The sequence below is a fragment of the Oncorhynchus mykiss genome, chromosome 17 (genome assembly GCF_057628025.1).
Source record: "Oncorhynchus mykiss isolate SJ-2025 chromosome 17, ASM5762802v1, whole genome shotgun sequence".
NCBI lineage: Eukaryota > Metazoa > Chordata > Actinopteri > Salmoniformes > Salmonidae > Oncorhynchus > Oncorhynchus mykiss.
The window spans coordinates 41,514,695-41,581,331 of record NC_143038.1 but is presented as its reverse complement, the minus strand read 5'-3'; the positions used below and the strand labels follow the sequence as shown (position 1 = coordinate 41,581,331).

The window sequence follows — 66,637 nt, the reverse complement described above, 5'->3', positions numbered from 1 at the left end:
CTTGCTTGGACAGAGAGTCAAACTGACTCACCATGTCTTTTCCCCAGATACCCCTCCCCTCTCAAGCTTCCTAGAATGATTTCATTGTGTATTTGTGTGTGCATGTAACCAGCGTCCCAGTGCTTTCTCGCTCAACTTGCCTCTCGACTGGGCTTGAACTAAGGTCATCTGTCTCACAAACACTTTCCATTACATGTACATTGTTTTTGTGTGCTTTGACAGACATCACACAAACGCCTTCATGGTTTTTAGTCCTTCAGTGTAACATCCTTTTAGAGGGGGTAGTTCCTTTAACATTCTCCTCGGAACAGCAGGCCTAGGGTCAGAGGTCACAGCTTTTATTGTCCTCACCTTGTATATCATAAATCTGCTGACACGTTTTCCTGTTGCAATAAGGAAGATCAACTAAATAAGTTGGTACGGGAAACAAAGGGAATTGCTGAGTAAACACAGAGAGGTACACAGGGGTTTGAAAAGGTGAGGCGCTCTTTTCTAAGAGAGAGATTGAAACAAATCCAAGATAAACATCTGTTTGACCTGAGAGAGATATGGGATGAGAACTAGCTTTGTTACTTTCTAACAAGCACTGTTTTAATTTATTCGCACCAAAGAAAACAAGTGAAAGACAAAACCGTACAGATAAACTGGTTAAAATGGTGTGCAGGTGAGGTTGGAAACCCAAAAGGGCTTACATGAAAACCACACCACAAAAAACAATATACAAATAAAGCTTGTTCAATCAGTCAAACAGAGAATGCCAATTATAAATATACATGATATACTCAGTATACTTTACAAGAAACAAGCACTGGTGTCTCATTGTGCAAGCTATATTGGAATGTAAAAAATCAAGTTGCAGCAGAAACTTGTGCTTGAAAAAAAATGGGTATACTCTTTACGGTTGCTGTCAGTTTAAACTGAAAATAAAATGCTGTTTTGAAACTACAGAATGCACTCTGTAAAACTGACAATTTAATTGTTATAGATGTTTAGGTGGCATCATTATTTCAGGGGTTATAGAAGACAACAATAGAGGGCAGCAGTATTTGAACTGGGTATGGCAGGATCTGAAATAGCCTAACGTAGCTGTGGAATAATAGTAAGATGAGAAGTCTTAGAGAATCTTGTGGTTTTGGGCGGGACATACTGTAGCTACTATGTACTGGATAAATTGGTTTGTGGATGTAAAACTTCCATAGCACTATGTCTTTCCTGATGCAGACACCAGTAATGACTCTGTAGAATTTCAAGATGCTTCTTCCATTATTTTCTAAAACTCAGTTGCAGTCTTGGTTAGGGTGACAGTCTTTTGAAAACGCTAAGTATCTCCTCAATCCCTGATTCTGCCCTCTCAGCACAGTTCTCTTCTGAAAGCACTGTTAAAGGTCAACCTCCCCTTAGAACCAACTTCTGATTTTGTGGCATCGATAAGAGTCAGAAACATAAATTCCAGTGTAAGAATTGACGACAAAGTCAGTCTCGTCCAAAGCTGAGCTTTGTGAGTTTGTCATGACTTGCTGAAGGGTTGGGTATGGATTAGGATCATGCCCACTGGCACAGTGCCAACTAACACGAGAGAAGCAGCTGTGCTGATTGTGCTCTATTCAATCATAGCAGTCAGATCCTCCAGACAGTGAGACAGACCTGCCCATTACGCAGTGCCTCAGACTTGGTTACATAAGACCAAGTCTGTTATATGTTAAAATAATAATAAAATAAGCCCTTTATTGAATGGCCACTTGCTGATTTGTGTGATAGCGTCAATCACTCGAGTCTGCCACTCTTTGGGGCAAAATTTGAATTGTGACGATCAGAGCAACTTGTCAGAATTGAGATATTCCAAAACCTATTCATGAGTATCTTGTGTGTGTGTCCCGACCTGTTTTGTAACAATTCCCTATGAAACATAGCCAGACAGATGCACACACTGGTAATAGATAGTTGGAAAACTAAAACGGCACTGAAGCACACACGTCGCCACTCGCCAGTGTCTTGATAAGCTGATCGTGACCTGGCTGGTCAATGTCCCTGCTACCTATTACTTGCCATCTTTATTGACAAACACAGTGTAGCAGCAAGCAGGCATGTATTCAGTGATGACAGATGAACAGTACAACTTTGTATATTGTGATTGACAATCAATCGTAGTAGTTGGATGGATGAGTTTAAGTGCAAATGATTTATGTGACTGAGGACTTATTTAATGACACAACGCTTAAGGGCCAAATTATTCATGTTTATATATACAGTGAGCTCCTAAAGTATTGGGCCAGTGACACATTTTCTGTTTTGGCTCTGTACTCCAGCACTTTGGATTTGAAATGATACAATGACTATGGGGTTAAAGTGCAGACTGTCAGCTTTAATCTGAGGGTATTTTCATCCATATCGGGTGAACCATTTTAGAAATTACAGCACTTTTTGTACATCGTCCCCCCATTTTAGGGGACTAAAAGTATTGGGACAAATTCACTTATGTGTATTAAAGTAGTCAGAAGTTTAGTATTTGGTCCCATATTCCAACACGCAATGATTATATCAAGCTTGTGATTTTACAAACTTGTTGGATGTTTGTTTTGGTTGTGTTTCAGATTATTTTGTGCCCAATAGAAATTAATGTAAAGTATTGTCATTTTGGAGTCACTTTTATTGTAAATAAGAATATCATGTTTCTAAACACTTCTACATTAATGTGGATGCTACCAACAGAGCTAAAGGACCACAGTGATTTGTGTTGTTTTACAGGGTCAGCCATAGTAGTACGACGCCCCTGGAGCAAATTAGGGTTAAGTTCCTTGCTTATGGGAGTGGTTGAGTGGAGCTGAAGGATGGTACTACAAAACAAACTAAATATAACTATTGTAGAATGTATATAGTACAGTATGTATACGCTGGATGTAGAAGTCTAAATGTTGTTTTCCATTAGTTTATTCCAATTAGGGGGGGTAGGGGAAAATAAAGGTATATATATATATATATATATATATATATATATATATATTTGTTTAAATGCATCTATTTGATGTATTTCCCATAAATATGGAGTATTGGAAATGCAGACAATTACATTGATGGAAGCCACAATCTATCTGCAATGCTAAAGCTGACCTACCCCCTTAAAAAAAGGAACAAAAGGTGCCTTGCTCAAGGGCACGTCGGCTCTGGTATTTAAACAAGCAACCTTTGTTACTGTCCCAACGCTCTAACCGCTAGGCTACCTTCCACCCTAGCTAGCGGTTGCGTCCTTTTCCTCTGCCACACACTTCCTATTTTTCTTTTAGGTTTCTCGTTTCTTTAATGAAGGGCCCCCCAGTGGCATGACATTTCCAGGAAGGGAATATCTTCCATGTCCATAAACACTGATGGAGAGGAATGCAGAGATGGTTTTAAGCACAGATCAAGAAAGTGGTAACTAATTCAAAATGTGTCAAGTCTGGTTAGATTAATAATAATTGACAGCTTATTTTGACAGATCATTTTTTTCCTTTACATGTTTGGTTGTACATATCTTATCCTACTGCTATAATCTGTTCAAAAACACTGTGTTGAACAAGCTACTGAACATATGTGATAACCAGCTTCAGGATGTGGATGTATAAAATACCAATTGTCTTCTTTTCTGTGAAATTGTTGGTTTTCAATCCCAGCCTTCTTGTTTTCACATATGAACAAACAAGTTATTAACCTCAATGAATGGCATGCACATTCTTCTCACAACCACAAGAAAATAAAGATGACACATAAGGGATGTGTTTTGTGTCGGCTTACCTTGGCGTGACGTTTTGATAATCTTGTAAATCTTTCCAGGACAAGGTGCCTTGTCGTTTTGGTACAGGTCAGGTTTAGCATCAAAATAGACATTATACAAGACTACAAATTCCTACAAGCCATCATCTGACACCTTTGCTAACAGGTATTGTGTCAATTTAAAACTTGCACAATACAAAATCACAGAATTGTCAATTTAAAGAAATGTAACCAATATGTCATTACATTTAATTTACAGATTGTTAATCCAGAGATTCTTACCTTTGCCTTGATTAGGCAGTCTCGTCCATATCGTCATGGCATTTGTAGTTCTTTGATCGCCACATTATCAGCAAATTAGCATTAAGATTTTTTTTGGGGGGGGGCAAAAATACAGTTGATTATATTGACAAGGCACCTTGTCCTGGAAAGATTTACAGGGTTTTCAAAACGTCACACCAAGGTAAGCCTACACAAAACACATCCCTTATGTCACACCAAGGTAAGCCTACACAAAACACATCCCTTATTTTAAGTGTTTCTAAAATCTCCTATGGGAAAAATGAATGGTGGAAAATCAATTGGAACCATTTCCTTGTTTGACCGGTAAGTTTTATGGGTATTATGACAAACACTGTGATACTCTATAGGCCCTGTCAAAAGTAGTGCACTACATTGGGGAAAGGGTCATTTGGGACGCAAACCAGGATTAATTAGCAGGTTTGTGGCTTGGCCTGAGCCGACACTACAGAACTCTACAGAACTCTTAAATGATCTCTACAATATACATACAGTGCCTTGCGAAAGTATTCGGCCCCCTTGAACTTTGCGACCTTTTGCCACATTTCAGGCTTTTAACATAAAGATATAAAACAATTTTTTTGTGAAGAATCAACAACAAGTGGGACACAATCATGAAGTGGAACGACATTTATTGGATATTTCAAACTTTTTTAACAAATCAAAAACTGAAAAATTGGGCGTGCAAAATTATTCTGCCCCCTTAAGTTAATACTTTGTAGCGCCACCTTTTGCTGCGATTACAGCTGTAAGTCGCTTGGGGTATGTCTCTATCAGTTTTGCACATCGAGAGACTGACATTTTTTCCCATTCCTCCTTGCAAAACAGCTCGAGCTCAGTGAGGTTGGATGGAGAGCATTTGTGAACAGCAGTTTTCAGTTCTTTCCACAGATTCTCGATTGGATTCAGGTCTGGACTTTGACTTGGCCATTCTAACACCTGGATATGTTTATTTTTGAACCATTCCATTGTAGATTTTGATTTATGTTTTGGATCATTGTCTTGTTGGAAGACAAATCTCCGCCCCAGTCTCAGGTCTTTTGCAGACTCCATCAGATTTTCTTCCAGAATGGTCCTGTATTTGGCTCCATCCATCTTCCCATCAATTTTAACCATCTTCCCTGTCCCTGCTGAAGAAAAGCAGGCCCAAACCATGATGCTGCCACCACCATGTTTGACAGTGGGGATGGTGTGTTCAGCTGTGTTGCTTTTACGCCAAACATAACGTTTTGCATTGTTGCCAAAAAGTTCAATTTTGGTTTCATCTGACCAGAGCACCTTCTTCCACATGTTTGGTGTGTCTCCCAGGTGGCTTGTGGCAAACTTTAAACAACACTTTTTATGGATATCTTTAAGAAATGGCTTTCTTCTTGCCACTCTTCCATAAAGGCCAGATTTGTGGAATATCTGACTGATTGTTGTCCTATGGACAGTCTCCCACCTCAGCTGTAGATCTCTGCAGTTCATCCAGAGTGATCATGGGCCTCTTGGCTGCATCTCTGATCAGTCTTCTCCTTGTATGAGCTGAAAGTTTAGAGGGACGGCCAGGTCTTGGTAGATTTGCAGTGGTCTGATACTCCTTCCATTTCAATATTATCGCTTGCACAGTGCTCCTTGGGATGTTTAAAGCTTGGGAAATCTTTTTGTATCCAAATCCGGCTTTAAACTTCTTCACAACAGTATCTCGGACCTGCCTGGTGTGTTCCTTGTTCTTCATGATGCTCTCTGCGCTTTTAACGGACCTCTGAGACTATCACAGTGCAGGTGCATTTATACGGAGACTTGATTACACACAGGTGGATTGTATTTATCATCATTAGTCATTTAGGTCAACATTGGATCATTCAGAGATCCTCACTGAACTTCTGGAGAGAGTTTGCTGCACTGAAAGTAAAGGAGCTGAATAATTTTGCACGCCCAATTTTTCAGTTTTTGATTTGTTAAAAAAGTTTGAAATATCCAATAAATGTCGTTCCACTTCATGATTGTGTCCCACTTGTTGTTGATTCTTCACAAAAAAATTGTTTTATATCTTTATGTTTGAAGCCTGAAATGTGGCAAAAGGTCGCAAAGTTCAAGGGGGCCGAATACTTTCGCAAGGCACTGTATCTGCCTCCCCATGGCCGACACTGGAAATGAGTGTTTCAGGTTCACTTGTTGATTTACCCCCCCCCCCCACACACCTTGCATAGGAAAAAAACTATACATGTAGAGAGACAGATCCATTCCTCAGTTTTATATATCCCTTCATGTCAATTCATTCAAATGACAAAATACCCAGAATACATTTTTATTGTTGCTTTGTTGTATACTGTTTTTCCTTTCCTTATTTGTTTTAAGCAGATAAAAGTTGCACATTAAAATATGAAACACTCCCAAATATAGAAATAAAACCACAGGTTTGACAGTAATTGTATTGACAGCTAACTTGAATGAGCCATGAATCATATACAGGAGTAGAAAAACACTGCAAAACAAAAGAAGCATACACAATTTACAGACAAATGTTCATTTTCAGCAATTAAAAGAGGTATGATCATACTGCAGTAGATTGATAAGTCCCAATATAAAAGCAACATGGTCCTTGTGGTGTTATGATAATGGTCTCTATTGTGGCCACTAGCAAACTTTTCATTCTCAATACAAGGCAATTAATTTCCCTTACTAATACTCATTTTGTACAGTTGGAATAATAATCGAGAATGACGTCTTGAGTTTTGGTTTTGAACCCCTTTTTCTTTTGTGGGTGTGGCAGTGCACACAAAACATTCCCAATATTTGCAATACATTCAATCAAACTGGAAGGCATTTAATTTGTTTCACAATACAATGGTGTCTGGCAGTAACACTGTTCAGCTAAAATAGGACATATAGAAACTGCCCTAGTGGGTGGGTGGGTCTCATTTCCAAAACACGCATTATTCACACACATTACAAGTCTCCATCTTGGATCTCAAAGTGACGTTAGGGAGCTAGATAGCGGACTGCCAAATAAAATAATCACCAAATCTGTCACAGTTTTGTATCTCTGAACAGCTAAGAGTAACCCCTGTGTGTATTAAACAATAACCTACCATACAAACTTCAGAACCCACATTAACATTCTTGTCCATGAAGTACTTCTCAATATTGATAACTATGACAAGTATAGTAATGATGTCAATTTCATATGTCTTTCTATACAATTATTATTTTGACCTTAAATTCTTAAAATACAAATCCTATATCTGTTGGACAGTATTTCTTTTGAATTTGATCTCAGCTGAGCATTGTTCAGTAACTGACCGTTTTGTCTGACCGTGGTACAGTGATACTTTAACAGTGGTCATTATAGTTCCAGCACTGGCCATTGCTGTTGGTCTCGACTCCACTGTTAAGTTTCTGTGTAAGTACAATGTCATCCAGAGGATTCAATGAGCCCCATCATACTCCTTTTATCATCATATTGAAGCATCTTTATAGATGTAGCTGCATTTTAAGTTAAGCTGCTCCACGTCAACCATAACCATCAAAGCACAGGAGAAATGTTCATAATGAATTTTAAACTGACATTCTCCGCTGTTGAGAGCGGAAACCATCTTCCCGTCTTCATACTATAGTCTTATCATGGTACTTCAAGCATCCAGAGGTACAGAAGGGCGAGAAGGACCACCCACATCCATTGTCTCACACTGGTAATTCAATTATTGCAGTTCTGTACCTCTGGTTTGTTTTCTTCTCCCAACCCTGTGGTCTGAGAGATGTGATTGGGCATGAACCCAAGTCAGTATACAGGACAGGCCATTAATCTGGCCCCAGGTGAGGTGAGCCTGGAAGAGTATATATTATCAGCGCCATAGTGGGGACAAGGTACCCCACTGACCAGACCAGTCCCTCTCTTTCAAACATGCATGCACAGAGCCAAGTTAGAGGGAGTTCTGCCTCCTGGCTTTACTGTGGTTAGTGATGTGTGGGTTGACTCATAACCTGCAGTCCCTGCAGTTTAGGGCAATTAAATAGTGTGTGGCTGAATGGCGGTCAGGCGGGTTGAATAAACTATGCATTAAAAAAAATCCATAAATGTATAATTCTTGTGCAATTCATATCTATAGGCTACATTTATTTTTATTATTTTTTATCTGGTGCTAGAGTGTAGTCTAAGCCTAAACTTTAGGGCCTAACTGAACACTCTGAATACACAGCAATCATCAATTGCTTTTACGAACTTAAGCAGAAAAAGTTCATGTCGATCCACTGAGGAAAAAGGACAATGTTGGAGTTTAATTAAATAAGAGACGAGCTGCAAAATGGAGAGTTGAAAATAAATAGAAGCGCCAGAACAGTAGCCTGATGTTTGGGAAAGATTTGGTGAAGTGGTAAAAGAGGAGGATAGCAGTGCCAAATATTGTGTGTGATTGTGAGGCGCTATACAAATTTGACAGTCACAAGAGGAGGACTTCAAAATGGTACATCAAGGAAACTATAGGCTACTGTTCAGATGGGTTAAAGGCCCAGTACATTCAAAAAACATGATTTGTTATATATATATATATATATATATATATATCTTTATATCTTTTTTTTTCCACACTATGAGGTTGGAATAATAGTGTACAATTTAGAAAATTATGATACTGCCCTTTTAGTGTAAGCTCTGTTTGAAAAGACAGCCTGATTTGGTGGGAGGGAGTTTTGGCCTTTCATGGTGACATCATCATGTGGTAAATTAGTTAATAGACAAGAGAGTTCCAAACCTCTCTGCCAATAAGAGCACATTTTCTGTTTTCACCTCCCCATTCAAACCACTCCCAGACAGTCTTAGCTAAATTCTTATTGAAAAATTGCTCTTTGCTAAGAAGTCAATTTTGTTTCTTTTTGACCATTTTAATTGAAAACATTCACACTAAAGTACTTAATTGTTATCCAGAAATGATTTGAAATACAGATACAAATGCTGCACTGGACCTTTAAATGGAATAGTATCCTGAAATATGCACACTGAATATATTACCGCCTAATATAATATTAACTTGTGAAATTATACACCAAATGTACATTTTGACTGGAATGGAGAAATGATTTATTTCAGCATCTTGAGAGAATGAATGTGTGGTTAGGGACCGTCTGTAAAGTTCCTATCTTTATCAGCATCAGAAAAGCTGATAGTAGCCTATTTCAGTCACATAAAATATGCATCCAAGCCGAACTGAAATGTTGCCAGAAACATGTTGGGTAGTTTTTACAGCTTTTAACATTTTATATATTTGCGGGTTAGGGTCAGGCCTCAGATTTTCACTTTATCACATATAGTCGGGCAGTTGCGGATGGGTTATTTAGCAATTGCGGGCTGGTGTAGGTGAATAAACAGCTGACCCGTGCACCACTAAGGGTGGTGATGGTGTTGGCTGCTTGTTCATGCAGTCCTTCTGGTCTGGGACCAAGTCCTGGTGTGACTTTATGGGTTCCTTTTAGAGGACACTGATGACACAGCCTCCCCCTTCAACTAGAGCTACCCTGGCATGCATATGGTCACAAACACACATGCACCACCCACACAACCTCTGTCTCTCACACACACACATATTGCATGTACTCACACTTTTACACGTACATACACACCCTTTCACACAGTGTGCTCTAACCCCTGTCACATTAAGACACTGCTCTTCTGGAGCTGCTGCTGCGGCTCAGGCTGGTGGCGCTGCTCTTGCGCGAAAGGCTGGGTGTCGTGGCGACCGAGGGGGACGGCTCGTTGGGGCAGCCGTACTGCAGGAGGATGTCGGCACACTCCTGACTTCCTGCATAACGCGCCAACGTGAGGGCCGTCTGCCCCTGGGCGTCCCGACACCTCACATCACTGCCATACTGCAACCAGGGAGAGAGGGGGGAGAATGAGAGCGGGCAATAAGATTCAGCTGAAATTTGTAGTGGATAAAAAAGACATGTACAGTGCATTCGGAAAGTATTTAGACCCCTTGACTTTTTCCACATTTTGTTACATTACAGCCTTGTTCTAAAATTGATGACAATGACAAAGCAAAAACAGGTTTTTAGAAATGTTTGCAAATATTTCTAAATATTTGGTATGACGCTACAAGCTAGGCACATTGTATTTTGGGAGTTTCTCCCATTCTTCTCTGCAGATCCTCTCAAACTGTCAGGTTGGATGGGAAGCGTCGCTGCACAGCTATTTTCCGGTCTCTCGAGATGTTCGATCAGGTTCAAATCTTGGCTCTAGCTAGGGCACTCAAGGACCCTTCTCCCCCGATTGCTCAGTTTGGCCAGGCGGCCAGCTCTAGGAAGAGTCTTGGCGGTTCCAAACTTTTTCCATTTAAGAATGATGGAGGCTACTGTGTTCTTAGGGACCTTCAATGCTGCAGACATCTTTTAGTACCCTTCCCAAGATCTGTGCCTCGACACAATCCTGTCTCAGCTCTACGGACAATTACTTCGAACTCAAGGCTTGGTTTTTGCTCTGACATACACATGTCCAATCAATTGAATTTACCACAGGTGGACTCCAATCAAGTTGTAAAAACTTCTCAAGGATGATAAATGGAAACCGGATGCACCTGAGCTCAATTTCAAGTCTCATAGCAAAGGGTCTGAATACTTTTGTAAATAAGGTATTTGTTTTATTTTTAATACATTTACTAACCTTTCTAACAACATGTTTTCCCTTGTCATTATGGGGTAGTGTGTGTAGATTGTCATTATGGGGTAGTGTGTGTAGATTGTCATTATGGGGTAGTGTGTGTAGATTGAGGACAAAATATTATTGTATCAATTTTAGAATAAGGCTGTCACGAAAAGGGGAAGGGGTCTGAATACTTAACAAAAAATAGCTATACAGTGCATTCGGAAAGTGTCACACTACTATACCCAAGTCATAGATTGTTCTCTCTGCTGCCGCACAGCAAGCGATACAGATGCCTCAAGTCTGCAACCAACAGCACCCTGAACAGCTTCTACCCCCAAGCAATAAGACTGCTAAGTACTGTAGTTAGTCCGGGTAGCTATTGGTTGATTATTTAACTAACTACATTGACCCTTTCTGCACCAACTCTTTTGACTCATCACATACGCTGCTGTTACTGTTTATTATCTATCCTGTTGCCTAGTCACGTTATCCCTACCTATATGTACATATCTACCTCAACTACCTCGTACCCCTACACATCGACTCGGTACTGGTACCCCGTGTATATAGCTGAGTTGTCATTACTCACTGTGTAATTATCTTTCTATGATTCCTCTTTTATTTCTTCATTTTTTTTCTCTGCTTTGTTGGGAAGGGCTTGAAAGCATTTCACTGTCTATCTGTTATTTACAAAGCATGTAACATAACATTTTATTTGACATTTCTGCCATTCTTTGGCTGTAGTATCATGAGTGGATGAAAAACTAAAAATGGAAAAGAAGGATGAAGAGACTAAAGGAGGGACGTTCTCTCACCCAGACCAGCAACTGGGTCATGACCACGTCGGCGAGCTGGCAGGCGGCATGCAGCGCTGAGTGGGGCGGCAGGGGGGATCCCCCCATGGGAGAGCTGGGGAATGCAGCAGGGGGCTGAGGAGAGAGGTGACCCCCAGGGCGGAGTGGGGCGTTAATGTCGTCCTTGGTGCTGTGGGCCAGGAGGAGGAGCAGGCGGGGGAGGTCCCTCTCCATCACGGCCACCAGCAGACAGGCCGACAGCGTGTTGACCTCTGACCCCTGACTGGGGGACATGGAGGGGGAAGGCGGGACCAGCGGAGCCACAAACAGCCTCTGCTCATACTTGGCCCGGATCCACGATTCCCGCTCCTCTCTGGGATCAGTCAGACACAGTTACAGAGACACACACACACACAGTTACCAAGGGAACAGAGTGTGTGAACAGGCATGTGTATGTAGTCAGAATCTACACACACACACACACACACACACACACTGCTATTTCTACTTTCTACTACTATTAGCTCTAACACTTCTATCAATGCAACTCTTCTACAATAACAACAATAACTCATACCGCAACTGCAGTCCAGCAAACTAGCCACTTATTCACATGTTATTAAGTGTTCCCTTCCCCTGTCCTATCCCCTGTTTCCCAGTGTCTCTCCCATGTCCTCCAGTATCCCTAGTCCTCCTACCGGGTGGCGTTGGGTGTTGGTTTCCGGCGGCCCAGTGTGCGTCCCTCCCAGATGCTGTTGGCCAGGTGGTTGCCAATGGCGCCCAGCACCAGGGTGAGTTCTCTGGGCAGGTCGTCCAGGTCCAGAGAGCGGACACGGGACAGGTGGGTGCCCAGGTTCCTGTGGATCCCTGAACACTCAATGCAGATAAGAGCCCCCAGGTTCAGACTGGCCCACGTTGGGTCTGAGAGAGGGGAAACAGCAGGTTCTGGGATCACACTAAATAGTAGACTAAAATGTGTACAGTCTTAGTCCGGCCTGAAACTGCATGCATATGATAAACAGAGAGGAAATACAGAGATGGGATTAGATTACTGGTATTACAATGCATTTCTATTCTGGGTTGCAACTACATGAGTAGGATTTACACTGGAGAAAGAGTGGAAGGATATGGAGAACAGTGTTGGGGTCAATTTCAATTTTCGTCACCTCAAAAAGTGAACCAAACTCTATTTAAAATGTCAATTGTTCCATTGAAGAGAACTGGAATGGAATGACTGGAATTTAAATGGAATTGACCCCAACCCTGATGGAGAACGTTTCCCCCCCCACTGAAAACCAAGCTCAATGAGATCACCCGGCTACACATTTGATTCTATGGAAGTTGTGGGAACGTACGTTTTTGGTTTCACATTGGTTGTGGGAACAAAGCCATTCGTTTCCTGACCAGTAAAACTGAAAGAATTTTAAACGTTGTGAGAACAGAAGTGAACATTTAGCCTTTTCTGGGAAAAATTATTTTCAGGTTGCAGGGATGTTCTGATAATGTTGAACTATAGTTCCTTAAGTTTTCCTGGGAGGTTTTATTAACACCCTGAGAATTGAAATTCTAGGTTATTTGGATGTTTTTGAATGACTTCACTGAATGTTTCAATAAGACTTTTAACAACACTAATAGCTTATTTTGGGTTAACTTTTTTAAACTCCAAGCGTAGATAGGACACATGGAAATTAATTTTTTATTTTTTTATTTTTTTATTTCACCTTTATTTAACCAGGTAGGCAAGTTGATAATGCGTTATAGAACGTTTTCTTAACATTCTCAGAACTGAATATATATGTTTCCAAATCATATTATAAGAAGGTTGTCTGAACGTTACAAAAGTTTGTTTTTTATGGTTAATGTTCTTGGAACAATTTGAGAACATGACTTTAAATTGAACCATGAGGAAACGTTATGCTTTAGTACTGAAATTCCCACAGAAGAACATTGTTTCTCAATATTCTCTGAACTATTTCAAAACATTCCCAATGTCAAACCAGTTGGAGAAAGTTTGATAAGAACATTATCAAAGTTAAATGTAATCATGTTTGAACTTTTAGGAATTCTGTTATATTAATGAAATACCAATAATTTTTCTTAAATGTGCTGAGAATTTTCCAAAGCCAAGCAACTATCCTGCACCAATTCCCAGAAAACTGTGGGCAGATTGTATGCAAAATAACCATTGGACAACCACCCTCTCGCCAAGCTCTAAGAAACATATGGTCCTCAGAACGTTATGCGCTAGCTGGACTGTAAGATGGAAGAGAAAGCAGAGAAAGCAGTAGAGCACGAAAGGAAAGAGAAATTGAATAAACAGAAAGAGAGCAGAAAAGTGAGATACAACCAACAGTAATGAATGAGTTGACTAACTAGGTGCTTCACAGTCCACACAGAGGCTGTTGCCCTTGGCGTTACGGATAGCCTGCAGCGCCACAGCTTCACTCTGGCTGTTCTTACGAGCCTAAAGAACACACAAACACACAATTAGTTTCTCCTTAGTAATAGCTGGTTTCCCAGACAAACACTTTGCCAGATGCAGATGATATTTTCTTGTAATGCGTGTGTGAGTGCATGTGTGTGCCTGTGTGTCTGTGTACGCGCGGACTACAACCATCCGAGCCACTGCCGGTTCACCCCGCTACCATCCAGAAGGCGAGGCCAGTACATGTGCATCAAAGCTGGGACCGAGAGACTGAAAAACAGCTTCTATCTCAAGGCCATCAGACTGTTAAACAGCCATCACTAGCACAGAGAGGCTGCTGCCTACATATTGACTTGAAATCATTGGCCACTTTAATAAGTGGATCACAAGTCACTTAATAATGCCACTTTAATAATGTTTACGTATCTTGCATTACTCATCTCATATGTATATACTTTTATACCATACCATCTATTGCATCTTGCCAATTCCACTCAGTCATTGCTCATCCATATATTTATATTCTTATTCCATTCCTTTAGTTAGATGTGTGTATTAGGTAGTTGTTGAGGAATTGTTAGATTACATGTTAGATATTGCTGCACTGTCGGAACTAGAAGCACAAGCATTTGCTACACTCGCAATAACATCTGCTACCCATGTTCATGTGACCAATACAATGGGATTTGATTTGTGTGTGTACGTCTGCATCCTTGCCTTGTTCTTGCTGCTCTCACACAGCTGCAGGCTGGCCAGGATCTGGCTCTCGATGGCAGTCACCCAGGCGTCCCTTTCCTCCACACTCTGGGCCTCAAAGTGCCACGTCTGGCCCGTGCTTGACACGATAAGGAAGTCAAAGTTATCCTCGTCTGATAACAGAACACAGATAATACATAGGCTTGTATTAGAGACAGGAAAAACATGATAAATAGGACCCTGAGTTGACTACATGACCTGGTCCAATTAGGCCTGAGGTCAGGTTCAACTCATGGCCCTAATGACAAATTACCATACAGTGGATTCAGAGGGTTTCTTCCTCCATCACAATGATGATTGGTGGTGGATCGCCAAACAGCACTTATCTGCTAAGTAGACATCAGCATGCATTATTGCATTGCTGTCATGGTAGACAAATGAAGATGCATGGAGTATATGGACAGAAGACTATTACTGAATAGAGATAGGCGCTTTCTCTTAGAGAGAGCAGTGTTAATTTAGTCAACAATAACTATGATGAAAAATACTAATCAACAGCCTATTTTTCCTAACTAAACTATGACGATAACGAGATGAGATGCGGGGGAAAAACTACAACTATTACAAATTACTTTCCATTTTAGTCGACGAAAATGTGACAAGACGAGAATTCCACCTGAGACTAATGTACATTTAATTTGAAGCTCCTTTTCATCTGTTTTGTCCAATCATAAGCATGCATGCAGAATATTTCATGCAATCCTCTCATTGGCAGAATTGTCATCTTTCAGTTGTGTGGTCTGATTGAGCTGATCTGTTCAGCACTCCCGCAAAGATCCCAGGCGGTCCCTTCAATCACTCGTCAATCTTTTGAACTTATGCGAAGCCAGGACATTTGACTTGTAACTGACCTCAACTAGAAACAATGTTTTAACCTCTCTCTTACATTCACTTAGGCTCTATTTTTCCACGTGCACTGTTATTCATTCATCTGTGTTGCCGTTCCCGCACCGCGGTCCGCAAATACGAGTTGTGTTTCCTATGGGGGAAAAACGAATGCTATTTGTTGAATATTAGGAGTACAGTAATACGTCTGGCATTTTTGTAAAGCTCAAACTATTTTATTTTCAAGGAAACCACTGTATGGGGAGAAAATCAGAGCTGTAAATAGTTTAACCTGTAGCCAAGGCTGTATAGCCTATATTATTAATTATGGCTGGCATTGGTTACAATCTGCCACAATATCAATGTTGCCAGCTAAGGTATACGAGGGCATAGTTGGACAAGGCTGTCTGAATGAAATGATGAAAGTACAAGGTAGCCTGAATAATCATTATTTAATAGATAGAAATACACTGACTTGTGTATCTAAAATGTCTGTGACTAAAACTAGACTAAATTTGTCCAGAGTTTTAGGCGACTGATAATAACTCAAATTAACGAGGAAATGACTCAAATGTGACTAAGATTAAAAGCTATTTTAAGACTGAAACTAAGACAAACTAAATCTAAAATAGCTGCCAAAATGAACACTGCTCAAAAGAGAACTCAATATGGTTCTACTGCATCTTAAAAGCAGACACAGTGACAGAGAAATTGACAAACAGAAAAGCAGGCAGCAGGACAGACAAGACGGATGGACAGACAGAAGGACAGAGACATGCAGACAGGATGAAAAGCAGGGCTGACAGACAGATAGAAACACACCCTCATTACCTGTCTTGTTTATGTTTCTTAAGCTACCAAAGCTTTTTAGTTTCCACATTTTGCGCTTTGCTACAGGGTATGAGATTAGCAGATCAGACGTCCCAGGAAAGCAGAGGGGAGAGAGAGAGAATGAAGGAGCACAGGAAATACGGCAGATATTTTGGAGAAAATAAGTAGACATTTTCAAGCAGCAGGGCAATAACAGATGAGAGCAATGTTTTTCTTTAGACGTCTGTTCAGTATTGATCCATTCCCGGTTCACTTTCAAATTTAGTTTCAAGTTTATCCACAAACAAAGTCTACACAAAGTCTAAAATTCCTCAACAAAGATTTGAACAAGAGGATGCAATGTTCAGATAGAAATCTAATGTGTAAAACACATTCTATTGAATCTCATGCAGTTCTATCTGCAATGTTCTGAATGTTTAACCTCACTAAAACCTGAATACACTACTGTTGGAAGCTTACCATCTGCTTGGCCAATTGCTGTGTCTCCTTTCAGGTTCATGCTCTTCTTCTTGCGATGCTTCTTCCTGTCAACCATCGGGGAGGCGGGACCTGTGTCTTTAGAGGAGGAGGGGTTGGACACACCCTCGATGGCAGTGTCTGCCACAGGCACACAAGCACAGGAAATAAGTTTGTGTCATATGGTATAACAGTACAAAAAAACTCACGGGGTATGTGAATCTAGTGGAGAATCATATCCACAATAACTCATAAGAGTACACTAGAGGAGCAAGCAAATTCAAAAAAGTGACAAAATAAATAAACAAAGTCCACAGAGGATGAGGGGGGTGTACGTACCCACACTTTGGGCCCTGTAGGAGACAGTAGAGGGACAGAGCTGCACCCCTCTGCACCCCTCTGACAACCCTCCTCCCGTCCCCTCCTCTACCGGCAGGAGGTTACTGCCACTACCAGGGACTATGGGGGAGAGAGAAATACATTTAAAATAAATATTACATAAAGACACTCATGACAATTCAGTGATCAAAGCAAAGAATGTAGATCACTCAAAGTTGTCAAGTGCTTATTTATGTTCTATTACATAAGTGCAATGTTTTTCTACATTCCAAATCTGGTGAGAGATGGATGAAAGAAGAGTAAGAGATGGATGATAGAAGAGTAAGAGATGGATGAAAGAAGAGTAAGAGATGGATGAAAGAAGAGTAAGAGATGGATGATAGAAGAGTAAGTTACAGGGAGAATGATGGCAAAACAGTGAGACATCAAGATGGATAGAGAGAATATGCTCTAGATTAGATTCAGAGAGAAGGATAATGAAAGGGGAGAGAGAGTGATAAAGAGAGAGTGGCTGTCCTTTTGGGGGCCCTTTTACCTGCACTGGCCCCCTCAGGCACCTGTACGTCTTTGACCAGGCCATTGAGGCCAGGCGGAGGGCCACAGGAAGGGACGGCACCAGCACGAGGCGGGCGTTTCCCTGGCACCTTCACAGTCACCCGCAGCATGTCCATTTCCTTCCCATGGGCATTCTGCATGTAGTCCTGCCAGGTCAGGGGGAAAGGTCAACCATTACAGAAAATATATAGTGGTATTGTAGCATGGTTCAATCCGTTCTGTGATTCAATAGTGTTCAGCAGGTTATACAAAGGTCGTTACACCAATTGGCTGCCTTTTGAGCAGTGTAACTTGGTGGGGGGAAAAAAACATTTTGTTTCACATAGTTTTTACATTCTGTCAAAAAGAGCACATGTTCAACTTAATAAAAATAAACATCTCAAGGAGGTTAAATAAAAAGAATAAGTGCAAGTAAAGTAACAGGGTTGACCATAACACAGTTGATGATTTCATCTTAAATCAGCCATGAATCCCTTTGTGACAAGCTTGTTGTGTGCAACAGGGAGGGGCAATTGAATGCAAGCTTCCCCCAAAAAATATATTGTTAAAACATTTCTAGCCTGTCTATCTATGGGTAACAGGGTTGACGTGTTATGCTAGCCTGTCTATCTATGGGTAACAGGGTTGACGTGTTATGCTAGCCTGTCTATCTATGGGTAACAGGGTTGACGTGTTATGCTAGCCTGTCTATCTATGGGTAACAGGGTTGACGTGTTATGCTAGCCTGTCTATCTATGGGTAACAGGGTTGACGTGTTATGCTAGCCTGTCTATCTATGGGTAACAGGGTTGACGTGTTATGCTAGCCTGTCTATCTATGGGTAACAGGGTTGACGTGTTATGCTAGCCTGTCTATCTATGGGTAACAGGGTTGACGTGTTATGCTAGCCTGTCTATCTATGGGTAACAGGGTTGACGTGTTATTCTAGCCTGTCTATCTATGGGTAACAGGGTTGACGTGTTATTCTAGCCTGTCTATCTATGGGTAACAGGGTTGACGTGTTATTCTAGCCTGTCTATCTATGGGTAACAGGGTTGACGTGTTATTCTAGCCTGTCTATCTATGGGTAACAGGGTTGACGTGTTATTCTAGCCTGTCTATCTATGGGTAACAGGGTTGACGTGTTATTCTAGCCTGTCTATCTATGGGTAACAGGGTTGACGTGTTATTCTAGCCTGTCTATCTATGGGTAACAGGGTTGACGTGTTATTCTAGCCTGTCTATCTATGGGTAACAGGGTTGACGTGTTATTCTAGCCTGTCTATCTATGGGTAACAGGGTTGACGTGTTATTCTAGCCTGTCTATCTATGGGTAACAGGGTTGACGTGTTATTCTAGCCTGTCTATCTATGGGTAACAGGGTTGACGTGTTATTCTAGCCTGTCTATCTATGGGTAACAGGGTTGACGTGTTATTCTAGCCTGTCTATCTATGGGTAACAGGGTTGACGTGTTATTCTAGCCTGTCTATCTATGGGTAACAGGGTTGACGTGTTATTCTAGCCTGTCTATCTATGGGTAACAGGGTTGACGTGTTATTCTAGCCTGTCTATCTATGGGTAACAGGGTTGACGTGTTATTCTAGCCTGTCTATCTATGGGTAACAGGGTTGACGTGTTATTCTAGCCTGTCTATCTAGGGGTAACAGGGTTGATGTGTTATGCTCGACCAACTCCGTTATCCTCAAAAACCACCAGAAAATTGCCAAAAATAGTAGAACCAGCTCACCTGCTTTTACACTAGGGTTTGACTAGAAGTTGTCAAATGTTTCTTTTGAAAAACATTATGAAAAAGGAATAGTTTGACCATATTAAAACAAGAGTTTAGTTCACGTAACAGGGTTGACCTTAAAATGAGGGAAATTTAGTTTTTTTTTTACCTTAGAATGAGTCACTAAATCACATTAAATAAATAATACATCACCAGAAATGACTGAAAGCAACATAACAACTAGGGATTCACAATGATGGTGAGAACTTTGTGAAATTTTGGGATTAAGTGGGTTAACATCTTCCTAGAAGTCAAAGAGGGTGCACAGAGGAACATGTCAAAATGCTGTCTTTATTCATAGAAAAAAATGTAATGGCAATTAATTGAATATAAAAGGCTTTTAAAATGAAATATTTGTACTTAAAATATCAATGGCACTCATTTCGTGGAACGACCCACAAACCATACTCTTTAGCCAACTCTGGGATTCATTATCCAACCATACTCCAAAGTCCCTGTCATAGAGCCCAGAGTTTTCCCTGTCAGGTCATGTGGTCAAAAAGACAAACTCCATTTCTCAATCTAAGGAAGCTCTATCATAAGTGTGTGTCTCTAATCAGCTACAGTATATGTGAGGTTATTAGGGATGTGTCCATACAAACAGCTAGACTATAGTGTAGCACTGTGTGTCAGTGCATTGACTCACATTGACGCTTGAGTGATAGGAGAGCATGCCGTTGTTGGACAGCGTGACGTATTTCTTCTTCCATTCCTTGTTGAGGGAGCTGCCACTGCGCTTCAGCAGGACACTCTGGTGGAGGAGAGGAGACAAGGATAACATTCTTTATCTGTTCTTTGTTATCGTTCGTCACTCTTATGCCAAAAGAGCCTAGAAATTCTCAAAGGTAAGTTGAGTCCCTCTCCTAGCTCCATGATGTTAGTTCATTGTTTGTGGTGAGCTCCAAAAGACTGCGGTGAGTTCCCCTCTACACAGCTCCTACAGGATGTACTGTCACCCACCTGTTTAATGGGGATGGAGCGTCCACTGCCCAGGTCTCCTGTCTTACTGTCTGTACTCCTCCTCTCCGAGTCACTGCCCCTACGGCCCTGCAAACAGGGCACAGGACAAACGACAACAATTAACAGGAGAAAACAGAGTGCGAGAGATTGAGAGAAATATACAGACAGAGAGGCTAAGAAGAGTACATTTCAAAGAAAGCACAGGGCCCCTGAGAGGGGTATGGATTGGTTGATGAGGAAACTAAAGTCAGTAATCGTGAAAGTGTGTGTGTGTGGGGGGGGGGGGGGGGCTTGCGTGTGTATATGTTACCGTGAAGCGGGAGCCGGTGCGTCGCCGAGAGGCGCTGCGGACAGACCCTGGGGTGGCGCTGCCCAGCCTCTCCCCGCCTGCTGCCCCACCGATCTCCTTATGACTGATCACTGGGGTGGAGGGCAGAGAAGACGAGTAGTCACTGCTCTGACCACCATTACTGGCCTGAGAGAGAGAGAGAGAGAGTGACAGACACATTTGAAAAGAGAGAGTGAGAGATTACAGAGAGCAAAGAATGATGTCAGAAGATCTGAAATAAATATGGAAACAAAATCTATATATCTGATTAGGCCCTGATCTGAACACTTCCAGTCCAACATTATTAACATCCTATTGATTTGGGCCAGTACCTCATCTCCAGTATGGAGGACTAGAGGCCAAAGTTGTTGCTGTACCTGCCCAGGAAAGACTCCTGACACTGGCGTAGAGCCTCCAGAGTGACTGGGAGAGTTGGGCAGGGATTTACAGGAAGCCAATAGAGCTGCCTGCTTCTTCACTGCCATGATCTTGTGGGCAGCTGTGGTAGAGAGAGAGAGATAGAGACAGGACAAATACAAACACTACTCGTCAGACCGTCATCTTTCTAGATCCTCCTATAGATGAATATGCAATTCATTTAATTGGTTGATTCAGTAAAATTCCAAGTTAAGCAGCAACATTGTACTGAAAGAACTGAAAAGGAGCAGTGTGTGTGTGTGTATGTGTGCATGCGCGCATGTCCTCACCCTCGGTGAAGACGCGGTTGACGTTGAGGCCGTAGGTAGCGCAAGTCTCGTAGTAGGTACAGCGCCTCACGTCTGAACACAGCTGTCTGGCCCTGGCGTCCTCTATCACCCGAGGGTTGGTGCTGGTGATTTTATCTGGAGGAAGGAGGAACTACATCAACACTACATTCCAAGAGCCTTCCGAGTGGCGCAGTAGTCTAAGGCACTGCAGTGCTTCCTCCGACACATTGGTGCGGCTGGCTTCCGGGTTAAGCGGGCATTGTGTCAAGAAACAGTGCGGCTTGGCTGGGTCGTGTTTCGGAGGACGCATGGCTCTCGACCTTTGATACTCCCGAGTCCGTACGGGAGTTGCAGCGATGGGACAATTGGATACCACGAAATTGGGGAGAAAAAGGGGGTCCTTTTTTTCCCTTTTTTTTTTTAAACACTACATTCCAAGTTACATCAACACTACACCCCATTGGGAAACTACACCAACACTACATCTAATTGGAAACCTTCATAAACCCATATAGAGTCCACATGATGTTATCTTTAGAATAACATGGGTTGTTTGGGTATGAGTAGGGTCTTACCTTGGGTGCCCACGACTATGAAGGGGATCTCAGCAATGTTGCGGTGAGAGCCCAGCTCGCTGTAGTTCCTGTAAACTTCCTGGAAACTGGCCTCATTCTCCAGACTGAAGACCAGGATTACCCCGTCCACCCAGTTAGCCATCTGGAGGGGAGGGGGTGAGACGGCAGGGGAGGATGGGAGAGGGAAAAGGAGGTAGACAAATTGGGAGAGAAGGAGTGAAATAGAGCGAGTACAAGGAGAACGTATAGATTCATTTCACTGTGTCAGAGTGAACACCTGTCAACTCTGTGTTTTAAAGGAGACTCACTACTCATCAGTCTGTAGTCAGTAAAGCCTCCACCTACCTGTGCATCTGGGGGTCCTGTCTCCTCCCTGATCAGCAACATGTGACTGTTACCATCAACCAGCACCTCCTTCTTATACCTGCCCTCTGAGACAGAGAGAACAAGAGAGAGAGCGAGAGAGAGCGAGAGAGAGAGAGAAAGCGTGAGTGAGCAAGCGTGAGAGAGTGCGAGAGAGAGAGAGAGAGAGAGGCCAAGATCATTACAAGAAGCCCTTTGTGTTAGTAGTATTGTCTATACAGGAATCCATAGATCTAACTATGAATTTGAGAGTGGATACATTTTCCACACCCATCCCTCAGCTATTTGCCAAAACACTGGCAGGGTGTACGATTTGCTGTTGTTTGAACTGCCGATTGCCCCTTTAAGTACACAGCACAGTTTGTCTGTGTGGAGATGATGTCAAACTCACCATCTGGGTTCTCCAGGGGGAGGTAGCTCCCGGTCATGTGTCTGTGGACCAAGGCTGACTTTCCACTGCGGAGACCTCCCAACACCCCCTGGGTACACACACACGTTTACCCCACTCTTTCTATTAGAGTGACATGTTTGCCCTACTCTTCTACAACTACTACTATTAACGTCATCATAGCATACTTAATCAAAAAGGCATGAGGGGGTGTGGTATATGGCCAATATACCAGGGCTAAGGGCTGTTCTTATGCACAACGCAATGCGGAGTGCCTGGGTACAGCCCTTAGCTGTGGTATATTGGCCATAAACCAGAAACACTCGAGATGCCTTATTGCTATTATAAAACTGGTTACTAACGTAATTAGAGCAGTAAAAATAAATGTTTTGTCATACCCGTGGTATACGGTCTGATATACCACGGCTGTCAGCCAATCAGCATTCAGGGCTCAAACCACCCAGTTTATAAAGTACATTATAATACACTGTTACTGTCTTTGTTGAAGCCAAGCCTAGACGTATTACCTATTCTACTGGAATGACTACAACAATGATAACACTGCTCTCACCAGACGGAGCTCTTGGACAGTTCGACTGAAGGTCCATTCTTGACTGTTAGTACACGCCGCTGTATACAGAAAGAGGGAGGAAGAGAGATTATTAGGAAGAGATATATATACAGTGCCTTGCGAAAGTATTCGGCCCCCTTGAACTTTGCGACCTTTTGCCACATTTCAGGCTTCAAACATAAAGATATAAAACTGTATTTTTTTGTGAAGAATCAACAACAAGTGGGACACAATCATGAAGTGGAACGACATTTATTGGATATTTCAAACTTTAACAAATCAAAAACTGAAAAATTGGGTGTGCAAAATTATTCTGCCCCCTTAAGTTAATACTTTGTAGCGATTACAGCTGTAAGTCGCTTGGGGTATGTCTCTATCAGTTTTGCACATCGAGAGACTGAATCTTTTCCCATTCCTCCTTGCAAAACAGCTCGAGCTCAGTGAGGTTGGATGGAGAGCATTTGTGAACAGCAGTTTTCAGTTCTTTCCACAGATTCTCGATTGGATTCAGGTCTGGACTTTGACTTGGCCATTCTAACACCTGGATATGTTTATTTTTGAACCATTCCATTGTAGATTTTGATTTATGTTTTGGATCATTGTCTTGTTGGAAGACAAATCTCCATCCCAGTCTCAGGTCTTTTGCAGACTTCATCAGGTTTTCTTCCAGAATGGTCCTGTATTTGGCTCCATCCATCTTCCCATCAATTTTAACCATATTCCCTGTCCCTGCTGAAGAAAAGCAGGCCCAAACCATGATGCTGCCACCACCATGTTTGACAGTGGGGATGGTGTGTTCAGCTGTGTTGCTTTTACGCCAAACATAACGTTTTGCATTGTTGCCAAAAAGTTCAATTTTGGTTTCATCTGACCAGAGCACCTTCTTCCACATGTTTGGTGTGTCTCCCAGGTGGCTTGTGGCAAACTTTAAACGACACTTTTCATGGATATCTTTAAGAAATGGCTTTCTTCTTTCCACTCTTCCATAAAGGCCAGATTTGTGGAATATCTGACTGATTGTTGTCCTATGGACAGTCTCCCACCTCAGCTGTAGATCTCTGCAGTTCATCCAGAGTGATCATGGGCCTCTTGGCTGCATCTCTGATCAGTCTTCTCCTTGTATGAGCTGAAAGTTTAGAGGGACGGCCAGGTCTTGGTAGATTTGCAGTGGTCTGATACTCCTTCCATTTCAATATTATCGCTTGCACAGTGCTCCTTGGGATGTTTAAAGCTTGGGAAATCTTTTTGTATCCAAATCCGGCTTTAAACTTCTTCACAACAGTATCTCGGACCTGCCTGGTGTGTTCCTTGTTCTTCATGATGCTCTCTGCGCTTTTAACGGACCTCTGAGACTCTGAGATCACAGTGCAGGTGCATTTATACAGAGACTTGATTACACACAGGTGGATTGTATTTATCATCATTAGTCATTTAGGTCAACATTGGATCATTCAGAGATCCTCACTGAACTTCTGGAGAGAGTTTGCTGCACTGAAAGTAAAGGGGCTGAATAATTTTGCACGCCCAATTTTTCAGTTTTTGATTTGTTAAAAAAGTTTGAAATATCCAATAAATGTCGTTCCACTTCATGATTGTGTCCCACTTGTTGTTGATTCTTCACAAAAAAATACAGTTTTATATTTTTATGTTTGAAGCCTGAAATGTGGCAAAAGGTCGCAAAGTTCAAGGGGGCCGAATACTTTCGCAAGGCACTGTATATATATATATATATATATATATATAATATAAATATATATATATATATATATATATATATATATATATATAAATATAAATATAAATATATATATATATATATATATATATATATATATATATATATATATATATATATATATATATATGAGCAAGGACCCTGGGCGTCTTTCAGTCAGTAGAAAGGCCTCTTTAATGTCCTAAGTTTTCATAACTGTGACTTTATTTGCCTACCGTCTATAAGATGTTAGTGTGTAACAACCGTTCCACAGGTGCATGTTCATTAATTGTTTATAGTTCATTGAACAAGCATGGGAAACAGTGTTTAAACCCTTTACAATGAAGATCTGTGAAGTTATTTGCAAAAGGGACGTTTCTTTTTTTTGCTGAGTTTATAAGAGAGAGAAAGAAAGCGAGACTGATTAATACATAGGGTCAATGTCATGATCACGTGTTCCCTCTCCCGGTCTGCCTCCTGCCTAAATTCTGCTTAGAGGAGGGGAGACTTTCAAAGTCACCGGCCGTCGCGCATCACAGCACTCTGAAGCTGTGAGGCGTGCCGCGCTGTTCCAAGTGGCCACTGCCTCCACTGCAGTGTGTGTGCCCCCATACGTGCCCTGTCGCATGTCCAGATGGCACAGAACATAGAGTTAGGGGAGGAAGGGAAGAAGGAGAGAGGGAGTGAGAGAATGAGGTAGAGCTGCAAAGGAGGAGTGCAAATTAATTGCACAGGCTCAGTGGGGCTGCAGTGGTGAGGCTCAAGTTCATTAGCAGCTCTGTGGATGGAACCCAGAGCTAGCGTGCCAGTTTGTGTGTGTGCCTGAGCATGTATGTGAGATGATTAACAAACAACCTCGTGTTTTATTAATCTAAAATTCCAATACAAGCCCCAGTTTTCACCTTATTTTTGAAAGCCCCCCCCAAAAAGGGGGTATACTTTTGAGAGAGATCATTTCTGTGTTCACAGCGGAGTGAAAACAAGGATATCCCCCAAGCATCCTGATTTCTAGGTAACTGTTTCACTGCATTTCCCCAGAGGTGTCCAATAATATATGAGAAGCACAGAAAGGGGTCTTCACAACAGGTGACTGCCAATGAGTAGTCATCTGTTCCTTTATAGACTTTTCTCAAAGTCACATAATCTTCTATTTGTACACGACTGCAAAAGCCCTCACACAGAAAAGAGTGAGATGGAGAGCCATGGTGGACACCCTTTGTTACCAAAGGGTCCAAGAGGATTAAGTCAAGTCACACTACTGCATAGCAGAGAGGAAGAGGACTAGTAGGTACTGTCACATCCTTAAAGTAGCTGCCAATGTCATTCCTCATAGTGGCAGAGCCAATCAATAAGAGTGCATTTGTTCAGATGTAGACCTGAAGACTAATGGCCATGCAGTTTGCAGGAGAGCAGACGTGTAGAATGAATGTGACGATCTTTTACATGGATTTGTGTCAATCTCAAATGGCACCCCTATTCCCTATGTAGTGCACACATTTTAAAACAGGACCCATAGGGTATAGGGAGCCAGTTGAGAGGCAGACAAGGTTTTGAGATGGGTTGAGGGTCGTACATGTACCAGTGTGCACTCCAGGACGGACTAGCTACCTTTGTGCACTAGACAGCCCAAGGCCAGACTGTCTACCAGAGACCCAGGCTGCCTCCCAAATGGCACCCTGTTCAAAAGTAGTGCAGGGAATAGGGTGCCATTTGGAACATAGCCCCACACAACACAGGCACTTAAACACATGTCAATATACTAAAGAAGACTGGAGTGATGGATGGGAAATAAAAACATTAACAAGCTGATTCTGCAATGCACACATGCATACATCGTGTATAACAGTTCCTCTATCCAGAGAACCGATTCCTGATTTGGGCAACAGGCAGCATCATACACACACGGCCACACAAACGATGACACTGACTCAATCAAAAGGGTCTTTGGAGGTCTGAGTAAAGCAGTGTTGAAGTCAAATCCAGTCAGACAATGTGATCCCTCATACACTGAATCCCTTCTCTCTGGACACACACACCCATTGAGGGAGTCTCCACAGGCACACATTATATACTGCCTCTGCTTTGCTGTGCGCACCGGCCACACCTGGTAACACAGCCACCACCACTTCCTTCCACTCTTACTCTCAGGGGAGATGAAAATCCCTTACCCCTTTTCATTCAGTCTGTCTATCAGTCACTCCCTCTCTCCATCCCACCCTTAATTCCCTCTCTCTTTCTAACCCTCCCTCCTCTCTCCAGCGTCACCGGCCAAATAGCATCTTGTCGCTTGCTGTTGCCATGGCAACCCTTCTTTCATAAATTGCCTGGGTCTTCGCACAACAAACACTACCATACATACAGCAGTGTGAACACATTCATACAATTGTAACTGAGACACATTCAAACATAGGCTACACATACTAGAGCCCACATAAAACACTGAAAATGATGGAAAATAAATGATTGACACGAACCAGGTTCCCATCCTACCTTTTTATGTGAGTAAAGTACATGTTGGATACCAAATGTCATAACAAGCCTGATGGAAACTAAAAATGTGTCGGTAAACTTTCCAAATGTCAAGAAAATACGCTACAGAAGGTGTAATCACAGAAATATCTGTCTCATTGCTCTTTCACTGGATGTATAAAGGTGAAGCATCCGCTTGGCGTTTCCACTCACTACCAAATATGGTAGTGAGAGGAAGCCCATGGCGGGCAGTGGGACAAGATGGAATCAGATTGATATTAACCGACATTCTGCAAATTATCTAATCAATTAAAGGGGATTATCTGCCTTGCTCAGGGGCTGAACAACATATTTTTACATTGTCAACTCTGGGATTCGATCCAGCAACCTTTCAGTTACTGGCCCAACACTCTAACCACTAGGCTACCTTTACAGTGGCTTGCAAATGTATTTACCCCCTTGCCATTTTTCTTATTTTGTTGCCTTACAACCTGGAATTAAAATAGATTTTTGAGGGGTTTATATCATTTGATTTACACAAAATTCCTACCACTTTGAAGATGCAAAATATTTTTTATTTGCGAAACAAACAAGAAATAAGACCAAAAAAACAGAACTTGAGCGTGCATAACTATTCAAAAGTTAATACTTTGTAGAGCCACCTTTTGCAGCAATTACAGCTGCAAGTCTCCTGGAGTATGTCTCTATAAGCTTGGCACATCCAGCCCCTGGGATTTTTTGCCCATTCTTCAAGGCAAAACTGCTCCAGCTCTTTCAAATTTAATGGGTTCTGCTGGTGTACAGCAATATTTAAGTCATACCACAGATTCTCAATTGGATCGAGTTCTGGGCTTTGACTCTGCCATTCCAAGACATTTAAATGTTTCACCTTAAACCACCATGGTATTGTTTTAGCAGTATGCTTAGGGTCATTGTCCTGCTGGAAGGTGAACCTCCATCCCAGTCTCAAATCTCTGGAAGACTGAAACAGGGTTCCCTCAAGAATTTCCCTGTATTTAGCACCATCCATCATTCCCTCAATTCTGACTAGTTTCCCAGTCCCTGCCGATGAAAAACATCCCCACAGCTTGATGCTGCCACCACCATTCTCCACTGTGTGGATGGTGTTCTCGGGTGATGAGAGATGTTGGGTTTGCGCCAGAAATAGAGTTTTCAGTGATAGCCAAAAAGCTCAATTTTAGACTCATCTGACCAGAGTACCTTATTCCATATGTTTGGAGAGTCTCCCACGACCTTTTGGCGAACACCAAAAGTGTTTGCTTATTTTTTTCTTTAAGCAATGGCTTTTTTCTGTCCACTCTTCCGTAAAGCCCAGCTCTGTGGAGTGTACGGCTTAAAGTGGTCCTATGGACAGATACTCCAATCTCTGCTGTGGAGCATTGCAGCGCCTATAGGGTTATCTTTGGTCTCTTTGTTACCTCTCTGATTAATGCCCTCCTTGCCTGGTCCATGAGTTTTGGTGGGTGGCCCTCTTGGCATATTTGTTGTGGTGCCATATTCTTAAAAAAAAATGTTATAAACAGATTTTAAAAAATGGCGCTCTGTGGGATGTTCAAAGTTTTGGATATTTTTTTATAACTCAACCCTGATCTGTACATCTCCACATCTTTGCCCCTGACCTGTTTGGAGAGCTCCTTGGTCTTCATGGTGCTGCTTGCTTAGTGGTGTTGCAGACTCTGGGGCCTTTCAGAACAGGTGTATATATATACCGAGATCATGTGACACTTACAGTGGGGAGAACAAGTATTTGATACACTGACGATTTTGCAGGTTTTCCTACTTACAAAGCATGAAGAGGTCTGTAATTTTTATCATAGGTACACTTCAACTGTGAGAGACGGAATCTAAAACAAAAATCCAGAAAATCCCATTGTATGATTTTTAAGTAATTAATTAGCATTTTATTGCATGACATAAGTATTTGATCACCTACCAACCAGTAAGAATTCCGGCGCTCACAGACCTGTTCGTTTTTCTTTAAGATCCCTCCTGTTCTCCACTCATTACCTGTATTAACTGCACCTGTTTGAACTTGTTACCTGTATAAAAGACACCTGTCCACACACTCAATCAAACAGACTCCAACCTCTTCACAATGGCCAAGACCAGAGAGGGTGTAAGGACATCAGGGATAAAATTGTAGACCTGCACAAGGCTGGGATGGGCTACAGGACAATAGGCAAGCAGCTTGGTGAGAAGGCAACAATTGTTGGTGCAATTATTAGAAAATGGAAGAAGTTCAAGATGACGGTCAATCAGGCACGGTCTGGGGCTCCATGCAAGATCTCACCTTGTGGGGCATCAATGATCATGAGGAAGGTGAGGGATCAGCCCAGAACTACACGGCAGGACCTGGTCAATGACCTGAAGAGAGCTGGGACCACAGTCTCAAAGAAAACATTTGTAACACACTACGCCGTCATGGATTAGGTCATGTGGTATGATGAGACAAAAATAGAGCTTTTTGGTCTAAACTCCACTCGCCGTGTTTGGAGGAAGAAGAAGGATGAGTACAACCCCAAGAACACCATCCCAACCATGAAGCATGGAGGTGGAAACATTTTCTGCAAAGGGGACAGGACGACTGCACCGTATTGAGGGGAGGATGGATGGGGCCATGTATCGCGAGATCTTCCCTCAGTAAGAGCATTGAAGATGGGTCGTGGCTGAGTCTTCCAGCATGACAACGACCCGAAACACACAGCCAGGGCAACTAAGGAGTGGCTCCGTAAGAAGCATCTCAAGGTCCTGGAGTGGCCTAGCCAGTCTCCAGACCTGAACCCAATAGAAAATCTTTGGAGGGAGCTGAAAGTCCGTATTGCCCAGCGACAGCCCCGAAACCTGAAGGATCTGGAGAAGGTCTGTATGGAGGAGTGGGCCAAAATCCCTGCTGCAGTGTGTGCAAACCTGGTCAAGAACTACAGGCAACGTATTATCTCTGTAATTTCAAGGTTTCTATACCAAATATTAAGTTCTGCTTTTCTGATGTATCAAATACTTATGTCATGCAATAAAATGCAAATTAATTACTTGAAAATCATACAATGGGATTTTCTGGATTTTTGTTTTAGATTCCGTCTTTCACAGTTGAAGTGTACCTATGATAAAAATTGCAGACCTCTACATGCTTTGTAAGTAGGAAAACTTGCAAAAATCGGCAGTGTATCAAATACTTGTTCTCCCCACTGTACATTGCACACAGGTGGACTTTATTTAACTAATTATGTGACTTCTGAATGTAATTGGTTGCACCAGATCTGATTTATGGGCTTCATAGCATAGCGGGTGAATACATATGCACGCACCACTTTTTAGTTTGTTATTTTTTTAAACAAGTAACTTTTTCCTTTCACGTCACCAGTTGGGACTATTTGGTGTATGTCCATTACATGAAATCCAAATAAAAATACATTTAAATGACAGGTTGTAATGCAACAAAATAGGAAAAACACCAAGGGGGGTGAATACTTTTGCAAAACACTGTACTTCAACTATAACTGACACCATCTGAAATAAAATAGAAATGCCCCCCAAAATGTAAATAGATTTCAGCTCCTTTTCACCCAATTGTAATGTGGAGTCATTGAGTGAATGGGGTCCATTTGGACTTTGATTGACTCTGCAAGCAGAGCAGGAAGTTACTCCTTCCGTCCCAAATCCCTCACCCCCTGCCCTCTTACTCCTCCTCCTATCCATCCCTCAGAAGAACACAGCTCTGTGTACTCCCATGCTTAATTATTCATGTGCCGCTTACTCCTGACAAATTATTCAGCACTTACACCAATCTTACATACTCCTTAAAATCAGTCTACAATAGCACATTCACAAAATATAGTGAAATCTGAATATGTTATTACATTGAGCTTGATCACATTTTCTTGTGACTCCTTGGAGTTAGAGAAATTTAGGCCAAGTAGGTTTTCATTGGCGGAACCATCACTCTTGGGAGTAGGTGAAGCATACGCAGGTTGTCCTCTCCCTTATTTAACCTCTTTCATACCCTAACGCTCATTTTACTGTGCTCCCGAGTGGTGCTGCGGTCTAACGCATTCAGTGCTAGAGGCTTCACTACAGTCCCTGGTTTCACTACAGTCCCTGGTGTCATTGATAACAATGGTGCCGGAGAAGGAGGCTGACATTTTACATGTCCATAAACCGATTGTGATTTTTGTTAGTTTATTTGCCTTGTTTGTAACTTATTTTGTACATAATGTTGCTGCTACCGTCTCTTATGACCGAAAATACCTTCTGGACATCAGGACTGCGATTACTCACCACAGACTACCAGAATCCTTTTTATCCTTTAACAAGTCTGACGAGCCCGACGGGAATGATATACTTCTTTCTCGGTAACAGACCCAGATCCCCGTGATTTGCGTGAAGAGGCGGAGAAAAAGGGGCCAGAGGGCGGGCTGCCTTATGAGAATTCATAGGAGATTGAATAAACCTCCACTTCCTTCCATTATGCTAGCAAAATGTGCAATCTTTGGAGAATAAAATAGATGACCTAGGCATCCTACAATCAAATCAAAGTTTCTCACCTGCGCCGAATACAACAGTGAAATGCTTACTTACAGGCTCTAACCAATAGCGCAAAAAAAGATTAGGTGAACAATAAGTAAAGAAATAAAAACAACAGTAAAAAGACAGTAAAAAACAGTACCGTGGATTAGCCCCAGTGATATACTGGGCCGTACGCACTACTGTCTGTAGTGCCTTGCGGTCGGAAGCCAAGCAATTGCGTACCAGGCAGTGGTGCAACCAGTCAGGAGTCTCTCGATGTTGCAGCTGTAGAACCTTTCGAGGCTATATACAGTAGCAAGGCTATAAACGTAGCGAGGCTACATACAGCCCCATCGATGAGAATGGGGGCGTGCTCGGTCCTCCTTTTCCTGTAGTCCACAATCATCTCCTTAGTCTTGGTTATGTTAAGGGATAGGTTGTTTATTCTGGCACCACCCGGCCAGGTCTCTGAGGTCTGTCTCGTCGTTGTCGGTGATCAGGCCTACCACTGTTGTGTCGTCTGCAAACTTAATGATCTAAACTTGATGCCCTCAATCTCACACAAATTATCAATGAACCTACCAGGTACAACCCCAAATCCGTAAACACGGGCACCCTCATAGATATCATCCTAACCAACCTGCCCTCCAACTACACCTCTGCTGTCTTCAACCAGGATCTCAGCGATCACTGCCTCATTGCCTGCGTCCGTAATGGGTCTGCGGTCAAACGACCACCCCCCATCATTGTCAAACACTCCCTAAAACACTTTCTAATCGACCTGGCCCGGGTATCCTGGAAGGGTATTGACCTCATTCCGTCAGTAGAGGATGCCTGGTTATTCTTTAAAATTGCTTTCCTCACCATCTTAAATAATCCTGCCACATATTTTTTTTTAAACCAGGAACAGACATAGCCCTTGGTTCACTCCTGTCTGCCCTTGACCAGCACAAACACATCCTGTGGCGTACTGCATTAACATCGAATAGCCCCCGTGATATGCAACTTTTCAGGGAAGTTAGGAACCAATATACACAGGCAGTTAGGAAAGTAAACGATAGCTTTTTCAAACAGAAATTTACATCCTGAGGCACAAACTCCAAAAAGTTCTGGGACACTATAGTCCATGGAGAATAAGAGCACCTCATCCCAGCTGCCCACTGCACTTAGGCTAGGAAACACTGTCACCACCAATAAATCCACGATAATTGAGAATTTTAATAAGCATTTCTCTACGGCTGGCCAAGCTTTCCACCTGGCTACCCCTACCCAGGTCAACAACCCTGCACCCCCCACAGGAACTTGCCCAAGCTTCCCCCATTTCTCCTTCACCCAAATCCAGATAGCTGATGTTCTGAAAGCGCTGCAAAATCTGGACCACTACAAATCAGCCGGGCTAGACAATCTGGACCCTCTCTTTCTAAATGTATCTGCCGAAATTGTTGCAACCCCTATTACTAGCCTGTTCAACCTCTCTTTCGTATCGTCTGAGATCCCCAAAGATTGGAAAGCTGCAGCAGTCATCCCCTTCTTCAAAGGGGAGACTCTCTAAACCTATATCTATCCTACCCTGCCTTTCTAAGGTCTTCAAAAGCCAAGTTAACAAACAGATAACCGACCATTTCGAATTCCACCATACCTTCTCCGCTATACAATCTGGCTTCCGAGCTGGTCATGGGTGCACCTCAACCACGCTCAAGGTCCTAAATGATATCATAACCGCGATCGATAAGAGACATTACTGTGCAGCTGTATTCATCGACCTGGCCAAGGCTTTCGACTCTGTCAATCACCACATTCTTATCGGGCAGACTTAACAGCCTTGGTTTCTCAAATGACTGCCTCGCCTGGTTCACCAACTACTTCTCAGATAGAGTTCAGTGTGTCAAATCGGAGGGCCTGTTGTCCGGACCTCTGGCAGTCTCCCCAGGTGCCACAGGGTTCAATTCTCAGGCTGACTCTTTTCTCTGTATACATCAATGATGTCGCTCTTGCTGCTGGTGATTCCCTGATCCACCTCTACGCAGACGACATTCTATATACTTCTTGCCCTCTTTGGACACTGTGCTAACTAACCTCCAGACGAGCTTCAATGCCATTCAACTCTCCTTGCGTGGCCTCCAACTGCTCTTAAATGCAAGTTAAACTAAATGCATGCTATTCAACTGATCGTTGCCTGCACCTACCCCCCCGTCCAGCATCACTACTCTGGACGGTTCCAACTTAGAATATGTGGACAACTACAAATACCTAGGTGTCTGGTATATATCTCCTTCCAGACTCACAACTAAGCATCTCCAATCCTACCAATCCTTGACTTCAGCGATGTCATTTACAAAATAGCCTCCAACACTCTACTTAGCAAATTAGATACAGTCTATCACAGTGCCATCCTTTTTGTCACCAAAGCCTCATATACTACCCACCACTGCGACCTGAATGCTCTCGTTGGCTGGCACTCGCTACATATTCATCGCCAAACCCCACTGGCTCCAGGTCATCTATAAGTCTTTGCTAGGTAAAGCCCCGCCTTATCTCAGCTCACTGGTCACCATAGCAGCACCCACCCGTAGCACGCACTCCAGCAGGTATATTTCCCTGGTCACCCCCAAAGCCAATTCCTCTTTTGGCAGCCTCTCCTTCCAGTTCTCTGCTGCCAATGACTGGAACAAACTGCAAAAATCACTGAAGCTGGAGACTTATCTCCCTCACTAACTTTAGCACCAGCTGTCAGAGCAGCTCACTGCACCTGTACATAGGCCATCTGTAAATAGCCCATCCAACTACCTCATCCCAATACTGTTATTTATTTATTTGGCTCCTTTGCACCCCAGTATCTCTACTTGCACATTCATTTGCTGCACATCTATCACTCCAGTGTTTAATTGCTATATTGTTTCACCACTATGGCCTATTTATTGCCTTACCTGACTTATCCTACCTCATTTTCATACACTGTATATAGACTTTTTCTATTGTATTATTGACTGTATGTTTGTTTATTCCATGTGTAACTCTGTGTTGCTGTTTGTGTCACACTGCTTTGCTTTATCTTGTCCAGGTCGCAGTTGTAAATGAGAACTTGTTCTCAACTAGCCTACCTGGTTAAATAAAGGTGAAAAAAAGGGGAAAAAAAGATTAGACTACCAACAGGATATTCAAACCTGTAATATCTTAAGCTTCACAGAGTCGTGGCTGAAGACACTATCAACATACAGCTGGCTGGTTATACGCTGTACCAGCAGGATAGAACAGCAGCGTCTGGTAAACCTAGGGGCGGTGGACTATGTATTTTTGTAAATAACAGCTGGTGCACTGGAGCAATTGCTTAATGTTCGCCTGGGGTAGAGTATCTCATGAAAAGCTGTAGATTACACTAAATACCTAGAGAGTTTTCATCTGTATTTTTCATAGTTGTTTACATACCACCACAGACTGAGGCTGGCACTAAGACAGCATTGAATGAGCTGTATTCTGCCATAAGGAAACAAGAAAACGCTCACCTAGAGGCGGTGCTCCCAGTAGCTGGGGACTTTAATGCAGGGAAACTTAAATCTGTTTTACCAAATTTCTATCAGCATGTTAAATGTGCAAACAGAGGGGAAGATTGTTTTTTTTATTATAAAAAAAAAATCTGGACCACCTTTACTCCACACACAGAGACACATACAAAGCTCTCCCTAGCCCTCCATTTGGCAAATCTGACCATAATGCTATCCTCCTGATTACAAGCAAAAATGTAAAAAGTAAGCCCCAGTGACTCGATCAATAAAAAAATGGTCAGATGAAGCTGATGCTAAGCTATAGGAATGTTTTGCTAGCACAGACTGGAATATGTTCCCGGGATTCCTCCAATGGCATTGAGGAGTACACTACATCAGTCATTGGCTCCATCAAACACACATCGATGACGTCGTCCCGACAGTGACCGTACGTACCCCAACTAGAAGCCATGGATTACAGGCAACATCTGCACTGAGCTAAAGGCTAGAGCTGCCACTTTCAAGGAGCGGGACTCTAACCTGGAAGCTTATAAGAAATCCTGCTATGCCCTCCGACGAACCATCAAACAGGCAAAGCATCATTACAAGACTAAGATCGAATCATACTACACCGGCGCTGACGTCGGATGTGGCAGGGCTTGCAAACCATTACAGACTACAAAGGGAAGCACAGTCGAGAGCTGCCCAGTGACACGAGCCTACCAGACGAGCTAAACTACTTCTATGCTCGCTTCAAGGCAAATAACACTGAAACATGAGAGCGCCAGCTGTTCAGGAAGACTGTGTGATCACGCACTCCGCAGCCGATGTGAGTAAGACATTTAAACAGGTCAACATTCATAAGGCCGCGTGGCCAGACAGATTACCAGGACGTGTACTGTGAGCATGCGCTGACCAACTGGCAAGTGTCTTCACTGACAATTTCAACCTCTCCCTGTCTGTAATACCAACATGTTTTAAGCTGACCACCATCGTGCCTGTTCCCAGGAACACTAAGGTAACCTGCCTGAATGACTATCGACCCATAGCACTCACGTCTGTAGCCATCAAGTGCTTCAAAAGGCTGGTTATGGCTCACATCAACACAATTATCCCAGAAATCCTAGACCCACTCCAATTTGCATACCGCTCCAACAGATGATGCAATCTCTATTGCACTCCACACTGCCCTTTTCCATCTGGACAAAGGAACACAAACTCATCAAAAAAATAAACGTCCTCTCACTGTCAACTGCATTCATTTTCAGCAAACTTAACATGTGTAAATATTTATATGAACATAAGATTCAACAACTGAGACATAAACTGAACAAGTTCCACAGACATGTGACTAACAGAAATGGAATAATGTGTCCCTGAACAAAGGGGGGGGTCAAAATCAAAAGTAACAGTCAGTATCTGGTGTGGCCACCAGCTGCATTAAGTACTGCAGTGCATCGCCTCCTCATGGACTGCACCAGATTTGCCAGTTCTTGCTCTGAGATGTTACCCCGCTCCTCCACCAAGGCACCTGCAACATCCCAGACTTTTTGGGGGGGAATGGCCCTAGCCTTCACCCTCCGATCCAACAGGTCCCAGACATGCTCAATGGGATAGAGATCTGGGCTCTTCGATGGCCATGGCAGAACACTGACATTCCTGTCTTTAAGAAATCACACACAGAACGAGCAGTATGGCTGGTGGCATTGTCATGCTGGAGGGTCATGTCAGGATGAGCCTGCAGGAAGGGTACCACGTGAGGGAGGAAGATGTATTCCCTGTAACGCACAGCATTGAGATTGCCTGCAATGATAAGCTCAGTCCAATGATGCTGTGACACACCGCCCCAGACCATGACAGACCCTCCACCTCCAAATCGATCCTGCTCCAGAGTACATGCCTCGGTGTAACGCTCATTCCTTCGACGATAAATGTCAATCCGTCCATCACCCCTGGTGAGACAAAACCGCGACCCATCAGTGAAGAGCACTTTTTGCCAGTCCTGTCTGGTCCAGCGATGGTGGGTTTGTGCCCATAGGCGCCGTTGTTGCCGGTGATGTCTGGTGAGTACCGGTCTTACAACAGGCCTACAAGCCATAATTTGCAAATAAATTCATTAAAAATCCTACAATGTGATTTTCTGGATTTTTTTTCTCATTTTGTCTGTCATAGTTGAAGTGTACCTATGATGAAAATTACAGGCCTCTCTCATCTTTTTAAGTGGGAGAACTTGCACAATTGGTGGCTGACTAAATACTTTTTTGCCCCACTGTACATACGGACACAGTGAGGCGACTTGGAACCTGAACCAAGACAGGTGGGCCTTTTCTTCACCAGACTTGATTTCACGCTGACATGTCACCCAGGTAAAAAATACATCATAGCCCTGTCCTGTCCTGTCTCAACGATTCGGGAGATGTTCCTGTCTTTAGTGCACCCATAACTCTGCCCTCTCGAGTTGTAGCCCCCGTGCTCTGGGACGTAGACATCCTTCCCCGTTCCGTGCCTCAGCATCCCTGCTCTTATCTGTCCATTGATTTTGCACTGATCTCCCCTCTTCTGATGGTTTTACCACCATTTTTGTGATAGTGGACAGATTATCTAAATCATGCCATTTAATCCCTCTCTCTGGTCTCCCTACCACTATCCAGGTCACTGAGGCAGTGTTCCAGCAGGTCTTCCAGCACTGTGGCCTTCCAGAGGATATAATCTCCGATCGTGGCCCCCTATTCACATCATGTGTATGGAAGGCCTTCATTCCTGAGGAGCCATTATCAGGACCGGCAGGGGGAGCGGCCCCGATTCCTTCTCTGGGCTGAATATGCCCAGAATTCATTGCGACACTCCTCCACCGGGCTGACTTCCTTCCAGTGTGTTCTGGGTTACCAGCCAGCCCTGGCTCCGTGGACTCCGAGCCAGACCTTTGCTCCTGCGGTGGACGAGTGGATCAGGTGCGCAGAAGTGGTATGGAACGATTCCCATGTGAGACTCCAGCACGCCGTACGCTGTCAGAAAGAGCAGGCAGATTGCCACCGCAGAGAGGCGCCACCCTGGTGATCGCGTCGGACTCTCCACCAGGAACCTTCCACTCCGCCTGCCCTGTAAGAAGTCCTCGGTTTGTGGGGCTGTTCAAGGTCCTCTGGATGGTCAATGAGGTAATTTACAGATTACAACTCCCCACTCACTACTGAATCTCACCATCTTTTCAGGTTTTCCTCCTCAGGGCCTGTGGTTCCTGGTCCTCTGGCTGATGCAGTCCCCCACGACACCCCTCCGCCTCCCTTAGACATCGAGGGGAGCCCTTTTGATTTGATTGATTTGCCTATGCAGTCAGATCCCTCCTGGACTCCCGATGTCGTGGGGGTGTCCTCCAGTACCTGGTGGACAGAGGGGTACGTTCTAAAGGAGCAGTGTCGGGTTCCGTTGGACGACATCCTAGATCCCAACATCATCCAAGATATCCACCTTCGCCATCCGGACCGGCCAGCTCCTCGCCCTCGGAGCCGCCCCCCTGGCCGGTGTCGTCCTGCGGGGGGCGGGGGGTGGGGGTTCTGTTACGTCTACTGCCACTCTCCTGCTCTGGCGCTCGACGCCACCGGTCTACTAACCACCAGTCCTGGCAACCCATCTTTACGCACACCTGCGTCCTATCATCAGTCACACCTGGACTTCATTATTTACCATTTATCTAGCACACTGTTTTGTCAGTCATCAGGTAGTATTGTTTGTATTTCCATGTCAGACGCTTCTCTTGTTTTGTATCGTTCCATGTCCATTATCATTAAACTCACTAACTGCACCTGCTTCCTGACTCCGTGTCTACGTTACAGCAACAAGATGTGGAAAAAGTCAAGGGGTCTGAATACTTTCTGAATGCACTGTATGTTCTTGGTAATAAAGATGTACAATAACACTCTCACCCCTGACAAAGAACACCTCAATAACCTTTTTTAGAGTATATGCTGTGTATGCTGGTCCAGCATGGTCTAGTTGGTTAAGCTGGTCTGCAAAAGCACGCCCATCATGCTCTATTGCGGTTAGATTTTTTTCAATTGTTTGTTTCTATATCTATGTTTTTGCATTACATTGATTGTTTAATTAATTTAGATTTTTCTACACAAATTACACATTTTTCTAAACTTTTCTAAAAACACAACCAAGGTTGGTCACCAGGAAAAACACAACCAAGGTTGGTCACCAGGAAAAACACAACCAAGGTTGGTCACCAGCAAAAACACAACCACGGTTGGTCACCAGCAAAAAACACAAAGAAGATTGGTCACCAGCCTATGCTGGACTATGCTGTTTTTTTCAGAAGGGTAGCCCAAGGCTATATACTGTACTGTGGAATAGCACAGCAATCGACATCACTCTAGTTGGGAGAAGGGTATGGGGTTTAAATCTTATATTAACCAATGTTACAGGCAAAAATAAATGTAAATCATTGGAGTAAGATGGTAGCCTGCCGCATCCAGTAGTGAAAAATCTGAAATGAAATGGAAAATGCAGCTAGACCTGGTTGGGGTGAACTATGGGGAGGTGGATGTGGGCGATTTCTTACCTTCCTCCTCACTAGAACCCCTCTGTATGGGTGTGTAAATAAGGGGCGTTGTGTTGGAGCTGGGAGGCGCAGGCGTACTCTTTGTGAAGATCCCACTGATGAACTTGAGCATCTTGCGGTCGCGGGCGCGCTGGGTGGTTCCCCCCTGACCCTGGCCCTTGCCATCCTTCCCCTTCTTCAGGTCCTCAGAAAGAGAGTGCAGGTCACTGTTGTCCAGGGTACGGCTCTTGCCCTTCCTTGCCGGCTTGGACACCTGGGTGGTGGGTTGAGCTGGCAGGGAGGTGGAGCCTGTCTTCAGCCTGTCCCCTTGGGGGCTTTCCCTTGTCACCACGGCTGTAAACCCTCCCCCCACTGGGACCCCCTGGTGAAGGAGGGTGGTCCTGCCGTCACTGTCTGCCCAGGACGCTCGGTAAGGCCCTAGGGCGGCCGCAGCACCTATCATAGGCGACCGATCCCCTATACGGTTGTCTTTGCGGTCCAGACTCTTGGCAGATGGAGGCATACTCTGATCGGCTTCCCTCAACTCCCGCCGGCTTACAGCCCCCCCCCCGGCATGTGACCTCATCAGGACCTCGGGTCGATGGGTAAACCTGGGAGGGACAGTGATGGGCACGCTGACTCGGCAGAGGGTGCTGCTTGGGTCGCCCATCCCCTCCTCGCCCCTTGGAAACAGCATGGGTGGCTCCCTGTAGAGTTCGGTTTTAGGACGGGTTCCCTCTCTCCTCAGCCCTGCCTCTGAGGGGACACCTGCAAGCCCCTTCACTTGGTCTTTCATGTTCTTCAGTAAGAGGGGAGACTCCTTGCTCTTAATCCCCAATGTGATATCTTTCGAGGAGCCTGGCCCACAACTCTCTTTCTCCCTCATCTCAGGCTTCCCCCGCTCCTGAACAGGCCCCCCAAAGCTAATGTCCTCCTGCTCATCTTCCTCCATTTCTGTGTCCCCCTCTCCCTCCCCCACGGCACACGAATGTCCTCCCTCATCCTCAGTGGTCCTGCTCAGCTCTTCATCCTGCTCATACCCAGGGCCCCCCACACCTCCTCTCCCTAGGGAAAGGGCCAGCTGTGGCTGGGGCCCGGTGGCCCTTCCATCACCCCCTACCGCCTCGACCTTGACCAGGGTGAGGGAGATGAGGTAGGTGGTGCGCCTTGGTAGGGTGCCTGTTTGGCTCATAGGGGCGGCAGGCTGGCAGACAAGGAGGTAGACCAACCTCAGAGCAGCGGCAGAGCCCTCACTCTGACCCAGACAGAACCGCAGGGAACAGGCATGGCAACCCACAGCTGGAGGCTTCACCAGAGAGACAACAGTCAGACCAGAAAACAGTCAGAAGGTACTGTCAAACTAACTGGCGTAGGGATACGTCTGATGTGGGAGAATGGTAACTTTGTCAAGAGGTGGTAGGAGCTACCTGGAATTAGCGGAGCATACTTAACAAGGCTGAGTTACTTAAATCTAGAGTGTACTTTATTTTAATCCTTCCTGTAATCCCCTTGTCACCTTCTCTTTGCTGATCACTGGTCTCCTCCACAGGTTCATTCACAATCCTCTCTTTCTTTTCCCCTTTCTCTCTCCATATGAAAGATTAATTCTACAGCCCGATGCCAGGGATCTGAGATTGCTTTCCTCGATCTTGATGTTTGAGACTGGGTAGTCTGGAATTATGCAAGAGTCAACAAATGAGCCTGGTCCATTTTTACAACAAGACTGTACTACGTAGTTCCCCACTCCACAAAATCACACAAGGTGAAATGCCTCAAGTCAGTCTTCAGCCTGTAAGCTTCTCTTCAGATAATTTCTTCACTCCCAGGGAAGGATATTCATTGTATGCTTCAGAATCTTCATATCCCCATTACATTTGATTGGTTGACAAAAAAAAAAAAAAAAAAAAAAAAAAAAATATGTAGCACCGTCACAGACACCAAAGGGTATGTATTGTGGTAAAGACAAACCAGACAGCACAGTAAACAACAGCTTAAGCAGACCTAGCAGAGAAAAACAGGTTTGAATGTAAATAAGAGAACAAACATCCATATGGAAATCATTCACGTGTTGCAAAGCATGTGGTGGTGAGAGTCTACTTCCGACTGCATGTGAGGCAAAGACACACTAATGTCATGCATGAATCACGTATGCACATTGTGCGGATCAATGAAAGGCAGGCTGCAAACATCTGTTGTAATTCCCACAGTAAAGAGAAGCAGAAATGGTGGTCAGATAGGCAGAACGCAGTCACTGTTCCACTGCCTGTAACGCTCTTCTGTACAGTTGGTTCCTTCGCGCCCTTCAGTCACTGCATCCTCTCCTCTGAGTGTCTTAGGCAATTAGCAAGTCAATAAAATGTGTCTGTGAGGCAGAGAGCAAGCCCACCGGCTCAGCTTAGCCCCTCTTCTCATCAGAGCCACTGTGCCTGCTAGCCTCTCCGATAGCCCGTCGCTACCACAGCTCCAGCCCCAGCTCCAGCTCCAGGCAGGCAGGCAGACAGACAGACAGACTGAGTGGTAGGGTGAGGGTGATGCGTCCAGTGAGAGATGCCTGTTCTCGGTCAAGCACTCACGTTCTGTGGCTCATGTCGGATCAGACAAAACCAAGACAAAAACCTCTGCCTCCTCCTACCCATCACTTGCTCGCTCTCTCTCTCTCTCTCTCGCTCTGTTCTTCTTAAGGCAATCTCCTTGGCAGTTCCCACTCTCCCTCTCTCTCGCTCTTCTTCTCTCCCCCTCCCCTTCAGGAAAGAGGGAGCAAGCGATGATGCAATGGAGGAAGAAAGGTGATGAAAAAATCCAGACGTCATACTGATGAATGAAAGGAGAGAGCGAAGGAGGAAAGAGAGAGAGAGAGAGAGAGGAGGAACGGATAAAAATTAACACGAGTGTGAGGGGGAGGGTATAACCGTGAAATTAAATAAGGTGGTTTGAAAACAAACTGAATGGGTGATGATAAATCTTGGGGCACAGAAAAGGGAGGGGATGTGAGGATGAGAGAGGGGATCCGAACAGAAAGGAGGGTAGCTAAAGGTGGAAGAGAGGAGAGGAATGCAGGAGAGAAGGGAAGGAAAAAAAGGAGCTGGAAAAAGGTAGACGACAAGAGAGGGAAGGCTCTATCTACCCTCTCCCCTTTCTCTCTCCTTGGCAGTCACAATAGCTCCATCTCCCTCCAGAACGGCTCCCCTCACCCCCCTTTTAAAATCGGCAAGGATTGGGGTAGCAACAGCTTATTCACCACCTCCCTCCTTCCACCTCCCTCATCTCTCATGCTAAGCTGCTGATACCGTGTCGGTCTCTGTGTGTGTGTGTATTTTTTGGTTTCACTATCCTTGTGGAGACCATAAGTCCTCACAAGGAGAGTAAAACAAAGACAAATTTGACAAGCTGGGACATTTTGCTACTCCCCATATGGAAAAATACTATTTTAGGCTTAGGGGTTAGGTTTACAATTAGGGTTAGAATTAGGTCCCCACAATGATAGTAAAACAAACATGTGTATTTGTGTGTCATTGACATTGAATGAGGAAAGGTTATGCTCCTTTCATCATTAGTTCATTATTTACTAACACAATAAAGAGAAACCATGGGTCCAATATTAGAAACTAACACGTTATCATAATTATCCCAATAACGTTTGTACCATGTTTTCTGCTGCTACCATGTTGTGTTGCTACCATGTTGTTGTCATGTTGCTGCCATGCTATGTTATTGACTTATAGGTCTCTCTTTATGTAGTGTTGAGGTGTCGCTCTTGTCGTGATCTGTGTTTTGTCCCATTGTTGTTGTTGTTGTAATTCCAGCCCCCGTCCCCACAGGAGGCCTTTTGGTAGGCCATCATTGTAAATAAGAATTTGTTCATAATTGACTTGCCTAGTTAAATAAATAAAAATACAAAATGTAACCCATAATATACTCGCATGACTTAATGATACATGCCACGTGATTTTCAGCATGTGTACTGTATGAGTGTGTAAATGTATGTGGCTGTATGTTGTGTGTGCTCACAGTGGGGGTGGGGCTTCATTGTGTGTATAGGTATGTGTTTCCCACCTGTGTCTCTTGTTTAATTGGCTGAAATCTGTGAAGGAAGAACACCCACAGAGTATGATGAATCATGTCCCCTCTAAACTGAAATTATAACGTGTAACTTACTGTGATATACACAGACAGTTGCTTATAGATACATACACACTATCTGCTCCTTAGAGATGATTTACACTGACTACCCACACATCCAACCTTTACACACAAACTCTCACACACAAACGCTGCTGTTCTATTATATACTATTTATGCCACTGCATGACCATGTAGCTACCCACTTTATATTTGTAAATACAATGTAATACAGTCCATTTTTACAATGCATACTATCTCTTATTACTTATTTTACTTGACTGACTTTTTCAGGGCTCTAAAGTGCCCACATGCGACAAAATGTTTTGCTGTTGGACCTGTACTTTTATTTTGGAAGCACAGACTGATAAATTGTTTACGAATCATAACCAACTTTCCCTCAGAACTGTTCTGAAGTTTTCTGTCAGCTAAGTAATGGCATTAGCTGGCGAGAACAGCAACAATGAAATGCGGTGGAATTTAAGCTTTCTTTAACAAAATGTTTGTTTTTATTAAATGAGCAACCACAACCAGGAGATGAGGACAATGTTAAAGATGGTGTTACCAATCCACTTACTCAGAAAGAAAAGAGCTACATGTTTGGAGAGGGATTGGCCCAATTATGTACTATTAGATTTTAATTTTATTTATGAGAGGTATTGCCATGTCGAATGCACCGAGCTGTCCGTCTAAACTACTGGCACACAGCTCGGACACCCATGCATACCCCACAAGACATGCCACAAGAGGTCTCTTCACAGTCCACAAGTCCAAAACAGACTATGGGAGGCACACAGTACTACATAGAGCCATGACTACATGGAGCTCTATTCCACATCAAGTAACTGACGCAAGCAGTAGAATTACATTTTAAAAATGTTTTTAAAAAATATGATAACAAAAAAAACACCTTATGGAACAACGGGGACTGTGAAGCAACACAAACATTGGCACAGAACATGCATACACACACACTGATTTAGTACTATAGATATGTGGTAGTGGTGGAGTAGGGGCCTGAGGGCACACAGTGTGTTGTGAAATCTGTGAATGTATTGTAATGTTTTAAAATTGTATAAGCTGCCTTAATTTTGCTGGACCCCAGGAAGAGTAGTTGCTGCTTTGGAAGAAGCTAATGGGGATCCATAATTAATACAAATACTCTTAAGGAGCCTAACGTTAGGGTCACGTCTACTCCCGCTCCCGGGCACACGACGTCGCCAGTCTAGTAACCCATCATTACGCACACCTGCGCCTCATCATTAGGCACATCTGGACTTCATTTCTTCCCTGATTACTCTCCCTTAATCTTGCACTCTGTTATCACCCATCAGGCAGTATTGTTTCCATGTTCATGTTCAGACACTACGCTTGTTTGTTTATTCACTTTACGTTCGTTCTTATTAAACTCACCAACTGCACCTGCTTCCTGACTCCCTGTGTCTTCGTTACAGAATAATGCCTCACAAATTGGAAGCTGCAGCCAACCAAGACATCTCCCAGATGGTCGGCGAACAGGGAGACCTACTTCGCCAACACCACACCTTCTTCAACATCTAGATCTTCCTCAAGCGGCATCCTCCAACGAGCAGAGGATCCTATATCATGAGTCGACCCAGTGCCCCCACAACCAAGAGGTCCAAGGTTTCCACGGTTATTTCCCTGCTGACCGGGCGGGCATTGGAGTGGGCTACGGCCGTCTGGGGAGGCGAGGAGAAGCTGGGTTCCTATGATAGTCCTCTGAATAGAGCAAAGAACCTATTTGATCATCCACTGGTACACCCTCACCTTCTGTACAGTGTCAGCATCCAGCGGATTACATGAGCTGGCACTCTGCACCTTATTCAGAAAAGGATTGCGTGAAGAGGTCCAGACTGACTTTGCATGCCTAGACGACACCCTCTCATTGGACACACATCGCGATGGCCATCCGTCTGGATAACCTCCTTCAGGATGGTCGGCACCCCCATCGACTCTCCCTCCTTCATTGACAGTTCTGAGTCAGAGCCTGAACCCATGGAGGTAGGGGCCACACGCCTCCCCGCAGCCGAGTGATGCTGTTGGAGACAGCTGGGACTCTGTCCCTATTACGGTCAGTAGGGACACCAGCTTCAACGGTGTCCGCTACATCCCAACCTGGGAGCCACTAGAGCAGAGGTATGAATATGAATAATTCCATCATCATAATCACTCTCCACCAAACCCTTTTTAGTACCAATATCACTAGCTGGCTGTCCCTCGTGTTGTTTCTACAGCTCTAGTGGACTCTGGTGCCACAGGGAATTTTATTGATAAGGCCCTTGACTCCTCCCTGAAAATAACATCATACCTGCACTCCTCTCATTTCCGTTCAAGCGCTGGATAACAAACCACTGGGATCTGCAACTATCACAGCACCCCTCACCATCACCGTGGGACCTCTGCACCAAGAAAGCCTTCCCCTCCTCCTCCTCCTCATCATCATCATCCAGGCACCCGTACACAAAGTCATACTTGGCCTCGCGTGGCTCCAAAACCACGACCCCACCACCTCTTATTCGAGGGTGTAGATCACTGACTGACTGGGCACACCGCCATTTGTCTGGTATGCATTTTTGTAAATAACAACTGGTGCACGATATCTCATGAAGTCTCGAGCTATTGCTTGCCTGAGGTAGAGTATCTCATGATAAACTGTAGACCACACTACCTACCTAGAGAGTTTATCTGTATTTCTCATAGCTGTTTACATACCACCAGTCAGAGGCTAGCACTAAGACAGCATTGAATGAGCTGTATACCGCCATAAGCAAACAAGAAAACGCTCACCTGGAGGTGGCACTGCTAATAGCCGGGGACTTTAATGCAGGGAAACTTAAAATCGGTCTACCAAATTTCATGTTAAATGCGCAACAAGAGGGGAAAAAAAACAACAAAAAAAAAAACTCTGGACCACCTTTACTCCACACACAGAGATGGATTCAAAGCTCTCCATCTTGCAAATCTGACCATAATTATATCCTGATTCCTGCTTACAAACAGAAATTAAAGCAGGAAGCACCAGTGACAAGATCAATAAAAAAAAGAAGCAGATGCTAAGCTACAAGACTGTTTTGCTAGCACAGACTGGAATATGTTCCGGGATTCCTCCGATGGAATTGAGTAGCTTCATCAATAAGTGCATCGATGGCATCGTCCCCACAGTGACCGTAGGTACATACCCCAACCAGAAGCCATGGATTACAGGCAACATCCGCACTAGCTAAAGGCTAGAGCTGCCGCTTTCAAGGAGCGGGACTCTAACCCAAAGAAATTCTGCTATGCCCTCCGACAAACCATCAAACAGACAAAGTTTCAATACAGGACTAAGATCGAATCGTACTACACCGGCTCTGACCAACTGGCAAGTGTCTTCACTGACATTTTCAACCTCTCCCTGTTCGAGTCCTTAATACCAACATGTTTTAAGCTGACCACCATAGTGCGTGTGCCCAAGAACACTAAAGGTAACCTGTCTAAACGACTACCGACTCGTAGCACTCATGTCTGTAGCCATGAAGTGCTTCGAATGGCTGGTCATGGCTCACATCAACACCATTATCCCAGAAATTCTAGACCCATTTCAATTTGCATACCGCCCCAACAGATGATGCAATCTCTATTGCACTCCACACTGCCCTTTTCCACCTCGACAAAAAGAACAACTATGTGAGAGTGCTATTCATTGACTACAGCTCAGCGTTCAACACCATAGTGCCCTCAAAGCTCATCAATATGGTAAGGACCCTGGAACTAAACACCTCCCTCTGCAAATGGATCCTGGACTTCCTGACGGGCCACCCCAGGTGGTAAGGGTAGGTAACAATGCATCCTCCACGCTGATCCACAACACAGGGGTGCATGCTCAGTCCCCTCCTGTACTCCCTATTCACTCAGGACTGCACGGGCAGGCACAACTCCAACACCATCATTAAGTTTGCCGATGACGCAACAGTGGTAGGCCTGATCACCAACAACGACAACGACACAGCCTATACGGAGGACGTCAGAGACCTGGCCGTGTGGTGCCAGGACAACAACCTCTCCCTCAACGTGATCAAGACTAAGGATTGTGGACTACAGGAAAAAGAGGACAGAGTACGCCCCCATTCTCATCGACAGGACTGTAGTGGATCAGGTTGAGAGCTTCAAGTTCCTTGGTGTCCACATCACCAACAAATTAACATGGTCCAAGCACACCCCAAGACAGTCATGTAGAGGGCACAACAAAACGTATTGCCCCTCAGGAGACTGAAAAGATTTGGCATGGGTCCCGAGATCCTCAAAAGGTTCTACAGTTGCACCATCGAGAGCATCCTGACTGGTTGCATCACTGCCTGGTATGGCAACTGCTCGGCTTCCGACTGCAAGGCACTACAGAGGGTTGTGCGAACAGCCCAGTACATCACTGGTGCAAAGCTTCCTGCCATCCAGGACCTCTATATCAGGCGGTGTCAGAGGAAGGCCCTAAAGTTGTCAAAGTTGTCAAAGACTCAAGCAACCCTAGTCAGACTGTTCCCTCTGCTACCGCACGGCAAACGGTACCGGAGCGCCAAGTCTAGGTCCAAAAGGCTTCTAAACAGCTTCTACCCCCAAGCCATAAGACTCCGGGAACACCTAATCAAATTGCTACCCAGACTGTTTGCATTGCCCACCCCCCCCCCCCCTTTACACCACTGCTACACTCAGTTGTTATCATCTATGCATAGTCATTTTAATAACTCTACCTACATGTACATATTACCTCTAACTAACCAGTGCCCCCACACATTGACTGTGTACCAGTACCCCCCTGTATATAGTCTCGCTATTGTTATTTTACTGCTGCTCTTAAATTACTTGTTACTTTTATTTCTTATTTTTATCCATATTTTTTTTAACTGCATTGTTGGTTTGGGGCTCGTAAGTAAGCATTTCATTGTGAGGACTACACCTGTTGTATTCGACGCATGTGACTAATAAAATTTGATTTGATGTTGGAAGACCTGCTTTCTCTTACCCTGTGGTCCACGTCAATTAAGATTATTGTGGTTGCCCTCCAGGCCAACATCTCAGAGGTTTACCAGGATCTCCCGGAGGTTTTCGCCAAGACCCACTCCATCGGTCTCCCTCATTGCCCCCTGGGACTGTGCCATCGACTTGCTTACAGACTCTGCGCAGCTGCATCTACCCCCTGTCGGTGGCTGAAACCAAGACCATGGAGGAGTTCATCCAGGAGGCTCTCCAACAGGGTTTCATCTGCCCATCCACCTCCCCTGCATCGGCAGGTTTCTTCTTTGTGGCCAAGAAGGAAGGGGGGTCACATCCGTGTATTGACTACAGAGTCAATGCCATCAGGTTCCAGGTTCAAAGAACATCAAAGCTGATGCCCTGTCCTGTCTCCACGATTCGGGAGAGGTTCCTGTTCTGAGTGCGTCCATCACACTGCCCTCCAGAATCGCTGCCCCTGTGCTTTGGGACATAGACGTGGATATCCGCCAGGCTCTGGAGAGGGAACCCGTGCCTGCTACCTGTCCTCCGGTGCGCTCCTACGTTCTCACGGAGGTGGAAAAAGTCAAGGGGTGTGAATACTTTGAAGGGATTGTTTATACATACAGTACCAGTCAAAAGATTGGACACATCTATTCATCTATTCAAGGGTTTTTCTTTATTTTTACTATATTGTAGAATAATAGTGAAGATATAAAAACTATGAAATAATACAAATGGAATCATGTAGTAACCAAAAAGTGTTAAATCAAAATATATTTTATATTCTAGCCACCCTTTGCCGTGATGACAGCTTAGCACTCTTGGCATTCTCTCAACCAGATTTGCCTGGAACGCTTTTCCGACAGTCTTGAAGGAGTTCCCACATATGCTGAGCACTTGTTGGCTGCTTTTCCTTCACTCAGCGTTCCAACTCATCCAACAAACAAATGATACTGCCACTAAGACCAAACCAGATGTGATGGCATATCGCTGCAGAATGCTATGGTAGCCATGCAGGTTGTGTGCCTTGAATTCTAAATAAATCATAGACAGTGTCACAAGCAAGCACCTCCTCCATGCATCACGGTGGGAACCACACATGCAGAGATCATCTGTTCACCTAATCTGCGTCTCACAAAGACACAGCGGTTGGAACCAAAAATCTCAAATTTGGACTCATCAGACCAGAATTCCAGATTTCCACCGGTCTAATGTCCATTGCGCATGTTACTTGGCCCAAGCAGGTCTCATCTTATTGGTGTCCTTTAGTAGTGGTTTCTTTGCAGCAATTCGACCATGAAGGCCTGATTCACAACAGTTGATGCTGAGATGTGTCTGTTACTTGAAATCTGTGAAGCATTTATCTGGGCTGCAATTTCTGAGGCTGATAACTCTAATGAACTGATGCATTCCAGGTGACTACTTCATGAAGCTGGTTGAGAGAATGCCAAGAGTGTGCAAATCTGTCATCAAGGCAAAGGGTGGCTACTTTGAAGAATCTCAAATATATTTTGATTTGTTTAACACTTTTTTGGTTACTACATGATTCCATGTGTTATTTCATAGTTTTGATGTCTTCACTACTATTCTACAATGTAGAAAATAGTAAAAAATAAAGACAAACCCTGGAATGAGGAGACAAACAATCCAAACATTCCACTGAGGGGTGATGAAGCCATTGTTGTCATTCTTCTTTTATGCTGTTGTGACATTTATCAAGTCAACCACCAAGAAAGAGTGCATTCCCTTACCACTGGGGACCACGGCCCTGTGCATTCCAACACACCACCTGCATAACTAAAATGCTGCTCTGGAGAGCCACACCACCACTCTCCTTTTGCTAATCTGATAGTTGACACATGTTCTGCATTCTGGTGTAATCACCAGCATCAGACTACATTCATTTTGGCCTGAGGTGTGACCTCTTTCTTACAGGGACACATTTATATTTCTCCAGTTCTGGAAGGGAGGCTAGGCCCGGCTGTGTGACAAGGGCATTATGTGATCCTTCCATAGAGGAATTAAATCAACATTTAGCCTCCCCGGCCACATCGTAATGACGATTAACATCCTCCTGCCATGAAGGGTGTGGGCGGTGTGTGTGTGTGTATGCAATGTTAAGTAGACAGGGGGATGGGTGGGACTTAGGAGACCCCTACGCAGGCAATCAGAAATTGGGCACACACACATACAAAACTAATGACACTTGACTCTTCCGCAATGCAAATGAAATAATGGAAAACAAATAAATGAGTGTGTAGAAATTATGTGCATACACACCTTACACACAGACACTGCAGAATGAAACACACACACACAGAGGGAGAGGGTGAGTGGGTTCAGAAATCGAATCAGAGCTCTTGAGAGAAGATCCGGGGTGTTTCAAATTGTCCTAATTGCCTCGTAACTGCAAAATATGAGATCTGCAATAACACAAAGAAAGAAACTAGACGAGGCTGACAAGTCTGCATCTGAATGATTATGACTGGAGATTAGGATATCATTTAACTGCCACACCAGTAGAGAGAAGCCAGGTGGTGTGTTGCAGTGAGTTCGGTCTCGGTCTTGGTCTCTTCCTCTGTGTCTCATAGAGATGCTATTGAAGATGAATAGTGTCTCCTAACGAGGAGTGATACCTGCTGTGAGGAAAGGCTAAATGACAACACAAGGTGGAGGGACAGAAGAGATGAGATAGGATAGACGTAAGACAGGGGGCGGGAGAGCATTTTTGAGGTGCTTGATTTAGGTTAAGTCCAGGGAGTGTACATGAGGAGACACTGTAAAAGTGTGTGATAAAATAAACATTGTGGGAGTAAGGCGAATTTTGAATTGTAAATTAAGTAGAGTACAGGGGAGGGAGGAAGCTGTACCAATACATACTCTGCCTGTCTCCTTGAGGCAGGAAGTGGCTTTGCAGAGAGACAGAGGAAATAGGGCCAACGATGACGAATTCTCGCTGCCATGAAAACGTCTCAAGGGGCACGCTATCTGTAACCACAACTTGCATAAATGCACAATCAACCTGATTGCTCATTATATTATATTATTAGTTCAGGGCATGGAGGTTTGTTTGACGTTAGATTCAGATACAATATTTGAATAGTAAATCCAACAACATCCTCTACCACATTTACAGCCTTACAGTTAGTAGAATTAAAGTAAACACGGGACTGGTACAGTTGAAGTCGGAAGTTTGTATTCACCTTAGCCACATACATTTAAACTCAGTTTCACAATTCCTGACATTTAATCCTAGTAAAAATTCCCTGTCTTAGGTGTCATCTTAGGTGGCACTTTATTTTAAGAATGTGAAATGTCAGAATAATAGTAGAGAGAATTATTTATTTCATCACATTCCCAGTCTGTCAGAAGTTTACATACACTCAATTAGTATTTGCTAGCATTGCCTTTAAATTGTTTAACTTGGGTCAAACGTTTTGGGTAGCCTTCGACTAGCTTCCCACAATAAGTTTGTGTAACGGAGTCAGGTTTGTAGGCATCCTAGCTCGTACACACTTTTTCAGTTCTGCCCACAAATTTTCTATAGGATTGAGGTCAGGGCTTCGTGATGGCCACTCCAATACCTTGACTTTGTTGTCCTTAAGCCATTTTGCCACAACTTTGGAAGTATGCATGGGGCCATTGTCTATTTGGAAGACCCATTTGCGACCAAGCTTTAATTTCCTGACTGATGTCTTGAGATGTTGCTTCAATATATCCACATAATTGTCCTCCCTCATGGTGCCATCTATTTTGTGAAGTGCACCAGTCCCTCCTGCAGCAAAGCACCCCGACAACATGATGCTGCCACCACTGTGCTTCACGGTTGGGATGGTGTCTTCAGCTTGCAAGCCTCCCCCTTTTTCCTCCAAACATAACGATGGTCATTATGGCCAAACAGTTATATTTTTGTTTCATCAGACCAGAGGACATTTCTCCAAAAAGTACAATCTTTGTCCCCATGTGCAGTTGTATGGCGGTGGCTATTTGCAAAGGGTGGCTATTTGAAGAATCTCAAATATATTTTGATTTGTTTAACACTTGTTTGGTTACAACATGATTCCATATGTGTTATTTCATAGTGTTGATGTCTTAACTATTACTCTATAATGTAGATAATAGTAAAAAAAATACAGTAAAACCCCCAGTAGGTGTTCTAAAACTTTTGACCGGTAGAGTGTGTGTGTGTGTGTGTGTGTATATATATATATATATATATATAACAGAATTAGTCAGGAGCCCGTAAAACAGCGCCATCTTTCATAACCTACAGCATTGCGGTATGTATCGTCCAATCGCAGAGCAGATACAAATCACGAGGTCTGTTAGCGAACACACGATGTCAATTGATAGCTGCTGTATCATCCAATCACAGAGCAGATACAGGTCATGTGATCTGCTAACACACCACCCTATCCCACCTGGACAAGATAAATACCTACAGTTGAAGTCAGAAGTTTACATACACTTAAGTTGGAGTCATTACAACTCGTTTTTCAACCATTCCACAAATTTCTTGTTTACAAACTATAGTTTTGGCAAGTCGGTTAGGACATCTACTTTGTGCATGACACAAGTTATTTTTCCAACAATTGCTAAGACAGATGATTTCACTAATAATTCACTGTATCACAATTCCAGTGGGTCAGAAGTTTACATGCACTAAGTTGACTGTGTCTTTAAACAGCTTGGAAATTCCAGAAAATGATGACATGGCTTGAGAAGCTTCTGATAGGCTAATTGACATAATTTGAGTCAATTGGAGGTGTACCTGTGGATGTATTTCAAGGCCTACCTTCAAACTCAGTGCCTCTTTACTTGACATCATTGGAAAATCTAAAGAAATCAGCCAAGACCTCAGAAAAAAAAATGTAGACCTCCACAAGTCTGGTTCATCCTTGGGAGCAATTTCCAAATGCCTGAAGGTACCACATTCATCTGTACAAACAATAGTACGCAAGTATAAACACCATGGGCCATGCAGCTGTCATACTGCTCAGGAAGGAGACGCGCTCTGTCTCCTAGAGATGAACGTACTTTGGTGCGAAAAGTGCAAATCAACCCCAGAACAACAGCAAAGGACCTTGTGAAGATGCTGGAGGAAACAGGTACAAAAGTATCAATATCCACAGTAAAATGAGTCCTATATCGACATAACCTGAAAGGCCGCTCAGCAAGGAAGAAGCCACGGCTTCAAAACCACCATAAAAAAGCCAGACTATGGTTTGCAACTGCACATGGGTCAAAGATTGTACTTTTTGGAGAAATGTCCTCTGGTCTGATGAAACAAAAATAGAACTGTTTGGCCATAATGTTTGGAGGAAAAAGGGGGAGGCTTGCAAGCCGAAGAACACCACCCCAACTGTGAAGCACGGGGGTGGCAGCATCATGTTGTGGGGGTGATTTGCTGCAGGAGGGACTGGTGCACTTCACAAAATAGATGGCACCATGAGGGAGGACAATTATGTGGATATATTGAAGCAACATCTCAAGACATCAGTCAGGAAATTAAAGCTTGGTCACAAATGGGTCTTCCAAATGGACAATGACCCCACGCATACTAAGTTGTGGCAAAATGGCTTAAGGACAACAAAGTCAAGGTATTGGAGTGCCCATCACAAAGCCCTGACCTCAATCCTATAGAAAATTTGTGGGCAGAACTGAAAAAGCGTGTGCAAGCAAGGATGTCTACAAACCTGATTCAGTTACAACAGCTCTGTCAGGAGGAATGGGCCAAAATTCATCCAACTTATTGTGGGAAGCAAGTTTGCAGACGACATAATAGTAGTATGCCTGATTACCATCAATGACGGGACAGCCAAGAGAGAGGAGATGAGGGCCCTCGCGGAGTGCTGCCAGAAAATTAACCTCTCCCTCAACAAAACAAAAGAGATGTTTGTGGACTTCAGGAGACAGCAGAGGGAGCACTCCCACATCCACAGGACCGCAGTGGAGAAGGTGAAAAGCTTCAAGTTCCTCGGCGTACACATCACTGACAATCTGAAATGGTCTACACACACACAGACAGCGTGGTGAAGAAGGCACAACAGCGCCTCTTCAACCTCAGGAGGCTGAAGAAATTTGTCTTGGCCCCTAAGACCCTCACAAACTTTTAAAGATGCACAATTGAGAGCATCCTGTCAGGCTGCATCACCGCCTGGTATGGCAACTGCACCGCCCACAACCGGAGGCCTCTCCAGAGGGTGGTACGGTCTGCCCAATGGATCACAGGGGACACACTGCCTGCCATCCAGGACACCTACAGTACCCAATGTCACAGGAAGGCTAAAAGGATAATCAAGGGGGGGATAAATAAGTAAATAATGGTTACTTCTCAGAAAGTATTGAGCTTTTAAAAGGAGTAAAACAATGGCCATTGAAATGCTAGCTATTTAAAATGTATCAAACAAGATAATCAATGGGTTAGAAATCCAGGGGATAAAAACAAAAAATGTCAATGTATGCTGATGACTCTAGTCTGCGATCAGGATCCCTGCACAGTCTCATTGAAGATCTTGATCACTTTTCTAGCCTCTCTGGATTAAAATCTAATTATGACAAGTGTACCATATTACCTATTGGATTGTTTAAAAAAAAATAGTGTTTACACTACCTTGTAGTTTACCAATAAAATGGGCAAGTATGTGAATACTTGGTATTCAAATCTCAAAAAATATAATTTAACTTACCACAATCAATTTCAATAGAAAGTTAACAAAAATAGATAAGATTCTACAACCATGGAGAGGTAAATACTTGTCTATTTATGGAAAAATCACATTGATTAACTTTTTGTTCCTATCACAGTTTACTTACTTACTAATGGCACTGCCTACTCCAGACGACTTTAAAACGACAAAATTAAATGTGTCTATTTATATAATGACTGAGTTTGGGGGGCAAAAATGATTCAATATTATAGCTTTAAACCTCTCACTAAAAGCTTCACACATACATACAGTGCCTTGCGAAAGTATTCGGCCCCCTTGAACTTTGCGACCTTTTGACACATTTCAGGCTTCAAACATAAAGATATAAAACTGTATTTTTTTGTGAAGAATCAACAACAAGTGGGACACAATCATGAAGTGGAACGACATTTATTGGATATTTCAAACTTTTTTAACAAATCAAAAACTGAAAAATTGGGCGTGCAAAATTATTCAGCCCCCTTAAGTTAATACTTTGTAGCGCCACCTTTTGCTGCGATTACAGCTGTAAGTCGCTTGGGGTATGTCTCTATCAGTTTTGCACATCGAGAGACTGAAATGTTTTCCCATTCCTCCTTGCAAAACAGCTCGAGCTCAGTGAGGTTGAATGGAGAGCATTTGTGAACAGCAGTTTTCAGTTCTTTCCACAGATTCTCGATTGGATTCAGGTCTGGACTTTGACTTGGCCATTCTAACACCTGGATATGTTTATTTTTGAACCATTCCATTGTAGATTTTGCTTTATGTTTTGGATCATTGTCTTGTTGGAAGACAAATCTCCGTCCCAGTCTCAGGTCTTTTGCAGACTCCATCAGGTTTTCTTCCAGAATGGTCTTGTATTTGGCTCCATCCATCTTCCCATCAATTTTAACCATCTTCCCTGTCCCTGCTGAAGAAAAGCAGGCCCAAACCATGATGCTGCCACCACCATGTTTGACAGTGGGGATGGTGTGTTCAGCTGTGTTGCTTTTACGCCAAACATAACGTTTTGCATTGTTGCCAAAAAGTTCAATTTTGGTTTCATCTGACCAGAGCACCTTCTTCCACATGTTTGGTGTGTCTCCCAGGTGGCTTGTGGCAAACTTTAAACAACACTTTTTATGGATATCTTTAAGAAATGGCTTTCTTCTTGCCACTCTTCCATAAAGGCCAGATTTGTGCAATATACGACTGATTGTTGTCCTATGGATCTCTGCAGTTCATCCAGAGTGATCATGGGCCTCTTGGCTGCATCTCTGATCAGTCTTCTCCTTGTATGAGCTGAAAGTTTAGAGGGACGGCCAGGTCTTGGTAGATTTGCAATGGTCTGATACTCCTTCCATTTCAATATTATCGCTTGCACAGTGCTCCTTGGGATGTTTAAAGCTTGGGAAATCTTTTTGTATCCAAATCCGGCTTTAAACTTCTTCACAACAGTATCTCGGACCTGCCTGGTGTGTTCCTTGTTCTTCCTGATGCTCTCTGCGCTTTTAACGGACCTCTGAGACTATCACAGTGCAGGTGCATTTATACGGAGACTTGATTACACACAGGTGGATTGTATTTATCATCATTAGTCATTTAGGTCAACATTGGATCATTCAGAGATCCTCACTGAACTTCTGGAGAGAGTTTGCTGCACTGAAAGTAAAGGGGCTGAATAATTTTGCACGCCCAATTTTTCAGTTTTTGATTTGTTAAAAAAAGTTTGAAATATCCAATAAATGTCGTTCCATTTCATGATTGTGTCCCACTTGTTGTTGATTATTCACAAAAAAATACAGTTTTATATCTTTATGTTTGAAGCCTTAAATGTGGCAAAAGGTCGCAAAGTTCAAGGGGGCCGAATACTTTCACAAGGCACTGTAAGTTAAACTTAAACCCAAAATGGTTCTCCAGTAGATTATTAAGAAAGGCTCATCCTTTGTTAAACAAATTGCCTTTATACAGATTACAACTTCTCATTTCTGACTAATTGAAAATGAAATGTTGTTTAAAGTATTGCCTTTTCTTAAAAAAGTCATACAAAGCTGGTTACAATTTCAGTTTCATCCCCCAGAAAAGATACAACAAATATTACAACAACATATGTTATGGTTAAAACTCAAATATACTGATTAATTTTCAAAAATCTTTTATGGATTTTTTTATTGTATTATATTTATTAATAATATTATGAATATTTACTTATTTTCCACCATAGTTTGCAAATAAATTCATTAAAAATCCTACAATGTGATTTTCTGGATTTTCTTCTCATTTTGTCTATTATAGTTGAAGTGTACCTATGATGAAAATTACAGGCCTATCTCATCGTTTTAAGTGGGAGAACTTGCACAATTGGTGGCTGACTAAATACACATTTTACATACAGTGGGGCAAAAAAGTATGTAAAATTAGATTTGATACCTTTTTATACTTGTCAGAAATGTCCAGATCAACTAGTCCAGGTTTCTCCGATCAAATAGCCTAACCTAAATGGCACTAAATAAAATAGACAATATGGAATGGACAATCACAACTGTTGTGTAGGATGTTCACCCCATTGTCATGATCAGTTGTTGAAAGTTGATCATAGCGACAAAGAAAATCCTTCTGCATTTCCCGCTGTGTAAACACATTGCAAATAGGCTCACGATAACTCCTGATAAAGTTGGGTAAATTATATTCAGAACTTAAATAACCAAATTGATTAGTCACAGGAATTAAGACTAATAAAGCCAATGCAATGGCCTGTTTTACAAATGGAGGGCCAACAACACAGATGAGCATTGATAAAATTCCATTGTGGCAGACATGGTAGGCTATACCCAAGTATGCACGAGCCAACGTCTTTTTTTGGTCCTGTCCGGATATCGTTTCTTGGTGTTTATAGACAACATAACATTGACGGGCATTCATAAAATTCAATTTCAGACAACACTGTGGGCTACAACACTGTGGGCTACACCTCAGTAAGCATGTACTGGTGCCTACACCTTTTGGACGTCTTTTTTTTTTTTGCAGTTCCGTACCGGCCTTGATTTCCACAGACATTGGTTTTTGTTCCGGTCCGGACCAAATCTGAACCAATCATAGACGTCTATTTTTGGTTCAGATTTTGTCCGGTCTGACCAGCCTTGATTCGGCCCAAACATAGACATCTACAAATGACTTATTTTCAACTTTTATTCAGAACCGAAAATGTACCCGATTTCAACATCTGGAAAATACGTACTTTCAACGTCCGGAAAATATGCCTTTTCAACATCCTGAAAAATAAGTATTTTAAACATACGGAAAATAGATTTTCACATTTCAATCTGAACCTAAATTGAACTTGTCTTTTCAGACGTTTAAGTTATGTTTTAGAAGTCATTTCAAGTAATTTTGCTTAGTGGGACTATTCTAGTTTTGCTGGGTGTGCAGGACGTTCTCCAATGCTGAAGGGGGACCCGAGTGAAAAAGTTTGGGAACACTTGGACTAGGCTAAAGGAACATATATAGCCTATCAAGTTGCCAGCACTTTGAAATTACGTTTTAAAGTGGTGTATTTTAATTACAGGTAGGCTATCATTTGATTTTAATGAAAATGCGTCCACTATTTGTCGGTTGTCAGGACAACTCCTTGCATGATAAACTGGGTTGGGAGCCAATGGCAGGCCATGGGGCTAGGCCTATTGAATTGCTTACCTTGGATGCTGTGAAGGTGAACGTTTAAACCAGAGCGAAGCTGTAGGTCGTCGACGCTCTCCAACTGCTTAAAAAGTTTGGCAAAGTTGTTTTTCACAATTTCATAGCGCCGTACCTCGGTCCGAATTGCATTGGAAAGCGCTAACTTGTTGCTGCCGTTCATAATGACACCTGTCTCTGGTGATTACATGCGCGAGATTGACATTCGTTATCCATCTGCGCGCACTTCTCCAAACAGTTCAACCAAAGCTAATCGAACCTATGTATTCAGTTTAATAAGAGATTCTGTCTGCAAAGTAGCCTACATCATCAATCAAAATTACTTTATTCATTTGAGCAAATTTCTTGTTCCGTTTGTGCCTTACAACGACTACTTCCTTGTTTTAAAGAGCTGCAAGAAGAATGCTGATGAGTCGGACTCGTTTTGTCCTCTGAAAAAATATGACACCTCATGGAGACAGTGTTTCCCACTGGGCACAGACGTCAGTCCAACGTCTAATTTTGATGTACATTTGGTTGAGTTGTGAAATAAATAAAAAATCACTATGTCATTGGACTTAAATGTCTTTATGTTGATGACTTTTTGCCAATCCAATCTGTTTTCCACGTTGATTCAACGTCATCACTTATTTTGGGGGGTTTAAATTACGTGGAAACAACTTTGATTCAACCAGTCTTTTCACAGTGTGGTGTGTGTATGTGGCTTTGTAGCAATACAAGTGAAGTACATCCTACATTTATTTGGACATTGAAGCAAAAACGTTTAATTTGTCTCAATACTCCAGAATTATTGATTTGAGATCGAATGTTTTAAATTAGGCGAAAGTACATAATGTCACCTTATATTTGAGGGTATTTTCATACATATCCGATTCACTGTTTAGAAACTAATGCGCTTTATATACTGTATCTAGTCCACCAATTTGAAGGTGTTATAGATAATTATACAAATTCACTATTCCTATCACGCAATGATTACATCGAGCATGTGACTACAAACTTCTTGGATGCATTTGGCAAGAAAAGTATGTGAACCCTTTGGAATTACCTGGATTTCTGCATAAATTAGTCATACAATTTGATCTGATCATCTTAGTCACAACAATAGACAAACACAGTGTGCTTAAACTAATAACACACACATTGTTGGATTGTTCTTGTCTATATTGAATACATCATTTAAACATTCACAGCGTAGGTTGTAAAAAGTATGTGAACCCCTAGGCTAATGACTCCTCCAAAAGCTCATTGGAGTCAGGAGTCAGCTAACCTGGAGTCCAATCAATGAGATGAGATTGGAGAGGTTGGTTAGAGCTGCCCTGCCCTATAAAGAAAATCACAAAATTTGAGTTTGCTATTCACAAGAAGCATTGCCTGATGTGAACCATGCCTCGAACAAAAGAGATCTCAGATCTAAGAACTGTTGACTTGCAAAAAGCTGGAACGGGTTACAAAAGTATCTCTAAAAGCATTGATGTTCATCAGTCCATAGTAAGACATATTGACTACAAATGGAGAAAGTTCAGCACTGTTGCTACTCTCCCTAAGAGTGGCCGTCCTGCAAAGACGACTGCAAGAGCACAGTGCAGAATGCTCAATGAGGTTAAGAAGAATCTTAGAGTGTCAGCTAAAGACTTACAGAAATTTCTGGAACATGGTAACATCTCTGTCGATGAGTCTACAATAAATAAAACACTAAACAAGAATGGTGTTCATGATAGGACACCATGGAAGAAGCCACTGCTGTCCAAAAGAGCACCTGGATGTTCCACAGTGCTTCTGGCAAAATATTCTGTGGACAGATTAAACTAATGTTGCTTTGTTTGGAAGGAACACTATGTGTGGAGAAAAAAATGCACAGAAACATCAAAAACTCATCTGAATGGTAAAATATGGATGGAGCAAGCATCATGGTTTGGAGCTGCTTTGTTGCCTCAGGGCCTGGACAGCTTGCGATCATCAACGGACAAATTAATTACCAAGTTTTATCAAGACATTTTGCTTGGGAATGTAAGGCTATCTGTCCTCCAATTGAAGCTCAACATAAATTGGGTGATGCAACAGGACAACGACCCAAAACATAGAAGTAAATCAACAACAGAAGAAAATACACCTTCTGGAGTGGCCCAGTCTGAGTCCTGAACTCAACCCGATTAAAAATGCTGTGGCGTGACCTCGAGCGCTTCACACCAGACATCCTAAGAATATTGCTGAACTGAAACAGTTTTGTAAAGATGAATGGTCCAAAATTCTTCCTGACCGTTGTGCAGGTCTGGTCCGCAACTACAGAAAACGTTTGGTTGAGGTTATTGCTGCCAAGGGAGGATCAACCAGTTATTAAATCCAAGGGTTCACATACTTTTTCCACCCTACTCTGTGAATGTTTATATGTTGTGTTCAATAAAGACATGAGAACATATAATTGTTTGTGTGTTATTATTTGTGTTTGTGTGTTTGTCTATTGTTGTGACTTAGAATTTGATCTGATCTTCATCTATGACCAATTTATGCAGAAATCCAGGTAATTCCAAAGGGTTCACATACTTTTTCTTGCCACTGTACTTATGATACCTTCAAACGGGGGACTAGATACATAAAGTGCTTTCATTTATAAACAGTAAAGCAGCAGTGGTGTAAAAATACTTGAAAGTACTAGTTAAGTCGTTTTTTGGGGGGTATCTGTACTTTACTTTACTATTTATATTTTTGACAACTTTTACATTCCTAAAGAAAAAGATGTACTTTTTACTCCAGACATTACTCCATACATTTTCCCTGACACCCAAAAGTACTCAGAATATTTTGAATAACGCCGACTTCTCCCACATGCTGAACACTTAAATGCAACAACAAAACATTAATGTTTTTTTAAACACTATAGTTTGTTTACAAGCATGATGGCTGTACTTTAGGTTTATTGCAGCATGCTGATATGAAAATAAAGTTGTTGTACTTCAATGTTTGTAAACAATGTAAATGTAAACAACCACTGTATAGCCTCATAACATGGTTAAAACTATAATGTTGATATCATGGATGGTCTGTCTTTGCATACATACAGTGCATTCGGAAAGTATTCAGACCTCTTGACTTTTTCCACATTTTGTTACGTTACAGCCTTATTCGAAAATGTATTAAATATTTTTTTCCCTCATCAATCTACACACAATACCCCATAATGAAAAAGCAAAAACAGGTTTTTTGAAATGTTTGCAAATGTATTAAATATCAAAAACTCAAGTAATTCTACTTCGTTACTTTACACAACTGCTCGTCAGAATCGAGGGAAAGAGGAACGAAGCAAAGTACAGAGAGATCCTTGATGAAAACCTGCTCCAGAGCGCTCAGAACCTCAGACTGGGGGCGACGGTTCAGCTTCCAACAGGATAACGACCCTAAGCACACAACCAAAACAACGCAGGAGTGGCTGTGGGACAAGTCTCTGAATGTCTTTGAGTGGCCCAGCCAAAGCCCAGACTTGAACCCTATCGATCATCTCTGAGAGACCTGAAAATATTTGTTCAGCGATGCTCACAATCCAACCTGACAGAGTTTGAGATAATCTGCAGAGAAGAATAGGAAAAACTACAAGGTGTGTCAAGCTTGTACAGAGTAAAGAATCTGAATACTTAATGTACATTTTATATTTCATTTTTTTTATTTTTAATACATTTGCAAACATTTCTAAAAACCTGTTTTTGCTGTCATTATGAGGTATTGTGTGTAGATGCGATTTAAAAAAAATCAATTTTAGAATAAGGCTGTAATGTAACAAAATGTGGAAAAAGTCAAGGGGTCAGAATACTTTCCGAATGCACTGTATCTATGAATTTGAGTGGTTACATTTCTCCAGGCCCATTGTTCAGCTTATTACCAAAACAGAGACGGGGTGGCCCTTTGTTATTGTTTTAGTTAAGTATTCTAGCTTTAACTGCTGCTAATTTACACATTTTTATGCTGTGTTCATAACATGGGAAGGTGGTCTTACCACAAATGACTGGGAAGAATCCAGCCCTCCAATGTAATTACTAGTGGGAAACTTGTTTATCATACCTGAAGCCCCGTTCAAGACAACTCAGAAACTCTGAATCCTTGAGTAAAAACGTGCATATGCTTTTGCGTACAGCATCCTATTGGTTGATTCTGATTATTTCTGAGTGGGAAACTAGGCCCTCATCTTTCTACCACGACTTTCCAAGTCGAAGATTTCATAGTTTCCGAGTTGTCTTTAATGCCGACTTCTCCCAAATGCTAAACTCTGAGGGAATTACCTCGATAACAGCATTTTTGCCACTTAAATGCAACAAAACATTATTCATATGTGTTTTTTTAAAACACTATAATTTGTTTACAAGCATGATAGCTGTACTTTAAGTTTATTGCAGTGTTCACATGCTGAATTATCAGAAGCTCCTAGTTCCCAGTGGTAAATTTCACTTGTACGACCCTCCAAGTAGAAAGTGGGAAACTCAGAGAAAATGTTTTTACCTGAGTTGCCGAGCTGTGACGTTTCACCACCAACCTTTTTACCTTTTCAGCCAAAAGATGACGACAAATCCGTTTTTTACTATTACAACCTTTATGAATATCTAATCAATATTTCTCACATGCTTCATAAACAACAGGTGTGGACTAACAGTGAAATGCTTACTTCCGGGCACTTCCCAACAATGCAGAGAGAAAGAAAATAGATAAATACCAAAAATAATAATATATACACAATGATTAACGATAACTTGGCACAAGTTACAAGGGGTACCAGTAATGAGTCGATGTGCAGGGATACGAGGTAAGAGGTAAATATGTACATACAGTGGGGCAAAAAAGTATTTAGTCAGCCACCAATTGTGCAAGTTCTCCCACTTAAAAAGATGAGAGAGGCCTGTAATTTTCATCATAGGTACACTTCAACTATGACAGACAAAATTAGAAAAAAATCCAGAAAATCACATTGTAGGATTTTTTACGAATTTATTTGCAAATTATGGTGGAAAATAAGTATTTGGTCATCTACAAACAAGCAAGATTTCTGGCTTTCACAGACCTGTAACTTCTTCTTTAAGAGGCTCCTCTGTCCTCCACTCGTTACCTGTATTAATGGCACCTGTTTGAACTTGTTATCAGTATAAAAGACGCTTGTCCACAACCTCAAACAGTCACACTCCAAACTCCACTATGGCCAAGACCAAAGAGCTGTCAAAGGACATCAGAAACAAAATTGTAAACCTGCACCAGGCTGGGAAGACTGATCTGCAATAGGTAAGCAACTTGGTTTGAAGAAATCAACTGTGGGAGCAATTATTAGGAAATGGAAGACATACAAGACCACTGATAATCTCCCTCGATCTGGGGCTCCACGCAAGATCTCACCCCGTGGGGTCAAAATGATCACAAGAACGGTGAGCAAAAATCCCCTGCTTAAGCCAGTACATGTCCAGGCCCGTCTGAAGTTTGCTAGAGAGCATTTGGATGATTCAGATTCAGGTCGTGAGAGCCAGAAATCTTGCTTGTTTGTAGGTGACCAAATGTTTATTTTCCACCATAATTTGCAAATAAATTCATTAAAAATCCTACAATGTGTTTTTCTGGATTTTTTTTCTTGTCATTTTGTCTGTCATAGTTGAAGTGTACCTACGATGAAAATTACAGGCCTCTCTCATCTTTTTAAGTGGGAGAACTTGCACAATTGGTGGCTGACTAAATACTTTTTTGCCCCACTGTAGGTACTGAAGCGGAGGAGAAATAGTTGAAAGAGGATAGGATCATCATGGCTGGGCTAACGAGATAAGCAACATGACAGCATCATACCTACTGTGAAGCATGGGTGTGGAAGCATCATGCTTTGGGGCTGTTTTTCTGCAAAGGGACCAGGACGACTGATCCGTGTAAAGGAAAGAATGAATGGGGCCATGTATCGTGAGATTTTGAGTGAAAACCTCCTTCCATCAGCAAGGGCATTGAAGATGAAACGTGGCTGGGTCTTTCAGCATGACAATGATCCCAAACACACCGCCTGGGCAACGAAGGAGTGGCTTCGTAAGAAGCATTTCAAGGTCCTGGAGTGGCCTAGCCAGTCTCCAGATCTCAACCCCGTAGAAAATCTTTGGAGGGAGTTGAAAGTCCATGTTGCCCAGCAACAGCCCCAAAACATCACTGCTCTAGAGGAGATCTGCATGGAGGAATGGGCCAAAATACCAGCAACAGTGTGTGCAAACCTTGTGAAGACTTACAGAAAACGTTTGACCTCTGTCATTGCCAACAAAGGGTATATAACAAAGTATTGAGATAAACTTTTGTTATTGACCAAATACTTATTTTCCACCACAATTTGCAAATAAATTCACAAAAAATCCTACAATGTGATTTTCTGGATTTTTCTTCCTCATTTTGTCTGTCATAGTTGAAGTGTACCTATGATGAAAATTACAGGCCTCTCTCATCTTTTTAAGTGGGAGAACTTGCACAATTGGTGGCTGACTAAATACTTTTTGCCCCACTGTATACTGTAACTAGCAATAAAGTGACAGATAGTAAAGTGTAGCAGCAGCGTATGTGATGAGTAAAAACAGTTAGTGCAAAAAGGGGTCAATGCATATAGTCCGGGTAGCTATTTGGTTTACTATTTCAAACTAACTTTTTAGCAGTCTTATGGCTTGGGGGTAGAAACTTTTCAGGGTCCTGTTGGTTCCAGACTTGGTGTATCAGTGCTGTGCGGTAGCAGAGAGAACAGTCTATGACTTGGGTGGCTGGAGTCTTTGACAATTTTTAAGGCCTTCCTCTGACACTGCCTGGTATAGAGGTCCTGGATGGCAGGAAGCTTGGCTCCAGTGATGTACTGGGCCGTACGCACTACCCTCTGTAGCGTCTTACGGTCAGATGCCCAGCAGTTGCCATACCAGGCAGTGATGCAACCAGTCAGGCTGCTCTCGGTGGTGCAACTGTAGAACTTTTTGAGAATCTGAGGGCCTGTGCCCTCTTCACAACTGTGTTGGTGTGTTTGGAACATGATAGTGATGTGGACACTGAGGAACTTGAAGATCTCGACCCGCTCCACTACAGCCGTGTCGATATGAATTGGGTTGTGCTCTGCCCTCCATTTCCTGTAGTTCACGATATGCTCATTTGTCTGCT

The 66,637-nt window shown here is 42.9% G+C and overlaps 1 protein-coding gene across 4 annotated transcripts; it reads right to left on the bottom strand.

Moving 5' to 3' along the window:
- Positions 1–6,324: 6,324 nt before the first annotated feature.
- On the bottom strand, positions 6,325–59,982 carry LOC110494215 (arf-GAP with GTPase, ANK repeat and PH domain-containing protein 1). 4 transcript variants are annotated; one of them, XM_021569054.3, is made up of 19 exons: positions 59,507–59,901; positions 23,309–23,367; positions 22,741–22,828; positions 22,332–22,417; positions 21,987–22,128; positions 21,412–21,546; positions 21,082–21,203; positions 20,687–20,851; positions 20,377–20,463; positions 20,063–20,167; positions 17,628–17,793; positions 17,093–17,212; positions 16,757–16,894; positions 16,298–16,357; positions 14,603–14,754; positions 13,834–13,924; positions 12,159–12,381; positions 11,482–11,833; positions 6,325–9,891 (listed from the first exon to the last, which is right to left on the bottom strand). In XM_021569054.3, the coding sequence occupies exons 1-19, from the start codon at positions 59,667–59,669 to the stop codon at positions 9,679–9,681; spliced, it is 2,667 nt and encodes an 888-aa protein (XP_021424729.2). In that variant the 5' UTR covers positions 59,670–59,901; the 3' UTR covers positions 6,325–9,678. The 4 variants fall into 4 exon arrangements, with proteins under 4 accessions (XP_021424729.2, XP_021424726.2, XP_021424730.2 ...); XM_021569051.3 differs by lacking the exon at positions 59,507–59,901 and adding an exon at positions 40,059–42,791; XM_021569055.3 differs by lacking the exon at positions 16,298–16,357 and having other exon boundaries at positions 59,507–59,982.
- Between the last annotated feature and the right edge of the window lie 6,655 nt (positions 59,983–66,637).

Bases quoted from the DNA above. Each gene is read 5' to 3' on its own strand.
- LOC110494215 (XM_021569051.3), bottom strand. From the start codon at position 41,229: ATGAGCCAAACAGGCACCCTACCAAGGCGCACCACCTACCTCATCTCC. The intron at 20,464-20,686 runs GTAACATATACA...CCCTGTTTGCAG, and splicing joins GCACCGGCTCCCGCTTCACG to GGCCGTAGGGGCAGTGACTC. The intron at 12,382-13,833 runs GTTAGTCAACTC...CCCCTCTCTCAG, and splicing joins TGTGGACTGTGAAGCACCTA to ACCCAACGTGGGCCAGTCTG.